Source organism: Barbus barbus (assembly GCF_936440315.1).
Source record: "Barbus barbus genome assembly, chromosome: 42".
Classification (NCBI taxonomy): Eukaryota; Metazoa; Chordata; class Actinopteri; order Cypriniformes; family Cyprinidae; genus Barbus; species Barbus barbus.
Window position 1 is genome coordinate 26021980 of NC_136720.1, and position 62776 is coordinate 26084755.

General features: G+C 37.1%; 2 protein-coding genes across 2 annotated transcripts; one reads left to right on the plus strand and one right to left on the minus strand.

Annotated features, from left to right (window-relative positions):
* Positions 1-2826: 2826 nt before the first annotated feature.
* LOC306861137 (sialic acid-binding Ig-like lectin 13) lies at positions 2827-7264 on the minus strand. Its single transcript, XM_079403233.1, has 4 exons — positions 7205-7264; positions 6687-7052; positions 6223-6543; positions 2827-4707 (listed from the first exon to the last, which is right to left on the minus strand). Exons 1-4 carry the CDS (start codon positions 7251-7253, stop codon positions 4409-4411), a joined length of 1035 nt encoding a protein of 344 aa, XP_079259359.1. The 5' UTR covers positions 7254-7264; the 3' UTR covers positions 2827-4408.
* Positions 7265-22379: 15115 nt separating this feature from the next.
* On the plus strand, positions 22380-38020 carry LOC306861298 (myotrophin). The gene is made up of 5 exons (XM_079403498.1): positions 22380-24055; positions 24188-24264; positions 26729-26842; positions 28947-29030; positions 36831-38020. The coding sequence occupies exons 2-5, from the start codon at positions 24193-24195 to the stop codon at positions 36915-36917; spliced, it is 357 nt and encodes a 118-aa protein (XP_079259624.1). The 5' UTR covers positions 22380-24055; positions 24188-24192; the 3' UTR covers positions 36918-38020.
* The last annotated feature ends 24756 nt before the right edge of the window (positions 38021-62776 follow it).

Here is a 62776-nt window from a genome sequence, read left to right on the forward strand (position 1 = left end):
TATTGCTCATTCATGTAGCCAGATGTTTGACTATTAATGTCCATCCACATTGCAGCTTATTCTGATCAAGAACGCCCAAAAATATGTTCTAATGGGTCAAGGGGCCATTTTCAAAGCATGGAAAAATCTAGAAAATCTTGAGACCTGTTTTTTTTTTTTTAAAGTTGAACTTTTTTTAACTAGAGCACCACATTTTTTTAAATGCATGTCATGTGAGACACTGTAAAAGACACGAGACGTGAACGCAGCTGTCAAACACGTCCGTCTAGCCTAGCGAGTTTACTTAGAACAACAGTGGAAAGTATAGCGCACTAACTCTGTGTGAAAGAATGCTAAGAATGTTTTGATAATATTTAATTTAATTTATGTTCCCTAAGCATTCAATATCACCTGTTTTTTAATGTTTTGCGAACGTAAAGGAAATATTCCATTTGATCATTTTGCAAACATTACTGGAATGTTACTTTTGAATGTTCTCTGAATGTTCTAAAATGATTAGCAACATTTAAAAAACGTTAGATGAACATTCAGCTAAATGTTTCCAGAAAAAACAATGTATAAATAATGTTTTTGTGCTAACATTTTGAGAGCATTATTAAAGATTTGAATGAACGTTTTATTAACGTTACTGGAAGAACATTCTAAGAGTGTTTTAATTATTTGAGAATGTTATTTCTGAATGTTCAGAATGTTTAAAAAACTTTCTTTTTTCTTGATTATTTGAACTTTAGCAAAAACATACATGTTATATTCAGTTTTTTTCATTTTGCAAATGTCTTTGCTTGTTTTGATTTACAAAAGGTCCAAATTTCCTAGTTTGTTCAGAAAAATGGTCCATGGATGATGTATAAATGTTAATAAAGACCAAATAACTTTGAATGAACGTTCTATTAATATAACAGGAAGAACGTTTGTTCATAACTTCGAGAGAACCTTTCCAGAACGTTAGCTAAAGTTCTGAGATTGTTCCCTGTTAGTTGGGTTCCGACTTTAAACAAAAGAAAAACATTATTGCTCCGTGTTTGCTCTTCCAGATCTCAGGGCAGTTTTAAAAAAAATAGTTAGAAATAAAATAGAGTCAGCCGTTATCTAGTAAGATCACAGAGCTTTAAAATGAATGTGGTGCAGCTGATCTTTAAAGACAAATGCAAGTGCATGCTTAGTTTCGCAATGAAAACTGATTGTTCAGCTCTTTCTATTTTTCTGAAGCATCAGAGGCTCAGGAAACGGTCTGTCAGCACGTCTCGTTCATTCTCTCATACAGATGGTGCTGTTTAAGAGCAGACGGCGGCCGTTCTAAAACACACGTCTCCTCGTGGCTCGTGTGCTCTCACGCTGACCCGTAATCTGCTCTCACACCCCACATGCTGGTTTTGTGTTGTTCTCGACATGTTGATGCAGCAAATTTGAGCTGCTGGGGGACATAATTAATGATCTCATTAGAGGGACTTGTTAGCGAGGACAGCAGCTTTGAGTCCACATATGCTCGTTAGTAAAGCTCTTTCATAATTGCTGCCGTTAAAATAAAAACATTGAGGGTCAGGGAGTGTCCTGCTGTTAGAAAGCTTTGATTCATCATGAGTCTGATCTTCTGAATTTTTGCTAAGTTTTGGCTGAGAAATAATCGACCTGGTCTGGAAAACAAGCCCAAAATAAGCACAGAAAGGGATTTTGTCCCAGTTTTTAATACTCTGCCACAAATATTGTTCGATTTCCTTCTTATAGTCTGTTACAAAAAAAAGTCCATCAACTATGTGACCATCTCACCAGGAAGTAAATGCACTGTTTATTGTGCTGAAAACTCTTAATACACACAAACTCCAGACACTTTATTTTCCCTGGCTTTCTAGATCAGATATTAATTTTATTATTGAACCTTGAACCCTCTGGTGATCTTCATTAATTTTAGAATGAATAGTCATTTTTTACTTAATCAGAATGGTGCGAAACTTGGTAACTTTAATGACATTTTCCATATGAACACACAAAGAAATTGCACTCATAATACTCTTTTCAGTCAAAAATGACCATGGCAAGTAGTACTGAGCAATGTTTATGGCACAATCAACAAATCAGCCACAATGAGTCTTTGACAGTGTTTAAATATATATTCAGTATATATAAGTATTTATGTCTGAAAATACTCTTATAAATAGTTTTCTATAGTTTCTAATATATATATATATATATCAGTTTATATAGAAATATGTGGTGCATAATTTAGAGGTGAATATTGTGTAGTACACACTAAAGAATAAATAAGACGACCTGCTAAAAATGAATGCAAAATAAATAAATAAAATGCATGGTTGCAAGGTTAAAAATTCAAATTTATTCAATTAAACATTGAAACCAAGTTTTTACATTAATTGATTTTTCTCGAAATTTAAGCTGTAGGAAAATTGTCTTGTTAACTTTGGAAATTGGGCAGTGGATTTCTAAATCACAGCATAGTTTGCTAGAAATAAATGTTTTTTGTTGAGCCAACACATAATTATTTAGAGTGCATCATGAAATCCTAAATCCCCTCAAAATACTAAAGATTAAATATTAATGAAACAGAATATAATACATTCATTGAATTTGTGTAAGTTATGCTTATTGTCCTTGGTCTTACTTGACCACTGAGGATAAAAAGTGACTCACAAGAGAGGAATAAAAGGTTAAAAGGAAGGTATAAAGGGAAGAAATATCTTACTATTGCATCAAAAACAGCTTGTAATGGAATTACTTCAGATGTCAAAATAGACTGGTAAAGAAATAGATTAGAGATTCCCACGGCACTGACAGACAGAAAAACTTCACATTAAATAATGATAATACACTGACAAGCCCAAATACTCAACTTTATTCTGAAAACAAGCCCAAAAAACGCAACTGTCTGAATTTACAAGTGTCTTCCAGAACCAAAACAAGTGCAAAGTTATAACTGGCAGCCCTGACTAAGTCATGCTTTCATTCAAGAGTTAGCGTAGTCTAGTTAGCAGGTATTGGAACAGCACCATCTTGACAGTGTTTTTTCTGCACTGACGGCTCTTCACAAGTATTATGATGAAATAGTTATTTCTTACAAGCAACATTCATTGTTTTTTTCTAGGCAGACAGCTGTAATCTCATGTCAGGTGTGATTTTCTGCCTTTTTACGTAGAGTTTTGCGCTTTTCCATTAGTGCCAGTGCTTTTGTACAGACGTCTGGAGTTCTAATGAAGAGTTTATCGCTCTTGGACGAATGCTGAATGAATTCTGCTCCTCCTGTCATATGGAGAACAATGGCTTTAATGCGGCTCATATTTCATGTAGGCCGTGGTGGTGTTTATTTCAGAGGTGTGAGCGGGTCACAGATGCTCTCCGTGGGCTTGTCTCTCAGTTCCAGCTCAAAGCTCAGTGTTTATGGAGCTCGTACACCATTAATCATTTTTCAGCTAAATAATGGTGTCATGCCATAATCCATCATGCACACAGAGCGCTGGGTATTACAGGATGTAATTACACTTAAGAGTACGTGCTCGTGTGTGTGTGTAAGACACTGGTTTCATGTTTGTACTATGAGGATTCATAATGGCAGGCTGTTTAAATACTTAATAAATACTGTCATTTTTCCATTTCTGCTGACAGTGTGATTGGTGTTTGTGAGGTTGTTCTGAGTGTTTTGTTGTTTGTTTATTACTAATATGCTGTTGCTAAGGTGTTCTGTGTGGTTGCTAGGTGTTTATTTCCTGTCAGAGAGTCTGCGGTCTTCTGGTCTGTTGATCCTTCAGTGTGCATCTGTGGGATTTCTTCACTGGTTTTACTGTCTGACAAACCTCAGAGTTTAAAAGTCAAGTCTAATTTATTTGTAAAGCACTTTTAAAGAAAATCATGATGTTAATGTTTCTTATATCTTAATATCTTTATTCCTTACAGTGGCATTTAGCAGTTAAGTACTATTCACCGAATGTCTATAAAAAAAAGTGTTTAAGTGATTGAAAAAATGGAAATAATTATCATTTACTCACCCTCTGCTTGTTCCAAACCTGTATGAGTTTCTTTCTTCTGTTGAACATAAAATAAAATATTTTGAAGAATGTTGATAACCAAACAGTTGATAGAAGACATTGGCTTCCATAATATGTTTTTCCATTCAATGGACGTCATTGGCTACTGTCAACTGTTTGGTTATCAACATTATTCAAAATATCAGAAAGCTGTAGAATGAAATGTGAAAACTACACATCTGGAACAACTTGAGGGCAAGTTAATTTATTTTAATTTTAGGTTGAACTATCCATTTAGCAGAGAAGAACTGCCTTATGGATGCCCTATCTAATGCAAATATGGAAATTTTATTTGCAATTAAAATAAATGTCTAAATGCTGCACCAAGATACCCAAATGCATGATTTAAAACCTGATGGAAACAGGAACAGGTGTTAATCGTCAGCAGGTGGAAGACAGAAATGAGTTTGTGAGACGTCCAGCAGCACTGATGTGTTCTGAGTGCCGTGTTTGTTCTCAGCTCTACAGTAGTATCGTCCTCTGTGTGTCGAGACTGTATTACTGATGGTCAGGTTTGGTCCGGTCTGAACTGGACTCAGGAGGTCTTCAGTGTCTCTGTACCAGGTGTAGTTCACTGCTGGGTTTGCATCACTGCTGCAGCTCAGAGTCACTGAACGACCCTCCAGAACTAAACCAGCTGGGTTTACATGTGCAGATGTGTTTTTAGGAGCATCTGATGGAGGAGAAAATCAGTTAGGCCTCCACAATATCCAGCATTATAACTATTTTCCACATTATTTCAAATAATAGTAAAGTCATGAAAGTAGTGATCATGAAATGCATTTTTAAATTATTTTATGAAGTTCATAAAATGCTCATAATTTAGATATGAATGGTAATTTTCTACCCTGAATTTAGCCTGTAATTTGAATGCTCTGGCCCAGCAATGACTGGCTAACATATTTGCATGTGAAATAAGCATTACATGTGGAATTCTTGAAAAATGTTTATTGCATCTTTACTATAACAGCTGCCAAGATGAGCTAATGGTCAAAGGTTGCAGTGCTGCATGTTCATCATAACGAACAGTGTAAATAAGAGACTCGTGTAAGCTGTGTCATTGATTTATTACACTGATCCTGAATTGACTGCTCCAGCAATTATAAAGAGAACAGTCTGTAAATAAAATAATCACAATATAAAGAATAGATTCACGCTATACAGGAACAGTGTGAAGTTGATGGTTGTCGCTCCATCTGTACATGAGCCGTTACTTAATAAACCCAGCTCATGATGATCATGAAATGCAGTTTCAGATTTTTATATTATATTTCTCGAGGTTAGTTTATTAAGGTCTTTCTTTATCCATTGATTCTTGTGATTGATGGACAGACATGAGTTGTTCCTCTTTGATTGCATACGATGATAAAGCATGTTAAGGGCATGTCGAGGGGGCTTCATGATTCTCCTGATTTCGAATCCTAAAATAAATCATATTTAAATCTGGGGAGTGAGTTACTTACACTGTTTATGTTGCAGAGTAACCTGTCATAAGTGGAAATGCCAAAAATATTTTGAATAGCCATCAAATAGCCTTAATGTTACATAAAGTACATACAATAAAATAGACCTACAAGAAAACATTTGTATCCATCCCACAGTCTTGCTAGCTGTGTGTCCATTAACTGATCGTCTTTTCCAGTAATATTTGTATATTATTATTAGCTATATTATCATCATTATTTTTATTATTAGCCTATTTTTTTTTTTTTATATTCGTTTTTTCCCTTCATTTCGATCTCTTTACATAACATTCTGACCAGTTTTGTAAATAAGCCCACTGTGAATGCTCGACATAAAGCTTTGATTATGCTGACTGGAATTTGTAGCCTATTGGAAATGCAGTTTAAAGGTTGAATTTTACATATATTTATTTTTTTTTTCTGCAAATTAATAATTATTAATATTATAGCCTACTGCCTAGTGTTTCGTTGAGGAATGAATCATTCACGTAGTTTCATTTGTAAATGAAAACACAACACGCTCATTTATCATCACGCACTGGCATAAATAGTACAACATAATGCTCCCACAAGTCACTGAACGACCCTCCAGAACTAAACCAGCTGGGTTTATCCTCACTGATGTGTTTTTAGGAGACTCTGATGGAGTTGAATTTAGACAATTACATTGTGATTCACAATAGTATTAATAGTACTAGCTTTGAATGAAATAATTCCTGTCTTACACTGAACTAGTAGCATACGGGAGCGCTGTGTTGTGTTCTTCTGCTGTAGCTGGTGTGTTGCAGTGCAGGTGAAAGTGACTCTGTGATGACGGTGAGAAACAGTGAAGTTCAGATCAGAGATGAGCTCAGTTTGGTTCTGATACTGCCGTTCTGTGACGTTATCATAGAGAGTCGAGCTCCATGTGAGAGATGGTGGACGAGACGGACAGAAGATCTTAGTAGAGCAGCGCAGAATCACTGAACTTCCCTCCATCACCTCCACCATCTTCATCACCTCCTGCTGATCCTTATAGACTCTCAGTGTGGGTTTGGGTGGAGATCCTGAAATACTCGTAGAAATATTACAGGATGATATTGATTATCTTATCCAGTAATGAAGGTGTATTACTGTTGTACAGCAGAAGTTTTCTTTTTTAATTTGTGTTGAGACACACCAGAAGCAGCATGAACAGTATGACACTCACCTAAGATGGTCATTTGAACTTGGGAGTGTTTAGGTTCTTTGTAGTTATATTGCAAATTACCATTGGCTTCAAGTCTGAAGTAATATGACCCATTATGATTCTGATTGACTTTATTGAAGCGTGTGCTGCAGTTTTTCTGTTTAGCAGTGCCAAATATTTCTCCTTTTAACAGACCAGTGTTGGGGCTGCTGGAGTCAAACACTTTAATTACAGGGTTTCCTTCTTTAAGCCACATTCTCTTTGCACTATCAGAGAGTAAATATTCATATTGTTGATCGATATCAAATGTGCAGGGTATGAAGACACAGGATCCTTTTACAGCTTCTACTGTCTGCAGCAGATCGATACTGAAGCCACAAAAAACACCTAAAACGAACAGAAGGAAGTAATCATACAAAGTTAATATGCAGAAAAAACTTCTGCAGCACTTATTGCTCTTTAATCTAGCAAAGCTCTAATGAAAGTGCTTTCATAATAATAATTCAGATTGTTAAATAGAGGAATAATCTATAAGAGACCTTGTATCAGAGATCCAGTGAGGAGGAACGTCACCAATGTTTCCATCATTTACATTCCCCTTAAAATAGAATAAACATAGAAATTAAATAAATTAGGCCTATATTATAATACAGAATTGACAATAAAGCTAAATTATACAATTTTTGTGACTTGTGTATACATTTAGAGCTCTTATGTTGGTGTAAACTTATATTATCTCTACTACAGTATAGTCAACATTTGAAGTTGACTATACAAAAGTTAATCAAAGTTGTCCTAAAACAAAAACGGGTATTGTTTTGGTTTTAGGGCAACTCTGATGAAGTGTTTTGAGCCACATCAAATGTTGACTACTAGATAAATGTCAAAAACAAATTGCTAAGTTTATAAAGATTAAAAAGAACATGCTTAAATACTCGAGTGTCTAAACAACTGAAAATCTCAAAACTACGGCAGTTATTGTAAGTTTTAAATCACTTTTGTTTCCATCATTTACTCCACCTTACAGCAGAATATACAAACACAAATAAAAACACACAACTATATATATATATATATATATATATACTGTTTCACAACAGAATGTTGCTTATCTCAAACACGTTTTGAACCTCAGAGTGTCTAAACGACTGAAAATCTCAAAACTACTGAAGGTTTACAATGTTGTGTGTGAATGACTTACCAGAGAAGAGCTGAAGACGACAGAAACTGAGCTCTGGTGCTTTTACACCGGACGGAGGAAGAGGTGTGTGAAAATAACACATTTTAGCTTGTTTTAGAGTTTCTATCACTTCCTCTTTTTTCAGTCAGAACCAAATAACAATAGCCTGACCATGAAAATACAGAGAAGTGTGAAGCTTATTGGACATTTAACGCTGTTTGATATTAGAGAACTTTGTTGTGAGAGTCAGTGTTCAGTTTTCATGCTGATGTAGAAATAATTCAAATCTTTTAGATATTCACAAAAACATGTGTTGAATTGCATTTGAAACAAAATTCTAAGACAGGAAAAAAGAAACAGTTACACGCTGACCAAAGCTGAAGATACTGCAGTATGTGTTTTCTACAAAAACTAACCTGTTGAACATTAAATAAAAAAATGAAAGGAGCTAAAAGGGACCCGTTTGCAGTTGAACATAAACATAACATAAAGTCATTAAACATTGCATTAAACCCATTGTCTTCATCTACGCAGTGCAATTTTTCTCCTCCTCATCCTATCTGCTGCCATTATATGATGTCCAACCAGTTTGTATTTTGTCGTAAAATGTTATATTTTATGTATGCATTTGTCAGCATGCCCTGAAAGTACAAAAATAATTTTAAGACATTTCTAATGTATTAAGACATTTTGTATCTCAAAAGTGTCTTAACAGCTGAAAGTCTCAAAAATATGGTTTATTGTGTTGTGTGTAAATGAATTACCAGAGAAGAGAGCTGAAGATGACAGAAATCCTCTCAGAGATCAAGCACTAGATGCTATTACTCTGGACAGAGGGAGAAGTGAGTGTGTAAATGCTATTTTTTGCCACTTTTGACAAGTTTTTCTGCTTCTCAGTAACAACCAGTAACAACCGCCTGAACAAGAAATACGTAATTATGAAGCTTATTGAACATTTAACACTTTTTGATATATTGTAGTTGCATGAGAACAATCACTGTTGTGAGATTCAGTCTTCAGTTTGCATGCTCATGTAAAAGCAATTCAAAATTTAAACTCTAGATAGTCAGAAACAAGTATTGAATGGCATTTGAAACACAATCCTAACAGTAAAAAAGAAACAGAACAGAGCTCAGCAGAATACTGCAGTGTGTATCCTGTGTGAGGCGTCTGTTTCTGCTACAAACTGCTCACTTGGTTATGGCAACTTCTGCTTTATATCAGTTCAAGCTTAATTGACTAGTTCATCAATAAAATGATGCATAATCAACTAACAATACCATATTCTCTTGTTGTTTTTGTGAATATGCATATGTTCCTTATTTAACCTGATTAAACATAAAATTAGCATTAACAACCACAAAAATATACAGTAGTCTCCATATACAGGTTTTATTTCCACACATTGGTGTTTCCTCTGAACTACAGAGCGAGTGTCTTCATTAATTAATTCCTCATGAGGTAGATGAACAACAGAGAGAGAGAGAGAGCGAGAGAGCAGCTGAATGTGTGTAAATGTGTTTGTGTTTGTGTTTGTGTAATTTGCTGTTTAGTTAATTTGAGAGGAGTTTGAACACTCATTATACTGGAGCTGCTGCTTTAGCTTAATAAGAACCAACTCATGCAGAAATATTCATGTTTTCATTAGAACACGAGCGTGTGTGTGTGTGTGTGTGTGTGTGTTTGCACTGCCTTTACACAACCTAATCTATCTATCTATCTATCTATCTATCTATCTATCTATCTATCTATCTATCTATCTATCTATCTATCTATCTATCTATCTATCTATCTATCTATCTATCTATCTATCTATCTATCTATCTATCTATCTATCGTGGTGACTTCTGCCTTTTCTATGAAGAATCACTCTTGAAGTTTTGGGGTTTTAATGCCAGAAGAGAGACTTTATTATTATTAGACAATAAGGCCGAGAAAACTCTGCAGAGAGATCTCCCGAATATTTTTTTGTATCCTCTTTAAATAGTTTTTCCGCTGCGTGTTCACTACATTTCATACATATGCGTTTTACCTTTCGTGGCTGTGTTTCTAGCCTGCTACCAAAATGCAGACAGGAGACCTTGCTTTTATGTTCCGTGAAAGTAAGGGCCACCTCATATATTTTGTGTAATGTCAAAACAGGACATGCAGCCTCACCATATGTCCACATGTTCCATTCATGCAGGCCTCTACACACAGGCATATACAAGATTATATTAGTAGAATATCTTGATACATAAATGGTTATATTCACTTTGATTATACTTGATTCATATTTTGATCAATAAAACTCCTCGTCACTATCTATCTATCTATCTATCTATCTATCTATCTATCTATCTATCTATCTATCTATCTATCTATCTATCTATCTATCTATCTATCTATCTATCTATCTATCTATCTATCTATCTATCTATCTATTGTTACATTATTCTATCTATTTATCTATCTGTCACGAATCTGGGCCATGAATTTCCATTTGTTCACCACCAGAGGTCACCCGCTCACCACATGGACTTTCACACTACACAGCATATTGGACTCCATTTCCCACCATCCATTGCACTCACTAATCACTCACAGCTGTGAACTATCACCCAATCACACACACAATTTATAAGCCTTGGACTTTCTCTGTTTCACTGCCGAGTATTGTTTAGCCCAGCTACCTTACGAAGCGTTCCCAGTTTATCTTGTTTGATTCAGTTTATCTTGTTTGATTTCCTGTGTTTTGATTCCTGCCCGTGTTCCTGGATTATTCTCTCTGCCTTGCCCTGTTTGGATACTGTTTGCCGATCGTCGACCACGCCTGTTAATTGACTACGCTTCTGTCTTGCCCTCTACATACCTGTTTGCTGGTTTTATTCGAGGCCTGTGTTGACCATGCCTAAGAATAAAAGCTTGCATATGGATCCGCACGTCTCCTGTCTCTTCAACCCCGTAACAGAATACTCGGCCTCAAAAGGATCCAGCAGCTTTTCCGGTAGATTTTGGCCCAGCATGGACCTGGCAGGTATGTTGCTAACCCTCAAGCAGGGAACGCGACCCCTTGAGGATTATATAAATGACTATATAATTTTGGCAAATGGCTCTGATTTGCCAGACTGTCTACTGATAGACTTTTTTTGTGAAGGCATTAACCAGCCGTTTAAGTCACAGTTAATCCGTGAAGGTTCCCGATCGTCACTAGGCGATTTTATGGATTATGCCCTGCTGACTGTTGGTTCAGCGTTCACCGTGGGTGTTGCGGAGGAACGCGACACCGGCCCCAATCGTGTCATCATAGCCGCGCTGGAGCATTCGCACAAGATGGCGCCCACAACACCACCCTGTAGCGTCAGTGCTGCCGGTCATGAGCCAAGCCAAGTCCCAGCATATGTTAAAGAGCCAAGTCAAACCACAGCCCACGTTAAGGAGCCAAGTCAAGCCACAGCCCACGTTAAGGAGCCAAGTCAAAGCACAGCCCACGTTAAGGAGCCAAGTCAAGCCACAGCCTATGTTAAAGAGCCAAGTCAAGTCACCGCTGATGTTAAAAGGTCAAGTCAAGCTACAGCTGATCGTCATAAGTCACGCCAGGCCACAGTTAATCGTCACAAGTCAAGCCAAGTCATAGTTGATCTTCGTTAGGTAAGCCAAGCCCCAGTTGATCGTCACGAGTCAAGCCAAGCCCCAGTTGATCATCACAAGGCAAACCAAGTCACAAGTGACCTTCGTGAGTCAAACCATGCCACAGTTGACCTTCGCGAGTCCAGCCAAAGCACAGTTGATCGTCATGAGTCACACCTCGTCTCAGCGCTCCAGCCAGAGTCACACCTCGTCTCAGCGCTCCAGCCAGAGTCACACCTCGTCTCAGCGCTCCAGCCAGAGTCACACCTCGTCTCAGCGCTCCAGCCAGAGTCACACCTCGTCTCAGCGCTCCAGCCAGAGTCACACCTCGTCTCAGCGCTCCAGCCAGAGTCTCTCCCCGCCTCAGCGCTCCAGCCAGAGTCACACCTCGTCTCACACCTCGTCTCAGTGCTCCAGCCAGAGTCACACCACGTCTCCGCTGAACTGCCAGAGTCCGTCACATCCAGAGATCTAAGGTCAGACCTTCCAGTCCCCTGTCTGGTGTACAGCGTGAGGGATGCACCACTGGTGTCTGTACGCACAGCTGGTATCCCCAAATCCACTCACTCCAACCCTTCTGTTCTTGAACTGATTTCCCTATCTGAAGCTCTTCCCATGATGGGGATCGCGTTATGTTGTGTTTGGGCTGCGTACACCACCACAGAACTGCTCGAGGTGGCGAAGTCCATTGTGACGTCTCCAGAGGTGGTGGCGCATGCTGCAGAACCTCCTGAAACAGTGGTACTCTCTTCAGTTCCTCGCATGGTGTTGGCGCCCAGTGATGCACTCCCAACCTGTCAAGTCACTGAATTCTCTGCATTGGTTCAAGCTCCCAAGAGTGCTGCTGTAGAACTTCTAGAGGTGGCGGCATCTGCTGCAGAACCTCTAGAGGTGTCAATGGTATCCACCCGTGAGTCCTCGTCCTGCCCTGTCACGGCTATGGAGGCCGCCTACGAATCCGCGTCATGCCCCGTCACAGCCATGGAGGCTGTCTGTGAACCCTTGTCCTGCCCTGTCACGGCTATGGAGGCCGTCTGTGAATCCTTATCCTGCCCAGTCATGGCTATGGAGGCCGTCTGTGAATCCACGTCCTACCCAATCACGGCTCTTGAGACCATGGATGCTCTCCCTGTGGTGTCTGTCTCTGTTCTCCACAGATCCCTGATCCTGCCATGATTTCCTGACCAGTCTGCTCTACTGTGGAGATCCTCTGCCCTGTCTACTCCACACTGGTGGGCTCCGGCTCTGTCTGCTCCGCCGTGGTGGTCAACTGTCTGGCTCTGGGGGTCTCCTGCTCCCGCCCAGGGGGGCTCTGTCTGTCTCTGCTCTTCCTGTGTTGTCCGTCTCTGTTTCTCTCAGATTTCAGACTCTGCCATGGTTTCCAGTCCCGCCTGCTCTGCCCTGGTGGGCTCCGGTCCCGTCTGCTCCACCATGGTGGGCTCCAGTCCCACCGCCTCTGCCCTGGCTTCCCGCTCTGCCTCAGTTCCCAGTCCCTCCATTTGCACATGAACCTGGCCCTCCGTCCCTCCCCCTGTTCCGCCTCCGCTCCACCGCCCTCCTGGATTGCATTGGAGTGTCTGGAAGCCACTCCTTGGGGGGGTGGGGCTATGTCACGAATCTGGGCCATGAATTTCCATTTGTTCACCACCAGAGGTCACCCGCTCACCACATGGACTTTCACACTACACAGCACATTGGACTCCATTTCCCACCATCCATTGCACTCACTAATCACTCACAGCTGTGAACTATCACCCAATCACACACACAATTTATAAGCCTTGGACTTTCTCTGTTTCACTGCCGAGTATTGTTTAGCCCAGCTACCTTATGAAGCGTTCCCAGTTTATCTTGTTTGATTCTGTTTATCTTGTTTGATTCAGTTTATCTTGTTTGATTTCCTGTGTTTTGATTCCTGCCCGTGTTCCTGGATTATTCTCTCTGCCTTGCCCTGTTTGGATACTGTTTGCCGATCGTCGACCACGCCTGTTAATTGATTACGCTTCTGTCTTGCCCTCTACATACCTGTTTGCTGGTTATTCGACCCTGCCTGTGTTGACCATGCCTAAGAATAAAAGCTTGCATATGGATCCGCACGTCTCCTGTCTCTTCAACCCCGTAACACTATCGCTCTATCGTTCTATCATTCTATTTACCGTTCTATCATAGATATATTAGATCCTGACCGCTTGCATTCCCTATTAATTTCACTGCATTGAAAAGAGCAGAATAAATGTTCATCTTTTGTTTCAGAGAAGAAAAGTCCTACAGGTTTGGATCAACATTAGGGTGAGTAAATGATGTTTTGATTATTTAGCTTAATTTCCCTCTCCAAAAAACACCTACTTTTTTTGCTTCCTAAAAATATATCTGAAATTAACATTTAAAAAATTCAAGAAACTCCCACAAATGCAGTAAAATCTGATATTACCAACAGCTAACAGTTTCTGTGAGGAAAACAACTTGATGAACAACCAAGAAATGTCTTGTGAAAATTGAAACCGTTTGTGTGAGAGTTTAGAGGATAGAAAATATGGAACTCAATGGAAAATGTCAGAGAAACGAATGTTTGTGTGTGTATGTTCACAGCTAAAGCAGGACTGGTCTGATTGTTTGTCTGCTGAACGTCATAGATCATCTGTATGCGGCGTGAACCTCAGAGCCCAGAGGAGCCGCATGATAACAGCCATTAGACCTCTAGACATCTGCCTGAATGCGTTACTGCGTCGCAGGCATCTCCCGCTCTAATCTCAGCGGCTCCAGGAAGAAACGCTTTATTTATCGCAATGATTTTATCAGAATCAGTGAGGGACCCTGCTGTCTATTAAGCACACTAGAATACACACAGCACGTCTAGTGAGCGAGTGAGATGAGGGTCGTCTGAGGTCGAGCGGTTTGTGTTTGTGTCCCACAGGCAGACATTCTCCTTTACTGCAGCCTGGAATGTTGTTCCCCACATAAAACCTGATGGAGAAGAACTTACACAAGGCAAGCGTGTGTGGGGACCAAATGCCCCCACAAGGATAGTAAAACCCGAAATTCTTTGACATTGTGGTCCCCACGAGGGAAAAAAAATAGTAAAAATAGTAAATGATGTTTATCTGAAAGTGTATCAATGCAAACAGGTTTTCTGTAAGGGGTAGGTTTAGGGTTAGGGGATAGAAAATATAGTTTGATCAGTATAAAAGTAATTGAAGTCTGGAAACCCCCCACAATTCACAGAAACAAACGTGTGTGTCCACTGTCAGTATGCATTTTGCAGCATTTTCAATCCACGTTTTCCGCTGTCTCAAGCTCTCCAAATGTACCTTTCGCTCTCTGAATAACCGCATTAATACTAGAGAACTGAGAACAATGACTGTAATTAGTCCATTATTCAGCATTGTAAATTATATAATCAGCAGCAATTCATAAATCTCATAGTACGCTTCAGAGATCATTAGATGTGATTAATATAATGTATATAATAACAGTGTCCTTTATGTGGTGGTGATGATGATAATGAAGAAGGATGTAAATAGGACGTCTGTATATCAGCTGCGTTTCTATTGTTCAGTCGGAATAGAATGAAGCCCCTCCCTTCTGCAAAAACACACTTCACATCCCATAATAACCCTCTCAGTATGAACTATAGAGCAAAACATCTATCTATCTATCTATCTATCTATCTATCTATCTATCTATCTATCTATCCATAATATTTAATCAATCATAAAAGTTGTGAAATATTTACAAAAAAAATAGGTTTTAAAAAATCTAAACTACTGCTTTTATTTCTAGAATGATATTGGATGCATTAAACATTACTGTAATGAAGTCTGGCAGCACTGTACAATTTATCACGGCATACTGTTACTGAAACTAGTAGTCAAGTTACCTTTATTTCTACAGCGCTTTATACAACACAGCTTTGCATCAATAAACAGGAAAATAAAAGAATCAGGGATGCATACATCATCAAATATGAGGCAAATTGAAATTCACAGTACTGTCAGTATTCAGTACTCAGCGTATACTGTGCTCTGTAGTGAGCAGTACACTAGCACTGAATTCAGAATAGCATACTAGCATTCTGCTCATACTCTTCCTGCCATATGTTTATAAAATAGCATGTGATAGTATTATGAATTCATCCCCCTCATGCATTGGGCAGTCAGAGGTCTGTGCTGAGAAGCACTAACTGTTTCTGTTTCTGTCAGAGCTGGAATAATGAGAAACCAGCAGGAGAGATAAACGTCTGCATGTGTTCCAGAACACTGCCTCCTGCTGGACACACACACACACACACACACACACACACACACACTCACATATATAGACTGTCTGTAGGAGGCTGGTGTGTGTGTCTCATTAACCCCATGTGCTCCTCAGATGCGCGTGGGCAGGAGAGGCCGTCTGCAGAGAAGCATCATGAGCATCAGTGTTTTGTCTGATGAGAGCGTCAGGCCGGATCCTCCACACTAATACACACCGGCTGCTGTTTGTCATTGTTTAGATGGTACGTCCACAGTCCATTCACTGCCTGTCTGATGCACATTGTGCACAAAAATGGAAATCACCAGCAGACTTCTCAATTTAAACCATTTCTAGTCATTCAAGTGATCAGGTCTATATCAATTAAAATGTGTACCAGGTTCATATGATGAGCAAAATATAGCAATTTGTGAATGAATCCCTCTTTTGAATCAGATCTTTTTAAATACTTCACAAAATGGAACTGCAGAAAATTTTTAGCCAAGAAATGTAAATCAATTTTTAAAAGTGATATTTCACCCAAAAATTTTAATTTGCTGAATGTGCTCATCATCAGGCCATCCACGATGTAGATGAGTTTGTTTCTTCATCAGATTTGGAGAAATATAGCATTACATCGCTTACTCAGCAATGGAAGCTCTGCAGTGAATGGGTGCCGTCAGAATAAGAGCTGATAAAAACATCACAATAATCCACACCACTCCAGTCCATCAGTTAATGTCTTGAGAAGCCAGTTCTTAACTTCTCTTGAAGTTTTTAACTTCAAAACCGTCGCTTCCAGCTAAAAATACTTTTTAAAATTTAACTTTTTGTGATATTTTAGATTATTAAAGTCTTATGTGTCTTGTTTACTAACATCCTGTTTAACCAGATGACAAATGTGCTCAAATCAGGTTATGCTGTGATTTAAATAATGTCAATTAAGTCATTAAGTTATTGCATTATAACTTAAGATTTTTGGCGTGTTTGCACTCTTTCCTCATTTGCATAAATAATTTAGTGAATCAAGAGCTAAAAGTGTGCAAACAAATCAGTGGTGGCAGTTCGTTTTTAGCGAACACTCCCCTCGTGTTCATCTGCACATTACGCCTTTAATTAGCCTGTCATGTCAATTAAACTTCAATTAAAAGTTACATTTCATGTAACTTTTGTAGATTTGTGTCATTTGTGTGAAGTTGAGCCTTCACATGACAGCGAGATCAGATGCTGGAGAGGACTGACACATCGCTCATGATGAAAGCGGGGGTTTGATTGGCTCGTAATGAAGTTGTCACGCACAATCAGAGCTCACATCTACAAATTCCCTGCGGCCACCGCGCTGGACATGTCAGCAGTGATGGATGATGGGAGAAAACATGGCGTTATGGGAGCCCAGGAGGAGCGTGACAACAGGAGGTCCGCAGCTCCATCTGATCAGGGGCACGTTCAACCTCACACTGGTGACCAACGTTTTGCTATGGCTATGGACACTCACGAGTTCTGCATCCTGTGCCTGGGTCTCGCCCATGCGGAGGCAGCACTCAACGGGTCGGGCTGCCCGCACTGCGAGGAGTTCTCAGTGCGGGTGCTTAGGGCCCGGAGAAGCGTCGCCCTCTGTGATTTCCCTCGGCAACGTCCCACCGCCGCCAATGAGCAGAAAGGCGCGATTCATCCCCCCGCTCCCCGGTGTGCTTCGCGGAAGAGAGTCTTCGGCCCGCCCCTGCTGCTTCGGAGATTATTTTGTTCGGTGCAGAGGGGGATGACGACGATCTTGACGAGGCGCTGTCCCTAATGACGTCCGAGAAGGACTGGGCCCACACTCCAGAGGAGCGCTCTGAAGTAGAGGGACATGCCGCGTTCCAGGATGAGCTCGTTAGGATTCTCACCAAGGCCGTGAGCAATCTCTGCCTAGAGTGGGAGTCCACTGACGAACCAACTAAGAGCAAGCTGGATTCGTGGTTCCTTCACTCGGGCCGCCGAGCTGCCGCGCCGAGGAAGCGAGCCCCTTTCCTCCCCAACCTGCACAACGAGGTCCGAGGATATACACACATTCCATCCCATCGAGGAATCCATCGCCGCGCACCTCTGCCCCTCCTTCGCCTCCCTGAAGGCGGGTGCTACGGTGCCATCAAGACCCTGCCATTTATCGCGGACAAAGTGTATGTTTGGTATGGTACCCTAATCCCGAATGGTGGAAATTTCACGTGTGGATGGTGTGCGGGAACCGATAAACCGGGGCTCGTTGTCTCGCTGCGTGGTGGACACGATTACAGAGGCGCGAGCCCCTTCTACAATATGCCTGTAAAAGGGCAGTGTTTGAGAGATGGTGTGAATCAAATGGTCGAGACCCGGAAAACTGCCCCATGTCTGACATTCTGGATTCTTTGTAACAATAAATGAACAACGGCAGTATGCCATCCACGCTTAAGGTTTATGTTGCAGCTATATCAGCATTTCACTGCGCTATCGACGGGCGTTCAGTGGGAAAACACGATCTAGTTATCAGACTTTTGAGAGGTGCGAGAAGACTGAGACCCTCTCTCCCTCCTACAGTTCCATCCTGGGATTTGGCTCTGGTGCTGGAGGCGCTAGCTTTCCCGCCCTTCGAGCTACTTCAGACTGTCGGCTTGAGGGAGCTGCCGCTTAAAACCACGCTGCTGGGAGATTTGCAAGCGCTCTCGGTGAATGCGGACTGCATGCAGTTTGGACTGGGTGATTGTAGCGTCACACTCAAGCCGAGATTGGGCTACATGCCTAAATCGCTCTCGAGACCCTTCAGAGCTTCATCGGATGCCGCTCCTAATCAGGTGTTGTTCCCAGTGCGGGCTTTGCGAGTTTACATTGACCGCACGGCTCAGTTTCGGCAATCTGAGCAGCTACTTGTATGCTTTGGAGGCAGCACTAAGGGGCAGCCTGTCTCCAAACAACGGCTATCATATTGGGTGGTTGAAGCTATTGCTTTGGCATATTCGAGCCGGGGAATGGAATGTCCTATTGGTGTCAGAGCCCATTCGACGAGAGTGGTTGCCTCCTCGTGGATGTGGACTAAGGGCAGTTCGATCAAAGATATTTGTATGGCAGCTGGATGGACTTCGCAGTATACCTTCACCAGATTTTACAATTTGGACGTGTGGTCATTAGCCTCACAGGTCTTGTCGGTGAGTACGACCCATGGTTCTACCTGCAACCACTAACCGTTTGACTGTGATGGTGGTTTCGACTAGGTCGTATAGAGGATTAGGGGCGGAGCCATCGTCATGTTAAGACTGTGGCACCCCGGATGCGGCCGCTCTCTAAGTATTGTGCCCGGCATTGCCGTTCACATGTTGGTTACACTGTTACATTGCATGCTTGTATGTATGCTTTCGTTTTTATTATAATGCTTTAGCCTTTGTAAGGCGACAGCGCTACATCGCTCCCTCATTAAGAGGCTTACCATCGGATAAGGATTCTGATTAACCTGATTGGATCCCTAAGCGGGAACCTACATCCAATCCTCTCGAGACATGTCGCAGGGGCGTATATGATTTGTTGGGGATTATTTTTAGTGTTTTGCTAAGAACTGTTCATGTGAGCTCCGCCAAGGCTGAGCCTTTTTACTTCGCTGCTTCCACGGCGTTTTTCTATACAGTCCCCAAGGCGTTTACGCCCTGTCGAGAGACCACTCTCGAGAGGGAACGTCTCCGGTAACTATCGTAACCTCGGTTCCCTGAGAGACGGGAACGAAACATGGCGTAATCACCCTCATGTCGTTTCAAACACGTAAGACCTTCATTCATCTTTTGAAAACACATTTTGAGATATTATTGATGAAATCCTAGAGCTTTCTGAGCCGCTATTGACAGCAAGGGTACGATCAACGCACAGAAACGTAGCAAGGAGATCGGTAGTCCATGTGACATCAGTGGTTCAACCGTAAATTTACGAAGCTACGAGAATATTTTTTATGCGCAAAGAAAACTAAAATGACTTTATTCAACAATTTTTCTTCTCCTCATCCAGTCTCCTGCGACAGGTTTGGAACGACATGAGGGTGAGTAATTGATGACAGAATTTTCATTTTTGGTTAAACTATTCCTTTAACATTTGCATAGCCAAGAAAGAACGTTTCTTAAACATTTAAAATGCCAAACATTTTGAATGTTGAGAGAGCATTCAGAAATATTGTTTTCATAACCTAATGGGAAATGTTAGTTGCCCAGGTAACAATTTTAGGTTATAAAAAAGTTATGGGATCATTGTTTTAATATGTTTGTAAAAATGTTTCATGTCCAGTTTTCTTCATGTGATTATAACGTTAAAGGTTACAAAAACGTTTCTTACAATATTATATTATATTTATTTTCAGCTAAAATATGTCATTTGAATGTTTATTTTTAACATTCTAAGAATGTTAAATTGTTCAATTTTCTTGTTTTGTCATTATTTAAAGGTTACAAAACATTTCTTACAACTTTGCTTACTCAAAATATAACATTATATAAAAAAAATAATATTCTGAAATGTTAAAATGTCCAGTTTTCTTGTGATTATAATGTTATTTAAAGGTTGCAAAAAATATTTTAGAACATTCAAGTACAAATAACATCATAAGGACAATTTGAGAATGTTTTTCTAAGAACATAGTCTCAGCATTATGAGAGTATATAGAACATTAATAAAGTTCTAAGAATGTTAAACATTACTGTTTTGTCCTAACATTTATATAACTTTTAAAGTTTTAGTGAAGGTTGTGAGAACGTTCCCTGTTAGCTGGGTGGGGAGCTATAAGCAAAACAACATGCAGTGATTATTTCATTACATTTAATTCTGTTTTTACTGTAATTTTGTACTTCAATCCACAATTTAACATCTTCATAGCAGGGTTTCCCAAACGGAGGCTAGTTGATGAGAAGCTATACTAACTTAAAAAATGTACAATTAAAATAACTTCTAATATCAAAATTAAACACTAAAAATATTATTTTATTTATCTGCATGCCATGTGACCATTAACCAACATCAGAGAATTGTGAACATGCAGTGCGTTGTTCAATCATTGAAATATTATCTTAAAATCTCAGGAAATATTTTAGGTCAAAGGTGTTTGGATGAAAAAAGAAGTTTATGAATCTCTTCATTATAGTATATGTTTATTGCTGCTGAATTGCTTGTTTCAAATGCAGAATGTTTCTGTTTCTCCTTTCACCAGAAAGACGTCTGAAATGCCTGTGTCCCGCTGCTGTTTGGACATAATTACAGGAAGACACGCCTGCATTTCCTCTGAAGTTTGGCCTCTGATCGTCCCTCTGGATGAAGACAGCCATTGTTTTTTCATGCGCTGGTCAAGATTTTTGGCTTTTCATAATGTGCTGTTTCAGAGTAGAGAAAAGGAAACGTTCACAGTACACATTTAAGTCCATATTTTATTGCTCTTTATCTATTTGCATTTGTAGATTTCGGATTAAAGGCTGTGATTTTTTTCATCACTTCAGCAGCACTTACATACACCAACATTTATTCCTATCTATATTCTGAAGACTTTTACTGAAGGGTTTATTCATACATCATTCACACTTATTTATTTAACATTTTATTCCTAAAAACATGATTTACATTGACCGTATTGTCTGATGATGGAGTGATAAAAAAGAAATCCAATATCCCCTCAGTAAAAACCTTTAACTCTGATGTCAACAAAGTCAAACAAGAATTTTGAACTTGGCTTCATCCAATGTTTAGATTTTTGTTCTGGAAATGTATGCAAATTAGTGCATATTTAATTAGATGCTGCTTAATTTGAATAAACAACATTTCAGAAAACTTTTAATACAAAGACGTTTTTAATGGTATCAGTCAACTGGGGGAAGTATGATGATAGCTATTCACTTGTGGTGTGTTGCCTTAAGTAGCCAGCTAACAAAAATATATACTAAGAACATTTTGCTAACGTTACCATGAAGTTATGTAAACATTATTTCTGAATATCTAAAGCATCAATTCTTTTAAACGTTTTTACAGTGATATGAATTTGACAGGAACATTCCATTTTATAATTTTGCAAACATTACGGTAACGTAACTTTTGAATGTTTTCTGAACGTTCCGAAACTAGTGGTTGCCTAACATTTAAAAAAACATCGGATAAATGTCCAACTGAAATATTTCAGAAAACAGTTTTTGTTTTCTTTTGCGCCAACATTCTGAGAATATTATTAATGACAGATAACTTTGAACGAACATTCTATTAACGTCACTCATTCAGAACTTTGAGAGAACCTTGCCTGAACATTCTGAGAACGTTCCCTGAATGTTTAGTGTTTGCATGACAAAAGTTGTTCTTCCTGACACTGCAGCAGGCGAAAGCACACACCTTTGATATCAATGCATGTATGAGCTCCTGTCCCCCGTGTGTTTGCAGTAATTGCGCTGCTGCATTAGCATGAGGCCTGCAGGGCCACACGAGACCCTCATGAGCTCAAAATCATTAGAGCCGCATCTCAGGCTGCTGTTAGGTGGCTAATGGGCGGCGAGCAGCTGCTCTCTTGGGCTTTACCTGCATTCTGAATTTCCTTCAAGTGGCGCTTTATAACCCTCCAGACAAACACGCGCTCCTTTATAGATGTTTTTGTCCCCTGGCTGGATTGGTTTTCTTTTGAGAGCTTATTTCATGCAATAATAGTGTCATGCGGCGCTGTCATCCTCCATATATCAGCATGAGAGAGGTTAGGTGGGAAGGTGAAGGACTTCTGTGCTGTTTATGGAGGATGAGATGGGAGCTTTCCATTCAAAGCTGATAAACGGCGTGATCTCTGATTGCTCTTTTCTGCTTCTGCTTTAATGGTCTGTTCCAACTCATTCTTCATTATAATTGCAAGCTGGTAAAGAAACAGGACGAAGCGTGTGTTTAAAAGAGACATTTCTATATATCATTCAGTGAGAGATGCCACACTAATAAACACCTACACCTTATATTCGAGTATCACCAGAACTAACTAGTTTAGCAGGTCAAGCTGTGACTAAATCTGACTGAAAAAACAATCTAATAGGGAGCGTTCTCAAACTTTTGCCTAATAATCTTGCAATCTTAAAGTTATGACCAAACGTTCTTCCAGTAACGTTAATAGAACGTTCATTTAACGTTATCTGGTCTTTAATAATGTTCTCTAAACCCAAGCACAAAAAACATAATTTATAGATCGTTCGTGGAACATTTTTGCTGAAACATTTTAGTTGGACGTTCATCTAATGATTTTTAAATATTACTAGGTTACTTGTTTCAGGAAATTCAGAGAACGTTCAAAACTAACGTTTCCGTAATGTTTGTGGAATGATAAAATAGAATGGATGAATAAAATAAAATTGGATGTCATTTTTTGTGTTACGTTTTAAATATGAGCAGGGCTTGATTGTTTATTTTTAATACAAGAAGTTCTAATTATAGCTAATTTAAAAGCCCTTCCACATCAAAAAGTGTAATGAATGAACCTCAGGCTGAAGGAAGAGTAAATTCACGTCTGTACAGCAGAACGAAGAAGGTTCAACACTCTTCAGCAATAAAATAACAATGAAGCACAATTTTTAGTTTATCTAAAGTCATTTTTGCTTATTAGTATGATTGAACTGGATCACCAAAGGTCAGCAGCAATAAAATGAGATTAGATACATTTGTGTTGTTTAACATATTTAATTATTGCAGGTTTGCATCATATTCTGAGTTTGCATTTCAATGTTTTAATTCATTTTGATGAATACTAAATCTGGTATTTGTGAGTGAGATGAATTAATGCACATTCACACTTAGTCTAGAACTAAAGTAATATGTTCACACAGCGCACTGTCAGTAAATAAATGCGAAAAAAGTTACTTTTTTTAAAATAAAAAAATATAACAGATATTTTCTTGTAAATTAAAAAGTAATGCGTTACTTTACTAGTTACTTGAAAAAAGTCATATTATTACGTAAATCGCGTTACTTGTAATGCGTTACCCCCAACACTGCAAATGATTTATATTATAAATAACGTTACACACATAATGTAGGGAGTGAAAAGGACTCTTATTTTGAAATGACGCATGCCATGTGTTTGCCTTTTGATTTATTCCTGTATTATTATTTTCTATTATTGTTATATTTTACATCGCACGATTATCATCTTAATGTGTTTGTTGCCTGTTTATTCCATTTGCGTTGTTGTAATTTTACCCTACATGTGTTGTATCGAGACCGATCTGAGCTGGTGGGTGTGGACGGGGACTCTTATTCTGAAGTGTCTGTGGGCGCTAGCGTGATAGCGGAAGTTCTTGCCGCTGGTAGCTGCAGTTCAGGCGGATCCCGTCAGTGTCTGATCACAAACTTTCTGTCAAACCCGAAAAACACCCGGAACCCGGTGAGTTATCCGCGTAGCAGCTTCATATACACGTTAAACAGTGGAGGGAATGAAATAACACCCGCAGCGCAGGCCAGTTTACGAGCGCAGGCCTATAATACAGTACTCTTCTTCTCTCTGTGTGTGTTTCAGGTGATATGGGGGATAAAGAGTTGATGTGGGCCCTGAAGAATGGAGATCTGGATGAGGTGAAGGCTCTGCTGGTGAAGGTGAGAAACACACACACACTTCATCTCAACACATATATTCACAAACGAGTCCAAACAGACCCTTATAGACCCTTACAATACAGCACTGAGATGATACCGTGCTGTTTAATATATAGCATATCATGGCTATAATTGACTCCCATAGTCACACACACTGAGGCATTGCATTGTGTTTGAGTGAATTCCTTTGTATTGTCATGGTGCCAAAACAGAAAGCTTGACATTACCATGGTATGTTCCAGAAACTAGTATAATGTCATGGTGCTTAGCTGTAAAAGCAACAGGTGAATGTTTTCTAGATTTTCTATTTGGAGCATGTTTGTTCCAGTAAAACAACAGCAGCAGGTTGTTTGTTATTAGTCAACGTGAAACATGCTCCATAATGCATTTGATTTCAGTAATGTGATGTACTTATTACTAGTACATCACATTACTGAAATCAAATGCATTATGGAGCATTTGATTAGTGCTCCAACTACTAACTAGCTGACTATTTTATCTTTTTTTGTGTGTGTTCTTCCCGTTTAAAGGCTTATCAGCAGTCAGTTTTGCTCCTGAAGCATTATCCAATAGGAAAATAGGAACTGATGATGTCATCAGAAATAGAAAGTCGTTTCAGAGGCAGAACACGAATTTACTTTTTAACAACAGATTATGAAGACAAATGTGTTTGTCTTTGCAATGATGGTTTGATCACATTATGGTGACTTAAGTTAATTTAGCTGTTCTGCATCCAAAACATGGTAATTTTTATTAATGTTAAAATCAACAGGTGGGTGTTTTTTAAGGATCTTTATTTCCAAAATGGTATCAGACAGTTGTTTAGTGTTATATCTGTTGTTTTTCTGATGATAATATGCGTTTTTCTTGGCTTTTGTTGAAGTGTTAAGTAAATACCATGGTATATAAATACAGTACCACGGTATTATCATAATAGGTTTGGTCTGTGCTGTGGTTGTTAACGGTTTAAAGGCGTTCAGCTAATATCACACGCACACTCTGGGCTGTAGGTCATCTGTTAAGTGTGTATCCTGTGTCCCAATATCACCTTGTGTAACTATATACACTCCTCACACAAACACACACACACCGGCTCGCAGACCCCAGAAGACTGTGTGTGTGTGTGTGCTGAATAGTGGCTTGTGTCCTGGAGTTCCTCCTCCTCCTCTGATACAATGGGAGCGTGTGTGTGTGTGTGTGTGTGTGTGTGTTTGGTTTGAGGATGTGGGCAGGTAACCGCAGGTGCTTTGAGCTCCAGCATCTGAATGAAGAGTCGTGTGGTTCAGCGCTTCAGCCTCAGAATATCTCACCTTCATCACTTTACCCATCAGATGATCTGGAGTCGCTCATTCAGCGTTCAGTGTTTTGTCATCTCTCTGTGTGTGGTTGTGATATGTTTAGCTCAGCGGTTTACCTCAGTTCACACTCACAGCAGGTTCACATGATGGTTTGCTGTGTGAATGTGCTCATCATCAGACTTAAGGAATAAAACCCTTGAGGTTCGTTTTATATAGTCACAGCTGTATACGACACATAGAGGAGTGATCACTACATAATGTTAATGGCACAAATAGTGTAAAAAAAGTGTCAAAACCGAGTAAAAGCAGTGCTTTTTTTATCTTCTGAACAATTGAATAAGGTCTAAATGACTTCAGATGATCAGGTGTTGTTTTTATTCTTGTTTTGTGACTTTTTATGGACTAAATTATCATCTATGTCTATTTTGTGATCAGTCAGTGAACAAAATACTGCAAAAACGGCTTCAAAAAACATTTGAGTTTAAAACAAAAGACTGCTAAATTACGTTATTAAAATTATATGAAATAATTAAATTCTTTGAGAATTTGTATATTAACATATATAATATTATTACTGTTATTATAGTTTATTACATTTACCATAAAATGATATTACATTACATTTAATATGATTTATTAGAATGCATTTAAAACTATGACATATTTTATTGCTATTAATAGTTAATAATAATAAAAAAACTATATAATTATATTTAAGAATATAATATTATTTAATATCCAATATTATTGTAATGACTGAAGTATCCTAAATCATATTAAACATATTTTAAAGGCTATGTAATTATTGAATATTGAACTATTCAATAGCCAATATAATTATATTGAATAATAATATTATTTAATGATGAACCCTAACCCCATTGGATAATATAATTTAATATTATTATATAATAATAATGATAAATTCTGAAAATAAATATTATTTAATGATGAATGCTAACCCCGTTAGATAATGTAATTATTATTATTATTATAATAACAAATTTTAAAATGATAAACTGGTTCTTTAATTATATTGAATAATATTATTGAATATTCACCATTATTTTTAATGACTAAAGTTTCCTAAATTGTATTAAATATGAACTTCTCTTAAAGCGCATGTGTTACTGTGATGTAATGGTGTGCTGTGTGTTGTTGTGCAGGCTGAGGATGTGAACAGGACTCTGGAAGGAGGCCGGAAGCCGCTTCATTACGCTGTAGACTGCGGTCAGACCGAGATGCTGGAGTTTCTGCTGTCTAAAGGAGCCGATGTGAACGTAACTGTCCTCCTGCTGTTATTCTCCAGCGCTGTGTGTGTGTGTCTGTGTGTGTGTGTGTGTGTGTGTGTCTGTCTGTCTGTCTGTCTGTCTGTGTGTCTGTGTGTGTGTGTGTGTGTCTGTCTGTCTGTGTGTGTGTGTGTGTGTGTGTGTGTGTGTGTGTCTGTCTGTGTGTGTGTGTGTCTGTGTGTGTGTGTCTGTCTGTCTGTCTGTGTGTGTCTGTCTGTCTGTCTGTCTGTCTGTGTGTCTGTGTGTGTGTGTGTCTGTCTGTGTGTGTGTGTGTGTGTGTGTGTGTGTGTGTCTGTCTGTCTGTGTGTGTCTGTGTGTCTGTGTGTCTGTGTGTCTGTGTGTGTGTGTCTGTCTGTCTGTCTGTGTGTGTCTGTCTGTCTGTCTGTCTGTCTGTGTGTCTGTGTGTGTGTGTGTGTGTCTGTCTGTCTGTGTGTGTGTGTGTGTGTGTGTGTGTGTGTGTGTGTGTCTGTGTGTCTGTGTGTGTGTGTGTGTCTGTCTGTCTGTCTGTCTGTCTGTCTGTCTGTGTTTGTGTACAGGTTTATATATCCTGGTGGGGACTTAAACCTGAATACACACAGACTCATGGGGACTCGTGTCATGGTGGGGACCTAAATTGAGGTCTCCATGGGTACAAAAGCTTATAAATCAGAATGTTTTTTTTTTTTTTAAGAGAAAGTAAAAATGCACAAAGTTTCCTGTAAGGGATAGGTTTAGGTGTAGGGTTGGTGTAGGGCGATAGAAAAGACGGTTTGTACAGTATAAAAACCATTACACCTATGGAGAGTCCCTACAAGGATAGCTGACCAGACGTGTGTGTGTGTGTGTGTGTGTGTGTGTGTGTGTGTGTGTGTGTGTGTGTGTGTGTGTGTGTGAGTAGATGAATATCTGCTCCAGTATGTAAATGTTTAGCGTGTGGATTCACTGAGCAGATATTAGTCCTGCACACCTGATAGCATCAAACCGTCAGCCTGTGATTCACGCTCTCCTCCTATCAGCATGTCGACTTATGCAAAATTCAAGTAGAAAACAGCTATTTGAAACTAATATTTCACAATATTGCTGTTTTACTGTATTTTTGATTAAATAAATGTAACTTTGGTGAGCAGAAGAGACTTCTTTCAGAAACATCCTATTGAACCCAAACAATTATAGTTTTTAGTTTTTCGTACTTTCTATTTTAGTTTATTTAAAGTTTTAGTAATGAGTTTTTTTTCGTGTGTTTTTGTCATTCTTTGTTTGTTTGTTTTTTGTAATGGTTTTTAAATGATGTATAGATTAAATATCAATCTATATGTGCATATTTTGGGATATTCTAGTGAAATTAAATACTACAAAAACAGTTTCATATTATGAAATGAATAAGGTCAAAACAAACTCCTAAATTATAATTATTAAAATAATATTATATAATTATAATAAATTATGTATATTAATTTGTTATAATTTATAAATGTATATTAATGTTTGTTATTGAAATTATATGAAATGTGTATATTTAATAGTTATATGAAATATTTAATAATATTAATACTAAATAATAATATTTAATAATATTGAGAATTATAATACACTAAATTAAAATAATAAACACCAAGTTTGTTCTTCAATATTTATTTTTATTTCAGTTAGTTATTTTAGTACATCAAGTTAAGCTAAATTAAAATTAAAATAAGTTTCTGATATATAAATGTTTTTTTATCTTTTATTTTTAGTTAATCTTTATTTTATTTGTATTTATTTATTTTTAGTTAAATAACCCAGATTTGAACTAAACCACTCGCATTTTCTTCAGAAAGTGTGCATCTCATTGTCTGTGCTCTCAGCGTCTCTATCGCTTGATCTCTGTCCCATCGTGAGCACTCATGCGTCTATCAGCGCTCACTCTCCAGGACAGAAGGAGACAGGTTTTCCTGCGAACAGGGAAATGCTCCTGAGATAAGAGACTTCTGAAGACGCCTGATAACCCAGCATGCATCTCTCTCTCTCTGTCTGAATCAGAGATGCTGTGTTTAACTATAATTACACTGAGGTGCTCAGGGGTTTGTATGTTCCTCTCCGGTCGCAGCGCGTCTGAATTCTGTGTTTTTCTCCACAGGCTCCAGATAAACACGGCATCACCCCGCTGCTGTCTGCCACTTACGAGGGTCACGTGACCTGCGTGAAGATTCTTCTAGAAAAGGTAGCGATGCATTCACATGTCCTCCCGCTCAGCGAGACGTGTGTGTGTGTGTGTGTGAGATACAGGTGGGCGGCTGAGCAAAGTCTTATATCACAGTATGATATAATAGATGACAGTAACGCTATATATCACAATTTTCCAATGGAAATTCAATAAAAATGGTTTGTTGATTAAATAACAAATAATTACACAAACAATCTGTGCCTATTGTGGGATAATCCATATAGTCAAGACTCTTAAATTATATATTTAAAATTATATATATATATATATATATATATATTAGTTAAATATTAAATTATTATAGTAGTATTAAAAATCTTATATTTTATTTTTTAATTTAATAATTTAATAATATTATTTAACTATATATATATATATATATATATATATATATATATATATATATATATATAAAAAACTACTGATTATATTTTACTTTTTATTTAATAATTGACAATAAATAATTTATTTATTTAAATAATTATTTAATAATTGTAAATAAAATCTAGCCAGTATAAACACGCCTATGACATGCATCAGTTGAAATCTGTATTAAAGTGACAGGTTGTTTAATGTTCCTCAACACATGTAAAAAGCTCGTCTCGACTTCATATTGTGGCTAATAAGCACCACCTCATGTTGACTTGTTTAGCAAGAGTCCTGCTCTGAATGTTCACTGTTGCTCGTTTCCAGATGTAAATGTAAGCCCTCAGAATCTCTGCTGGCTGTGCATTTCTGCAGTTGTGTTGTGTATATTGTGTCAGCGTGCAGTGCTGCTGTGCGTTCAGAGAAAGAGCTTTTGGTTTGTGGGTTTTAAAGCTGAAAGCGGCTGAGCGCGGCTGTAAACAGTGACGGCTGCAGGGTCAGACGGGGTTATATAACAGCACAGTGCTGCACATTCTTCACTCAGATCCCCTCTGACGCACTCAGGACGTCCCGCAGGAGCTCCGTGCTCCTTCATCTCTTGTGCTCCTGCAGGAGCTGATCAGGTGTTTGTGCAGGAATATTTCAGCTTATTCTCCACTCAAATCCCCATCGGATCACTTTCTGGTGTCGTCCTGCATTCACACAGGAAGTTGTGGAGAAACATACTGAAGGCTTTAATCCCTTCTTTAAGATACAACCAGTAATAGAGCCCTATAAAATAGGATTTGTTTTTTCCAAATTTCATTTTGTCCCCCCATTTGAAGCTTTCTGGTCTTTCTGGATGTTTTAATGGTGTTAGTAATCAAAAAGTAGTTAATTGCAGTCATGAAACTGCAATTTAACAACAATTTAGTAAAAGTTCACCATTACAAAAAATCCTTTTTCAGGGCCCTATGAAAGATTTTTTTTTTCTCAAATTCTGTTAAATTTTTACCAAATTCTGTTTTCAGTTTTAATTATTTCTAGATCTAATGGTTTGATTAATTTTTCTGGATTTAATTGTTTAATTGAATTTTAATTATAACTTTTTTCCAATAATAGTGCCCTAAGATTCATATTTTTAATATGACTGCATTTTGAAACATTGACTTTGAAACATTAATTTAATTTATCTTTTAATCAAATGAAAATCAAATCCTTACAATTATTTTTTTCTTAAAAAATAATTTATTATTATTATTATTAATAATATTGTATATAGTAGTAGTATTATTACATTGATTTGAATTTATTTCTATAAATATTTTCTCCATTACTTGTACATTATTTATACATTTCATCAAAATAAAATGAAAACGAATAAAAGCATCAGAAGTGATTAAGCTTAGCTATTTTTATGTGTATGTCTTTTAATAATTAGAAAATATTCTAATGGTTAAGTTGTTATTGTTAATTTCAACACTGTTTTACATTAAGTAGAAAGTTTCATATTATTGTGTTATCTGCCATCATGTTATCTGCCATATTTTCCAGTTTTAATTACCCTTAATGTGTTTGACTGTGGACGAGCTTTTTTTTTTTTTCTGGATTGTCCATTTCTGTTTTCTGTTGAATTGTTTTCTCACAGGATTGTGGGCGTTCAGTTCACAGCATGATGCAATTCACACCCGAGATCAGTCTGTGAATCTGAAAAACGTCACGGTGGCTCCTCAATCAACAAATAACATAAGAACACACTTTAGCTGAAGAACTCCTGTCTAGTGGTTTTATTTGTACCAGGGTATTATTAACTAAAACCATATGTTATTATAAAATAAATGTAACTGAATTTAAATTTAATTAAATAAAAAATTAACACAACTAATTTAATTTCAGCTCATTGCCAAGGCAACATTACTGGGATTAATTTGATTTACTAAAATATACTGAAACCAATCAATAAAGTTAATTTTAAAACAAATATTAAAATGAAAAAAAAAAATCTGTTGATACCCTTGAAAAGGCAAATGATTTGGAATTTTTAGGGAAAAGGAGTCTTGAATATCTAATTTATATTTTACATTTTAACGATGATTTTCTGCATGAAAGTCTGGAGCTGGAATGGCATAAAAAAACAAAGAAACAATTCTGGAGATGGTATGGATCAAATCCAGTGATCAGAGATTTTTCTCGCCATCTGTTGATGTGTTTTTGTGTTCACTTTAACTTTCCTACACTGATGCTCATAAATATGGCAGATGAGAGGAAGAGTCACATGACAGACAGAAGGAGTGATAATAAAGCACTTCCTCTTTTTTTAGTTGTCAGATGCTTCGAATAGGAAGTAAAACTTCCATAACTACCACCAGCAGAATCACGTCATTCATTTTATTCTTTAAGAGCTTATATTCTACACATTTCTTGCCTTTTATTTTCCTCTGAAGTACATTTGCCAAGTTGTAATTTATTTTATGATGATGATTCCTAAAAAGTCTGTTTTTACTACTGTATCTTTAAGCTCTCTATCTGTAAATGTGATTGGCTAACCTCTTTGCATATAAAATGAGCAACAACCACCAAGTTCCTGAATACCCGATAGATGTTGATATGCAAATTGAAGTACTTAAATATCTAAAACGAAGACTGAAACTAAGAAATAAAAGTGGTAAAAAAAAAAAAAAGTGTTATATTCGGTTAATAACCGGTTAATAATTAAGTTTTTGGAATTTTGAAGTAAAATCAGTCAGAAATATCTCTTCAATTTGTAGTTTAAATTTTAATAACAAATAACTAAAAAAAAATAAAAAAATTTGAAATATATATATATTTATTAATAAAAAAGTTAGTTTTATTTTGTTGATACCCGTGAAGTTCATTTAAATTTAGTTTTTAGAGAAAATTAGCTTTAAATATCTCAATTTCTATTTAAAATTTTAATAACTCGTGTGACATGTTTGTCAAGTCAGAATTTAATAGTTAATTTAGCTTTTTATAATCATCCCTAAAATTAGGGATTCACCATGAACATTTTAGCCGATACCGATAACTTATAATTCTTTCTATTTGAAAGCCGATAACCGATATGTTGGCCGATAAATCTCAATCTAATTGAGAGCCTGATTACAAATAAAGGTCTCTTCATTAAAAGGACCATCCCAAACACTTCAACATAAGCAGCTTAGTTTTAACAGTGTATGTTATAAAAATAATTTTACTCAGTTTTACGTAATAAATAATTTTACCAGATTTCCTCAAAATAAATCAAATAATGCATAAATAATGCAAGCAAGTCATTGGACATCATTACTTACGTATGTAAAGAATCAATGCATGTGCTATGGATCAATAAAAAGGAATAGCCTCTTCACGGACAATAATAAAAAAATATTTTAATTACTAAACCATTTTTGATGAAAATAATTAGAGAAAAATAAAGGTGATTATTATTAATAATGCATCAATAATTTTGATAAAGTAACAATAATACCACTGTTTTAAATGCATGTTGGCGCTTAATGAACACAGGTAAACTGAAGCGCTTGTTAGCGGATTAATTAGGCTATATGAGAATAAGATATTGAACATAAACATAATATTACAACTTATATATGCTCAAAAAGATAGAAATGCACAAGTTATCTTGAACTAAGTTATGCGCTAGTCATATGTGTAACTCGTGGATGCACTCTTGACTCTTCCTGTAACAATGAGCTGAAACACGGCAAATAAACCCCAAAGAATTCACAACTTTTTATTGCGGTAGTGTTGCCTTTATAATGTTATGGATATGACAGGCACAATTATAGTTAATGTTGTGCATTGTGCAATGTTGTTCAAGCTACGCGTGCTGAAGAGCTGAATGAACACGGTAAAATTAAGTGCTTTGTTGGCAGCTATTTAACTCAAGGAAACACATCATATATGAGATTAATCAGATATTTATACAATATAAGCATAATATTACAACTTATATATGTACAAAATGATGCAGTTATTGCGTGCTATAGTCAGAGTATATATCTCCTGTTGTGGGCGCGCCCTTGGCTCTTCCCTTAACACGCTGAAACACGGCTCACAGTGACTACACCCCTCACATTTTTTAAATATTTTATTATATCTTTTCATGTGACAACACTGAAGAAATGACACTTTGCTACAATGTAAAGTAGTGAGTGTACAGCTTGTATAACAGCTTGTATAGCTTGCTGTCCCCTCAAAATTACTCCACACACAGCCATTAATGTCTAAACCGCTGGCCACTTCTCTGAGATACTGTACATAAAGTAAACAATATTACAAGTACAATTGCACAAAAGGCTGCAAATGCACAAGCGAACTTAACTGTCATGGAGGTGTAGCTCCGTTGTGGACGTGCTCAACGCACGCACAAAACACCGGCGTGAAGATTGATGTCACAGAACATTATTTACAGTAATGTTCACATTATAATTTTATGTAGCCTTTATGGCAGACTTGCCCTGCACATGTTGCACTTAAATAATAATAATTCGTTACATTTATATAGCGCTTTTCTAGGCACTCAAAGCGCTTTACATAGTAAGGGGGATATCTCCTCGTCCACCACCAATGTGCAGCATCCACCTGGATGATGCGACGGCAGCCATAGTGCGCCAGAACGCCCACCACACACCAGCTTATTGGTGGAGAGGAGACAGTGATGAAGCCAATCAGTAGATATGGGGATGGTTAGGAGACCATGATGGTCAGAGGCCAATGGGCAAATTTGGCCAGGATGCCGGGGTTACACCCCTAAGAGTATTGTCCTTTTTGAAGTGATTCTAATCATATTTCAAGCATTTCAAAACCATCATGGCGAACAGTGCGCATATGAAGTGTCTCTGTAGGAAATAATACATTATTTATCGCCTTCAAGATATCGGCCAAATTTTCTTATCGGGCCGATACCAATAACAGTAAAAATTTACATTTATCGGCCGATGCCGATATGGTGGCCGATATATCATGTATCCCCACCTAAAATGAAACATATTAATATTAAATTATATTAAATGAGCCACAATTCACCAAGCTGCTGAATGCCTAATAGGTGTTGATATGCAAATGATATGCTAATAAACTCATGGTTGTGTTGTCAGCTATTTTAAAATGTTTGTAGTTTAGTTTGAGTGATGATTTGTGAGGAGGAAATTCTGAATTATGATGCTCACAGTCTACATTCGACAAACTTTTATTAATGCTGATTTGGTTTTGTATTGAGGTTTGTATTGTGAGTTTCTACCCAGCATGCATCAGCACTGACCACAGCGCAGGGAGCGATCCGCAAGCTAAACAGATGTTTATTATGCGGCGAGAAATGTGAAACTAAAGAATGAAGTGGTGTGTGTTCGGCACCCGCTGGCGTTTTCACAGGCAGCGAATGAAGAAATCAATGGCTCTTCAGATGTTTGATGACCTTCGGTTTGGGCTCTGAACGCTTGCAGCTGAAGCCTCCAACTCTGACCTGTGTGTAAAGGGGAATAATTCAGTGACGATCAATACACCGCATCGATCCGCCCGGAGGATAATATTTCTGTAAAGGGCGGCAGGCCGCTCGATTACCCTCGTGTTTGAGGGGCCCCGCGGGGCCGGCTCCTGTAGATTATGCATGAGATTCGCTGTAATCAGCTCTTATTGGTCAGGTGGAAGGCTAATCTGCTGTAAATTGTTCTTTATTTCTTGAATAATGTCGTGTCATGTGAAATCTAGCAGAAGTTTGACTAATGGCGTGGAGTCTGGTAATTTTGGATGAAACTGCAGAATTAGGGGTCGTTCACACAGAACTTGTTTCACTGAGCTGCGTTATTTGCTGAGGAGAGCAGAAGCACAAGAATGCCAATATTTTAGCGCTCGCTTGACTGTAAAATGTATGTTTTTGGTCTACCGAATTTGTTTTGTTATAAGATTTTTGTCTGGAGAAACTCTGAAGGACTGTTTGATCACAAGCAATGCAAAGAAATGCAGCTTTTCTTCCTCTTAACTGCTCGCAGAACTTTGCTTCCATGTGGATTCATGAAAAACTAGTAATATGAATTGCTAACTTTGAATGGCTGTGAATTAATATGAGTAATTTTACAGTTATACTGAAAAATAATTATTTTTAAAATTTTATTTAGCAATTAATAACAATAGAAATAATAATATAGTTATATAAATATATAATTACACTTTTTTTTGGACAAATTGTGTAGCTCTACAAACAAGCACATCACACTTGGAGCTTTTCTTCCCCACGATATCACAATTGTTACAGGAAGAAAAAATTTGACTATGAAAGCTTGTAGTTTAATTAAATGAATAATAAATATTAGTGTTGTAGAATAAAATGATGAGGATGAATATTAAATAGCCTTTTTTATTTTTAAGTTTCACTAGTATTAGTAGTTGTAATAATAATATAGTCATTGATATACAATATAATCACAATAGTTTTGGCCAAATTGTGCAGCCCTACAAACAAGCTCTGCTATCAGAAAAATCACTGAACAATTACATTTTCCTATGAAAGGCTGTCATTTAATTGAATAATAAATGAAATTTTGCAGCTGTATTGTAAAATAAAATTAATTAAATGATGATGATAATTAAATACTCAATTGTTTTAGTTTCATGGTACTTTTACTTATATATATATATATATATATATATATATATATATATATATATATATATATATATATATATATATATATATATATATATATTATATTATAACTTATATTATATTTATTTATAATTAAATTGTGCAGCTCTACAAAGGCAATCAACCCTGGGGATTTTTTGTCATTGCAATTGTTGCTTTTCCAAAATCATAGAAATATTACATTTGACGATGAGAGAACGTAATTTAATAATAAATATTAGTATTGTAAATTAATAATATTAGTTTGTATTCTACTGTAAAATAAATGTATTATTGTTATTATTAAATACTCATCTACTTTAGATTTATAATTTATTTTATGTATTTATTTAGTAGTAGTAGTAATAGCAATAATAATAATAATATATAATCAAGCATTTTTAGCTAAATTGTGCAGCCCAACAAAGAAGCACAGCAAATCTGGGTATTTAGTTTTTATGTCATTGTCACAAATGTTATAAGAAAAATCACAGAAAAATGATTTTGTAAGATTTATTTTTTAAGATAATAATGTTATGCTATATAGTACTATAGTGTTGTGTAATAGTGTGGTTGTTGTGTGTATTAGAGCCGTGTGTAATAGTGTGTGTGTGTAAGAGTAGTTTGGTCTTGAATCACCGCAGTGTTGTGTAAGTGTGTCTCAATCTTGTCTCAGCGCTTGGACTCTCTCTCTCTCTCACACACACACACACACACACACACACACATGCATGCAAGTGTGTGTATTTATGTTTCTGCTGCATGACTTGCATGTTTAATAACTGTGTGTGTGTGTGTGTGTGTTCCTCCAGGGTGCTGATAAGGATCGGAAGGGTCCGGATGGTCTCAGCGCATTCGAGGCGGCCGAGAACGAGGCCATCAGAGATCTACTGAAGTGAGATGGACGCTGCCGGCAGCGGAGAGGTTCTGACCACAACCACTGGATCCAGCAAACACACACACACACACCTCTCTGTCGCTGCCCGCTGGCTGCTGCAGCTCCTCTAGATTTCCTTTTGTTTTGTTGTGTTTTCATCCATGACCTTTTTATTTTTATTTGGGGGAGGTGCTTAATTTCCCCTCTAGTTGATCAGAGTCAGCCATTGGCTGATGGACCTGTCACTCATGCCTCCCATCAGGACCAATGGGAACGCCTGTCTTAACACCACTAAACACGGACTTTAGAGTTCAGACTAGAGCGAGTGAGCAAGTGTATGATTATGATGATCATGATAACGTGTACATTTATTTCTCAGACTGTTAATTAGGAACGAGTGGTTTGTATAGTTCATAGATCTGAAGAATTTCCCCACACTCCAGTTTCCCTCCTTCAGCTCAACGACATTCCCGTCGCATTAGATGCTCAAAGAACAAATATTACAGACGCTTGAGTCGTTCTGCTGACGCCCACATTTGCTTTTGTGCCCCTTTGAATTTGTGTTGTTGTGGCAAAAATAAATGAATTCTCAGCTGCTGTGCGCTTGTAGAGTGTTAAACAGGTTTGTTGGAGCCTGTCTCTCTCTCTCTCTCTCTCTCTCTCTCTCTCTCTCTCTCTCTCTCTCTCTCTCTCTCTCTCTCTCTCTCTCTCTCTCTCTCTCTCTCTCTCTTTCTCTCTCTCTCTCTCGAGATGTCTCTCACTCTTTCAGGCCATCTCTCTCTTTCTGCATGATAATGTTTTAGCTTTTCAATACAGTCTTGAACTGAAATTCACATCGATTAGCAAATCTACATTTTAAAGATCCATATCTGGCATTGTTGTGAAAAAGTCTGTTTGAAAAAAACTAATAAAACGATTTCAAATGATCAGTTTGATTTTGTCACATTTGTAAAGTTTCAAATGATGGAGGGTGTTTTAAACAAATAAATATATATATATGTTACTGATAAAATGGTCAGAGTAGTGCTAACAGCATTAGTGCGTCTGTTAACGTGTGTGCAGACCGTCTGTGAGGGAGAGAGAGCATTTGTGCTTTCCGTATATATTAAAACGTAATTTTGTGGCAAAAACATGAACATAATCTGTCGTTTGTTTCCTTATGTTTACTATATTTACTTGTGTCGTTGTGGGTTTTGGTTCTTTTGCTGTTTTAGGCTGTAAGGACAGCCGTGCGTTTCCTTGAAAATAATTGCACTCCTTAGAACGTTCACCAGCCAATCAGATCCAAGCATTCAACGGCCCCGTAGTATAAATTAATATATTTATATATTATAAGTACAATTTTTATTCACATTTTTATTATATTTATGTAATGCTATTATTTATTACTATTTAATACATTTATATTAAGTATGCATTTATAAATTAATTTGTTTACATTTTGAATACAAATTGTTTTTTCCAAGTTGGTTTACCAGTTACTAATTTACTTTATATAGCCTATACTAACATACTGATTTACTTTATATATAATAAAGTAATTTTAACAAACAATCCTTTTATAAATAATAATCTTAATGTTTGTTATAATGCCTGATTATAAGGTGCTAGATTTGGTGATAAACCAAAAGCTGATATAAAGAGATGTCTTGACTAATATAGTGTGCCTGTGTTGGCAGGGATTTTTTATCATGAACACACTCATGGTCACGGTGTTTTTTTCTTTCTTTCTTTAATTAAGTGCTTTTGTTAATTACTGATCCACCTGGCAAGTCTCAGACCTTTGTCACTGTCACAACACAAAGAAATCAATTATTCAGGTGCTGCACAACTTACTGATAAAGTTTAATGCGCCGTCAGCCGCAGCTTTTCACCGACGCTCCGTGAATATAAAACAGCTCGTTTGGTTTTGTCTTTGTCAAGACGGTGAACGCACTGAAGAGTCACGATAAACAAATCAGTCCGTGAGTCAACATCAAATCTAAATGGTCTGTTTACTGTCTTAATACATGTTCCCGTGAGCGAATAACTCACTGACGATGTTCTGTAGAAACTAAAGTGTTTGTCTTCAATATCTTTCATCAAAATGTAATAACTTGCAGCACCTTTGAAACGACTTTCCTCTCCGCCTGACTTCAGTTTAGTGTTAACCACCAGCACACAAATAGCAGTTAGTCATTCTTTCTGCTGAAAAAAAAAACACCATCACAAAATGTGTAATGGTTTTACTGGTTATAATGGGACTTGTATTGGTTTTACTGGAAACTAATGGACCCTGTGGGTCTCTGCTGGTAATTGGTCACCTTCTATTGTATTGGTGGCTTATTAAAACCAATAAATCCTAATGGGATTTGTCCCAAACCCATTTTTAGTGGTTTTAATGGTTAAAAGTTGATTGTTTGTAATGGTATTTGTAGTGGGAACCATTAGAATTTTCTGTGATGGTTCTATTGTTGTTGTTTTTTTCAGCAATTATTCAGTTTTTTTCTTGGTAATGCCTGTTTTGGCAGTAAAATGGGAGTTTTTCATCAGACTTTCTAAATGAATCCAATAGAGAACAAACTGCTGCAGTTGTGTGTGTACTATTTTTAGTTCACTTTTTAGTGCACAGGTGGCCGTCTGGCCTTTTCTTTCTTCACAGTGAAGACAAACTTCTCCTCCTACACCATGGATGATGTGTTATGTAAGACTCTCTCTCTCGCTCTCTTATCCATTTTATTAGTCAACTTTGCCTTTTCTTTCAAGTGAACCCCAGACTTCAGCCCCATTTAGACTTTTTTCCAGTGATTTCAGATGTGATCATTGAGCCGCAGCGCCTTCTGATGGCTGAGAGACACACTGCTGCTGCCTGCACACTGCATACTATTTCACATTTGATCTCACCTCTGAAGAAATAAATGCGTATCCACCTGTTTCTTCCTGTAAGAGCGAGAGATTTGTAAATTCTATGGGTCTAGCTTCCGGTCTCATCCGCGTCCAGGTATTTTTAGCAGTTTTAGCAGCTCGTTTGCTGCTTGATATTGAAAATTGGTGTCTTACCATATCATTTTAATATATTATCTTAACTCATTTAATCCCAAATTTTTCCTAGACATGAAAATATTCAAATGATGTGTCACTAGTAACATTTTGCAATAATCAATAATTATAATTTTTTGGAAAAGTGTGTGAAAAATAGTGTTTAATGGTCAGTCATAATTGTGGCCGTGGTATAATGTGTATACTAAATTAACATATTTCTGCAGTCATAAATTTTGTTTATATCTCAGCCCAGCTATTTGATTCTAGAGTTACTATTATGCATAAAAACCCTTATACAACACTGATAAGAATACTGAGATAAAAGACAAAAAAATACAACCATCAACATATTTCAAAGCTGTATTGTAACAAATGTCATAAAGCTGTTATATGTGACCTTGAAGCACAAAAGCAGTCATGAGTAACACAGCTATATTTGTAGCAATAGCCAACAATACATTGTATGGGTCAAAATAAATTTTTCCTGTATGCCAAAAATCATTAGAATATTAAATAAAGATCATGTTCCATGAAGATATTTTGTAAATTTCCTACTGTAAATATATCAAAACTTCATTTTTGATTAGTAATATGCATTGCTAAGAACTTCATTTGAACAACTTTAAAGGAGATTTTCTCAATATTTAGATTTTTTTGCTCCCTCAGATTCCAGATTTTCTAATAGTTGTATCTCAGACAAATATTGTCCTATCATAACAAACCATACATCAATTTAAATATTATTCCAGATGATGTATAAATCTAAATTTAAAAAAATTGACACTTAAGACTGGTTTTGTGGTCCAGGGTCACATATTAGTGCTACCAGTTTTACAACATCAATATTGTAACTTAATTTGTAACATTTGAATTTAAATATTCACTGTAACTTTGTCATTGCAACATTTTAGTGCAAGCTTCACTAATAACTGCAGCTGGATGTATATGTATACCTACATGCACCGTATTATCCCACTACTGCTGCCATCAACATATTTACTCATTCTATGACAAGAAAACGTAATAATTGTGGATTCGTATATTAATGCTAGACACCTTAAAGATAACTTGTATCAAAACTCTTTGTTATATCTTTGTTACTAGCATTTTGTTTTGGAGCTTTGATGCAGCCATCATCTTCTCATGGTGCAAACAGGAAGTGAACTGCTCTGGTCATGTGATCATTTGCACTAACCATGTGACAATGCACATATTTAATTGAGTTGATTAAATTTAACCCTTTATTTTTCCATATTTGCAGGAAATGCATTAAAGCACCATGCCAGTAAAATTTTTAGAGCTTTATAAATGAAAACCTTCTGTATAGTTACTATTGTGAGCGGTGGGATTAAATGGGTTAATTATGAACACACTGGAAATTATGATTGAGTGGCCACGGTACTGATAGAATCACCCATAGACATAAAATACTATACATATATTATGTCTATGGAATCACCAGCTGCGCTAATTAGCGCGTTCACATTCACTTCCTGTCTGTCTTATTACAGTTGCCATGACGACTCCATGCAGAGCGACAGCTTGTGATCAACTACCCCGAAATTGTGCTTAATGAAGTATCGAATCCAAATTACCTTGATAATTGTTATTTGTCTTTGTATTCGCAATTATGTCTAACTGACCTTCTTTTCATTATGTAGCTTACCGCGGTAGAGTGATGGTAATAACATGGTACGGAGTGATTACCATCTTCAAATATCATTGTGCTTCAAACATCCTTGTGAAAAAATTGATTGTGATCATGTTTTTTTTTCCCCCATTATTTTAACTCAACAAAATATTATAATCCATTTTAGTTTCATATTTTTAAGTTATATGAGATTGAACTACACATTTTTGGTCAATTTAGTATCATTTACATGAATTAAAAATGGAAATGAGTGGAAGGCAGCAACTGAACTTAAGTTTTTAAGTTGATTTATTAACAGGTGACTCTTTAATTAAAACCTGTTAACCACGGTTCTACCATGTTTTTTCTACTTGTACCATGGTAGCCTACTACAATGGTCTTCTTAGACGTATCATGTAAATACTATGGTATATATGAAAATATTGTGGTATTACTTAAATCCTTACTGTGTTTATCTTCTGTTATTCTAAGTTTGGCGTTCACAAAATTACCATGGTATATTGTGGTGTTTGTTCATAGTGCTATGTTTTTTGGACATATACCATGGTAATACCATGGCATTCTGTAAATGGTATTATTACAAGGTAAATTATTGTTTGAGTACGTATACTGAAATACCACTTCAGTCTTTATACTTTAAAATTTCGCATTTAATTAACTCTTCGCCAGGAGTTTGATTGACAGGCGATCTGATCCATCATAACGCTGAATCTGCCATTTTGTCCGACAAACAAACCAGACAAGAGAGTAGATCAACATCTGTGGACTTGAACTGACGTCTTTCCACGGTTGAAACAACAAACCTTCTGATGTTCATTCATGTTTATTTTGTGCTATAAATAATAGTAAATATGAAGAGGCAGGCGGTGCCGTTTGAACTGAGGTGCTACAGGGATCTGACACAACACATGAAAGCACCACAAAATGGTATTTATTGGTTGAATTTCTTTAATGAAAAAAAATTTATACCAAAAATAAGAGCTCTCTCTTGTCTTTCATCAGTGTGGAAAGTCAGGACTTTGTGATGGTTTGATGTGAGCCGTGAGAGCGCCATGGCTTGTCTGACATAGCAACAGAAACTAAGGGGGCGTGATTTTGCGAAGTTGTTATTTGCGAAATGTACTCATTTTTTAAATAAATACTTTCTAAATAAATTCTACACCATTTTTTATTTCAGTAGTGCTCGAAATTGGGATTTTCTCGACTTAAAATAAACCTGTGTGTTGTTTTGCTTTCCTCTTTAACCAAGATTCATAAAAAGTCATGAAAACAGGCCGAGCTAATATGATGTTTGTAGTCATATTAGAGCTTGTGGCTTTAGCACAGAGAACTTCCAAAGCCCACTTTAATTATGCTTTGGTCCTGTGCGAGTGTGTGTGTGTGTTAATGTGTGTTTCTAAAGTAGATCTGAAGGAAGCACGCTGTGAAATTTCCCTGTTTCCTCCCGATCACAGAGTCCGTCCTCTTCAGCTGGAGGAAATCGATGGCCGCTGGACTGCTATTAAGAGGAGTTTAATTGCAAATAAAAGAGGATTTATCACTGCTGCCGGTATGTAGACGAGCACTGCTGCATTCTGGGTAATGAGTCGAGGGGATGTGCTCTCCACTTCACACTGATCAACTTACTAACACACAGATGTGTATCTGCTCCAAAACCTAGTGAGCTGCCTAGCTAGGCAGGATTGTAAGGGAGCACACTGTAGCTGCACTACAGCAACAAAGGCTGTTCTAAATAGTAGGAAGCATAAAAAAACACTTGTAAGGCCTCTAAATTATCAACATCTAACTTTGCTGAAAAAAACACACACCATCTACTCTATGCCTTCTGATTGATAGTTTGGAGGGGTTTTTTCAAGTTAAAGGTCGTTTAGTGTAATTGTGCAAACATCCAGCTTCAGCTGGTGCTTCACGTGTCAAATCTTGACTGATTTTTATTAAGTAAACGTCAGAATAACTTCAGTAAGATATTTCCAGATAAACACTTTCTGGACTGAAGCAGCTCAGCTTTACTTGATTCTCCAATCATTTTATTTATTTATTGATTTAAATGAGTCTCAAATCTGATCATCAGGATCTTTTGAGGAGCGTTTGTTTCCAGAAGCTTTACTTTCTCTGTTCCTCAGCAGAGGAATGATCTTCATCTCACATCTTCTGAGGAGCGTTTATTTCTTCATCTCTCAATCAGCATTGCATTATACGTTGGATCATTTACATCTCATCTTACTGAGACATATTATTGGAGATATAGAGAGACCACATCATTTTATGTCAGTATCTGTTATAAAGATCTTATTGATTTACATTACAAGCATCAGAATTTCATCTTATAAATAACAGCATCTGCAGCAAATATTTGTGCTCAGTTTGAGTCTCTGAATAAAATTGATTTGTTTTTCCTCCATATTCTCACTATATCAGACTATATGAGCCATAAAAGCCTGATGGATCAAATATAATACAACACATAAAACACTGATGCAGATTATCTTTTATATTTTGCCTAAAGGTTCAATAAACTTCCAAAACAAAAATTTTTTTAATACTAGTTTTTCAGGCTTTACAAGGTTAAATATGGCAGTTGAGTCGAGAGACATGATGAAAAAACTTATTTTAAGTTCTGTACCAGAAGGTATCAATAAATATAGTTCAATCTAATTAAAAATTGAGTAGTTCACCTAATATATATATCTATATATATATATATGATTAGTATTATATATATATGTATCGGAAACTAATTTATATCTGATTAAAAAGTTCCAATTATTATTCTCTGCAGCTAAAATTAGTTCTAAAAATATTTAGCCAAATTTCCATAAAGTTTCCAAAAATGATAACTTCTGAATATCTGAATGTTTAAAAAGCCCAGTTTGTAAAGGTTTTAAAACCATTTTTAGAATGTTAAAGGAACGTTTCATTTCATCAAACATTATAGGAGTGTTACTTTAGAATCTTATTTGAACATTCTGAAACATGTAACATTTAAAACATGTCAGATTAACATCTAAACGTTCCAGGGGGAAAAACGTTCAGTGAATAATGTACCGTATAAATAATGTTTTTGTGCTAACGCTTGAGAACATTATTAAAGACCAGATGATGAACATATTAACATCACTGGAAGAGCGTTTTCCATTTCTAAGCATGTTTTCTGTGAGTTAGTATGCTGCTTTAGAAGGGTGCTGTCTGTGTAGACCATAAACAGCACAGGTTTTGGAGCAGAGCTACAGATTGGGAGGGTTTTTGGAGCAAATCCTGGAAGAGGCCTTGAATGGGAACTGAAGTCTTGGATCTTTGTTTTCGCTGGAATCATGAGTCTCTCTAAATAGTTTGGCGGCAGTAGAGGAAGTGGCCTGCTGAAGCATCACTAACCTTTATTCTGTTCTCAGAGATGCCGAGTTCTGCTACATCTGCACATCTGAGATGGAAATAATAATCAGTCTGCTGTCAGAGCGACGAATGTTCGGGCAAACCTACAAGAAAGGGCATATATTGAGTTTGAGACAATTAATGTGAAGAATCCAGAGGTCCCGAGAGAAAAGGTCTCTCAGCTGTCAGATAGAGATGCATGCAATATCCTGCCTTTATTTCAGTCTTATCAGACCTGCAAGAGAGAAAGATATTACACTCTCAAAAACACTGAGAAGATGCTTTCTCTTACAGCCATGCCATGGAGCTGTTTTTGCTTCCTCAAAGGATCAAATCTTTTTAGTTGCTTTTTTCTTTTTCGATGGAAGCCAGTTTCCACCACAGAAAGAAAAAAATTAAATTGCAACTGTTATTTTACAGTTCTGACTTTACAATTCAGACTATTTTACCTAAAATATATGATTTTGAAAAAAAGGTTTTGCTAAAGTTCCCGTTAAGTTATAAAAGCATTATTTCTTAATGTTCTTTGAATGTTCAATACGTTTTAAAAAAAAATTCTTGGTTATGCAAACAATAAGGGAACATTCCATTTTATAATTTTGAAGAAAAGTCTGAAACTTTTCTACTTTCTATTTTTTACTTAATGGCAAAAAAAAAAACTGAATTGATGTAAGCTGAAAACTGCAAAATATAAACTCAGAATTATGAGATTTGTGAGTTTATTGCTTGATAAACATTAAACTTGCTATTCTGGTAAGAAAAGTTTGAATTGGGAGAAGTAAACTTGAAATTGCAAGAAAAAGTCAGAATAAAAAGTTGCAGTTAACATCTTTGTTTTTTTATTGACGGGAGCAATATGAACTTTATTTTATTTTTTTGTATATTATGTGTTGTATCTTGTATTGTTTTATGTATGTGCTGTTGGGTCCCCCTTGAAAATGAGATGAAGCATCTCAAGGGGCTTTCCCTTAATAAATTCAAATTCAAACTTATATCTCATAATTCAGACTTTTTTACTGTGCTTATATCTCACCTCACCCAGAACTGAGAGAAGTCCAGATTGCAAGACAAAAAGTCTGAATTATGAAATATAAACTCAGAACTGCGAGTAAAGTTTTTATTTTTTTTAATTCTGTGGAGAAAATAGACTTGCATATAATTTTTTCCACTATTGTGGATTGGAAAGATTTCATGGATAGAATGTAGTTTTGGAGTTTCTTCAAATTATCTAAATTAAGAGCCTTTATTTTTAAGAATGTAGAAAAATGAAGACGTTATCTTTCTTTTCGCCTGCAGTTTTAACCAAGACTACAGTTTCCTCTGTGTAATCACAGTATGGCCGTACAGGCGGGTTTTATGGCTCCATCAGAAGTTTGAGTACTGAGAAGTGAAGTTGGAAACAGTGATTGTAATCAGAGAGCTGCCAGGTAAAACATATCTGACAGCCTTGAGCGTCGCCGTCGCTGCGGCCCAACGTTACAGAGCCGATGAGAAATAAACAGATTTCCAGTGCAGGAGTGAATATTGCCCCTCGCAGTCCTGCAGAGAGACGGTCACTGAGAATTGATTATTTTTGGGGTCGAACATGCATAAAGGAGCTTCTGCATTGATTCGTCCCCGCTGAGCCTGGATGTTTTTAATGCACTCATCTTTGTTGTGTGCCATAACAGCATCCTATGGCATCTTGTTTACCGCTGTGATGAGGAGACACCGCTGAGCTCTACATCATTTCCCAATTGGCTTCCTAAAAATATAACACAATGCCATGCTGTCTGTGGCGTCCGGATCTCTCTCAGCTAATGAGACCCTCCGACTACATCAACGACACGCAGAAGAGACCTTATGATTAGTGTCTGGAGCACACGGGAACCTTCTGCACCTGTCTGACTCTGAGTGTCATCCTAAACCCCAGCGAGATGCTCCGAGGCCTAATTGTGGTTGAATTCTAATTTGGTCACAGCAAGGTGTCTCTGTATAAAGGCTGTGCCGATTAGGCCTAAAAATGTTGTATTAAAAGTAGGCAGCGTCTCACTGGGGTTTGGATTGGATCTCATCACACTCACCTCTAGCCTGAGAAGACAATGAGAGCTACAATTAGTCAGATGGATGCTTGTTTAAGTCACTTCCATGAATTTTTATCTCACAATTAAAAAAAAAATAAGTCGTAAATTCAAAATAAAACTTAAAATTGCGAGATAAAAACTTGCAATTACATTTTTTTATCCCTTGGTAAAAACAGTTCTCGCAATTCTGTTTATATCTCACAATTCAGACTATTTTTTCACGATTTTAAAATCATAAGCAAGATTTAAACTTGCAGTTTTGAGAAGAAAAGTCAGAATTGTGAGATATAAACTTGCAATTGAGACAAAGGGCGAGAATGTGAGAAATGTTTCTGCCAAGGAATAAAATCAAATAAATGAGATAAAAAGTCACAATTACCATTATTGTTTTAACTGAAACTTGTTTTCAGCTTCCCATTTTTATTTAGTTTAACTTGATGTACTAAATAACTAAAACTTAACTGAAATAAAAATTAAGTAAACTATACAGGCATATTTTAAAGAAACTAATAATGCAACAAAATTACTGAAACATTCAAATTAAAATGAAGACAAAAACATGTAAAAATAAAAACTAACAGCATCTTAATGTTACTAAAATAACACTGGTACACAACTATAATACTGTATCCCACAATGCAATGCACTTAATCTTCCATGACGAATGAATGTAAAATCTGCAATTTCTTAAATTTCTTTACTCAATTTTTGATTGGACTGTCAATAATGTAATATTTTAGACAGGATGGCACGTTCTGCATTAAAAATACAACATTGTGAGGTCATGTGACAACAATGTAGCATAGCATGATGCTGTTGAACCCATTGTCGCACACTGTTTCATGTACTATATGTAAAATGATTATGCGCTATTAAATACAGTAAACTATTGCCTAACACTCTTTATTGTGATGTTCAACTTGTCTGACTTTCTTTCTCCTGTAGAACACAAAAGGAGATGTTCTGAAGCATCAGTGATTGGTTCTGAATGGATAAGAGCAGCATGAACATTCGGCTAAACATCTCCTTTTGAGTTTTACTGAAGAAAGTAAGTCGTACGGACATGATATTAATGAAAGTGTTGATTTCTGGCTCATTTCTAGCAGGACTGTCTGGTTCTAAATGACTGCGGTTGTTCCAGGTCTGTTTGTTATGGGTGGTGCGAGTCGTGGAGAAATGACATCTCTCCTCCTCTGGCTGCGGTTCCTTCGCTTTCCTCCTCTGTGGATGTATTTAGTGTTGCACGGCTGCCAAAGTCACCGATAAAATCCATGAGCAGGTGCGTTTCCACTCCGATATCAGACACAGGAGATCTCAGGAGCTCTGCTAATAAACCTGATCTCCTGCTGGAAAGAACACACACACACACACACACACACACACACATTCTCTCTCTCTCTCTCACACACACACACACACACACACGCATTCTCTCTCTCTCTCTCTCTCTCTCTCTGACACACACACACACACACACATTCTCTCTCTCTCTCTCTCTCTCTCTCTCACACACACACACACACACACACATTCTCTCTCTCTCTCTCTCTCTCTCTCACACACACACACACACACACACACACATTCTCTCTCTCTCTCTCTCTCTCTCTGACACACACACACACACACACACATTCTCTCTCTCTCTCTCTCTCTCTCTCTCTCTCTGACACACACACACACACACACACACACATTCTCTCTCTCTCTCTCTCTCTCACACACACACATTCTCTCTATGTGAGCGGATATGACAGGAAAATACTCCACAGTGGGACAGCAGTTTAATGGAAGAAGTCAAGTTTTGTTATTGGGGGCAGAGATAGGCTTTGTGATTAATTAAATGTGTCTCTCTCGGGCTGATGTGAAAGTTGCTGGCCTGTGACTAATATTTATGAGTCTCGGCCTCATCTGACATTTTCCAGCACTTCTGAACTTCTGTTTCACTGCATCTGTTAAAAGTCATTTGTATTTGGTTTTGTAGTTCCCACTTTTGCTGTAGAAATCTGTCAAGTTAAAAATATATTCAAAAGCAATTCATACAGAATTATGATACCAGAAGTAAAGAAAAAAGTATTTAAAAGGCTGAAATATTATTGAAATATTTTGGTGGAAATCATTTATGAATATAAAAAGACTGTTTTAAAAACATTATTATTCTTTGAGAAATAAAAAACAATTGTATATACACACTCACCGCCCACTTTACTTTAGGTACACCTGTTCAATTGTTTGGTAACACAAACTGCTAATCAGCCAATCACATGGCAGCAACTCAATGCAATTAGGCATCTAGATGTGGTGAAGACGACTTGCTGAAGTTCAAACCGAGCATCAGAATGGAGAAGAAAGGGGATTTAAGTGACTTTGAACCTGGAATGGTTGTTGATGCCAGACGGGCTGGTCTGAGTATTTCAAAAACTGCTGATCTACTGGGATTTTCACACACAACCATCTCTAGGGTTTACAGAGAATGGTCCGAAAAAGAGAAAATATCCAGTGAGCAGCAGTTGTGTGACGAAAATGCCTTGGTGATGTCAGAGGTCAGAGGAGAATGGGCAGACTGGTTAGAGATGATAGAAAGGCAACAGTAACTCAAATAGCCACTCGTTACAACCAAGGTATGCAGAATACTATCTCTGAACGCACAACACATCGAACCCTGAAGCAGATGGGCTACAGCAGCAGAAGACCACACCGGGTGCTGCTCCTGTCAGCTAAGAACAGGAAACAGAGGCTACAATTCACACAGGCTCACCAAAATTGGACAATAGAAGATTGGAAAAACGTTGCCTGGTCTGATGAGTCTCTATTTCTACTGCAACATTCAGATGGTAGGGTCAGAATTTGGCGTAAAGAACATGAAAGCATGGATCCATCCTGCCTTGTCTCAACGGTTCAGGCTGGCGGTGGTGGTGTAATGAAGTGAAGTGATATACTGCCAAGTATGGTGACCCATACTCGGAATTCGTGCTCTGCATTTAACCCATCCAACGTGCACACACACAGCAGTGAACACACACACACACCGTGAACACACACCCGGAGCAGTGGGCATTTATGCTGCGGCACCCGGGGAGCAGTTGGGGGTTCGGTGTCTTGCTCAAGGGCACCTCAGTCGTGGTATTGAGGGTGGAGAGAGCGCTGGACATTCACTCCCCCCACCTACAATCCCTGCCGATTACGAGTCCGGCTCTCTAACCATTAGGCCACGACTTCCCCCGAAATGGTGCATTATCCTGGTGTCGGGGATATTTTCTTGGCACACTTTGGGCCCCTTAGTACCAATAGAGCATCGTTTAAACGCCACGGCCTACCTGAGTATTGTTGCTGACCATGTCCATCCCTTTATGACTACAGTGTACCCATCTTCTGATGGCTACTTCCAGCAGGATAATGCACCATGTCACAAAGCTCAAATCATCTCAGACTGGTTTCTTGAACATGACAATGAGTTCACTTTACTCAAATGGCCTCCACAGTCACCAGATCTCAATCCAATAGAGCACCTTTGGGATGTGGTGGAACAGGAGATTCACATCATGGATGTGCAGCCGACAAATCTGCAGCAACTGCGTGATGCTATCATGTCAATATGGACCAAAATCTCTGAGGAATGTTTCCAACACCTTGTTGAATCTATGCCACAAAGAATTAAGGCAGTTCTGAAGACAAAAGGGGGTCCAACCCGGTACTAGCAAGGCGTACCTAATAAAGTGGCCAGTGAGTGTGTGTATATATATATACAGGCTGTGTTTGAAACTTATAGTATATACTATAATAAGAATATGGTATGTATGATAGATTGCTGCTTTAAATGTATGTACTGTGGTGGAAACAAATTGGAGGAAGTATTTTATGTTAAAAGAAAACTATAAAATGGGAAATGACACTCAGTTTTGTGTGTAAAAAATTGCTTCAAAATACCAAAATATTTTAATTTATTTAAAATTTATTATTTAAATTTATTGTTTCATTTATTATTATTTTTATAATATTTTGAAATTTTGTTATTAAACCCCAAGAAGATCCCAATGTATTAATGATTAAAAAATGATGTAAAAGGAAAGAATGAAAAATGAAATGTAAAATGTAAGATGTTAATTCTATTTAGTAAAAATTATATTTAACTAAAACTAAAACCATAAGAAACATTTTCTTAATAAAATAATTTCTTACATAAAATAACTTCAACTGATATAAAATATTTTAAAAACTATTTATTTTAGCTAGTTGCCAAGGCAACATTTTTATTTTTTAGTTTAACTCAAAGCACTACAATAACTAAAATACATTTTAAAAATAATACAATTGCTAAAACAAATAATAAAAATGACTAAACCTTGAAGAATAATTAAAGCAAAAACAGAAAAAAAAATCAAATTCATATGGTAATATGAGCTATTAAATCTAATATTTTGTTACAAATGCCATAAACATTTGTTTTCAAGAACAAGACATTGAATAAATTCTTAATGAGATTGTTGTAGGATTGACAATAATCTGTCAGAATGCAGCCGGTCGTCTCGTGATCTGTGTGTTTTTGTCATTAATGAGGATCTGCTTGACTGAAGGAATAACATGTTGTCATCTGCATATGAACGTGCTGTAAAAACTCCTTTGATCCCAGAAACACCAGGCAAATGCTCCATAAACAATGAGCACAATCTCAGCGGCACGCTTTCTCTTCCTCTAATAGTCTGGAAACACCGTCCTCTGACCTTTAGACTGTGGAGAATGTACAGATATAGAGCGTCTTACGCTGCTTTCCTTCAGACCCGATCCGTCACCAGCTCCACAGATGCTGTGAGCTTTCACTAGAATTTAATTAAGCTTCCCTGGGCTATTTTCCTGGAAACAGTGTAAATCCAGATTAAATCACAGCGTTTTTCCATTGAAAATCTTTTGGGAGCCAAAGGCACAACTCCATGTTGTTGTTTTCATTTAGTTGAACCTAATATATGCTGCATATTTTCACTTCATATGTCTTTCATTCTTGTCTGTAAAGCATTTAAACGTCATGTTCAGAAACAGTTCAATTGGATGATTATTTCTGAGGTGCTATTGTGATAAAACTAAAGGAGGGACACAAAAGTACAGCAGCTACAAGCTTCACTTCATGAAGCTGTCTGGCCTTTCTTCAGATACGTCTTTATTAATATGTCGACGTCTGAGGTCGTTTCTGAGGGTCAGAGATGCTCATTTGCTTCTCCAGATGAATGCTGTGTGAGATCTAGACCGGCGTTTTGCGTTCATGCTTCAGATGTTTCCCTGAAGCTCAAGAAAACCTTCACAGCTCCACTGAGAGAAGAAAAGAGATTCAGCATATTAAATATTCAGAATACATGCACTTTTATTACAGATGAGTGAGTTTCAAGAGGTCAAGTTTTAATTTTTCCCAGCTGAAGTTCATTTATAATGTTAGTCGAGGATTTTTCACCTGCTTTCAGAGCCTCACGTTAATTAATTAGACTTCATGTGCAGCTTATATGGCCTCGGTTAGAATTGGTGAACCTGTTTCTGAATATGAGATACTTCAGATTTGACCTGGCTAACAGATTTAGGTTATAAAAATGTGTGGGAATATTGTTTAGAAATGTGCCAAAAACGTGGTTATAATGTTGTTTAAAGGTTACAAAAACATTCATTACAACGCTCTACTAACTTTATTTTCATCCAAAATATAAAGTTATTTCAACTTTTTTTTCCATTTATTTATAATATTCTTAGAAAATAAAAATTATTCTTAGAAAGTAAAAATTACATTATTTTCATGTTTTTTACAACATTCTATGACTTTTTCCACCCAAAATATAGCGTTATTTTTTATGCTTTTTTAATATATTCTAAAATGTTAAAATGTTGTTGTGATTGTAACGTTATTTAAAGGTTACAAAAAATATTTTTGCAACTAAATTTTTCACCCCAAATTTAATGTTACTTGAACATTTATTTTTTAAATATCCTAAGAACATGATAATAACCAGTTTTCTTGTCGTGATCATAATGTTAATTAAAGGTTACAAAAATGCTTCTGAGAACGTTCATCAAATACAGATAACATCATCAGAACGTTCCAAGAACGTTCTGATGACGTCAACATATTAAATATTAAATAGTTACAAGAAAATTCCATAAACTTTACTTTACGGGCGTTTATATAATGTTTCAAAAACATTAGTGAAAGTTGTGGGAATGTTCCCTGTTAGCTGGGTTCAGCCAAAAACGAGTGTGACCATTCACTGTTGGAATGTTTGAGCGAGTTGCTAAGTAACAGACTGTCAATCATAAACTCCCTCATTAATTATTCATGAGCTGTGTGGAGTTATTCAGCATACAGCATGAAGACACAGAGTTTCATTGGTTCTGCTGTTTAACTGTGTTTCGAGCTCTTCATCTGATTTAGTAATGAAGCAGTTTAATGCTCCGCTGACTTTCTATTAGTTGTGCTGTTTTCAGCCTCTCTGCTATAATAAAGGCTGCTGTTTGATCAGATAGGATTTTTCTGAAGAACAGCAGACAGTTTAACTGTTCCGGACAAACAAGGGACTCATGAACAACTATCACTAAACAGAAAAACCACAGCTTTGGATCGTTCAGGTAACAACACAGTATTAAGAATCAAGGGGATGTAAACTTTTGAACGGGGTCATTTTTATAAATTCAACTGTTATTGTCTCTTGTGGACTATATGTAAACATCTGTTATGTGAAATATCTCATTCAGGTCAGTAATAAATAAACAATAGCATGCATTTTGTATGATCCCTCTTATTTTGATAAAATAATTAATATTTTCCAGATTCTGAAAGGTGTATGTAAAGTTTTGAATTCAACTGTATATATACATATATATCAGGGCTCCAAACTGCGACTAAAATGGTCGCATTTGCGACCAAAAATATTAATTTGCGAGTGAAGTTTTTGCTGAGGTCGCCACTGGCGACTATATATAATTTGCATGAAAGGACTTTTTTCCCGATTGTTTTGCGCTCACATCTTTTGTTATGTTCACGTATTAAACTTACATAAGACGATGCGCATCAAAGTTTTACTGGAAAAGAGTTTCAAACAGTCCTCGTCTCTGCCGCACACAGTCTGCTGAACGCAGTGAGAGAGACCTGAAAGGGCCTGTTTACACCTGGTCACTTCATGCATTTTCTCTGATCGGATATCTATATGATTTGTTAAAACGTTTCCCCATTTACACTTGGCCACATAAATGTGTCTTCGCAAAACGGATATAAATCCGTTCTTCAATTCCCGCTTCATATGCAAATATAACGGAGTTCACGTCAATGAAAGCAATGGATAATTTTATTAATTATCAGCTAATTTCAATATCACAGACCGCAACATGAGAGCGCGCGGCATCAGCACTGGAAAGATAGGCTAGTCTCGCTACTTTTAATGAAGAAGATTGTGTGTTGAGCGTCTGCGGCTTACTTTCAGGTTCATTCAGTTTGCGCGTCGCTTGCTGAAGAAATACTCCGCTACTCATCCGCGGTGATGCTTGCTGCATTGCGCTGTCATATCCGACTATAACATGCCATATAGCCTATAAACGCTCTCACACGTCTATTATTTTAATATTATGGGAGGAGTAAAATTACCATATGTGGTTTCAACAACCAGATGCATTTACACTTGTCCGGTCGATCTTCTTATCGAGATCTTAGTCTATATGCTGTGTTCTGTTAATGCATGGACTTCCTGTTGTTTGAAGCGCACTTGCCATCCAGTAATCGCAAAAAGCTTTGTGCTGTCTTACTTTTTAATAAACAAAGTATCAGCTTTAAAATGCTACGAAATTCAAATGATGCGGTTTGGGTGCTCTTTAATGCGGAGCACAAGCGCACACTTTCGGTAATATAAACACCAGCACCCCGCGTCCACACGGTCCGTGTATGCGTCCGGATCTTTAGCACCTCAGTTAAAGCAGCAAGTGAACCCATTATATATTTCCATTTACTACTATAGTATGAAATGAACATGATCAAAAGGTAGGCAATAAGAAAGCCTATACTGGCTTACTGAACTTACTGAAATGTTTTATGTAAAAGCTCATTCAGTGTTTCAAACTGAGGAAATGTATAAAGCTTGTAAACATTGCATTGTAATACATTTACCTCAGAATAACCACTCAGTGTCCATAAACTCATCAGTCAGCTAGAAAAATAACTATAAAGAGGAGCATTTTGCTATATTCATGCGCTGTTGCATATTAATATTTTTACTTATTCTGTTGTACATGATTCAACTCCTCCTATAAAATTGCATTTTACTAATGAAGAAAAACAGACTGAATGTGTGAAAGACGTGACAACATTTATAGGATGCACTGCACTCAGTTGCCAAGTGATGCTTATGGTCCATGATATTGGTACAGATTCTGTGTAACGAACAATTCTTTGTGACTGTACATTTCAAGTTGTAAAAGACATTTAATTCACACTTTAAGTGAACCTTAGTCCCCCGGTCGACCTGATCATCTACAAGATGGATTAAAATGCTGATAAAGCCTAGAAAAGATAACACATGACAAAATGATTGAAATGTTAAAATAGGGGGGAAAAATAAAATGATAATAATAAAATAAACCACTTTTATTCTGTGGCACCTAAAAAAATAATTTGGCGCCTAAGTTTTTCTTTTATAGGAGCCAATGGCTCCTTACTCGATTTTTTTGTCTGGAGCCCTGTATATATATATATATATATATATAATATATTGTTTGTTTTTTGTTTTGTTTTTGCAATATTAATGTTAAATATATTGTTTCTGCTGATTTTAATTTATTCTGATTTTAATATAATTATAAAATCATAAGTATCACCCATGAGAATGATGAAAAAAATATACACATTACAGTAACTTGACTTTGTTTAATTCATGAAAATAATGTCATAATGCACAAAAACCTTATGGTCCTAAAAAAGGCTTTGTTTTGTTTATGCAAAATATAATGAGTTATTTTGTCTTTATGATTTTGTGGTGATATTTTTCCATGAGTTGATCTCTGGCCGTGTTTTTCTCGATCCCTTCAGTCTTGTTCTGTGTGGGTGATCTGGATCTGTGTTTTTCTTGCTCAGTTGGGTGACTAGTTGAGACAGGTCGGAACCGCCCCGTCTGAGTTTGCTTTAATGTTTCAGAGAATTTGATGATGTTTCATCAGCAGTGCTGAATCGAGTCTTAACCACGTCCCATTTGGCGCGCTTTCTGTCTCTGTCTCTCTGAGTTTAATTGCCTTTGAGCGTGCGCTCCTGCAATTAAGCTGTCAGACGCTTGCGGCCCCCACAGACTGTCTCTCTCTCTCTCTCTCTCTCTCTTGACGATCGTCACCTTGCTCAAATCACACTGAATGCATTTATTTCAGTCTGTGGGAAAGCGTGGCTGTCCAAAACATTTTGCCATTAGCGTGATTATCTCGCGCCCATGCGTCTGTCTCTCTGCAGATGCAGGTGAAGTAAATGTGCTGTCAGTCAGATCTGCGTTTACTGTATTAGCACACACTGCTGTCAGTGTTTTGATGACAGATAGATTCGCTTATGTGCCGTTAAAGTCCTCAGATCATACAGTTTCCTGTCACTACTTTCCTGAGGTTCACTTCTCAAGGTTTCTTATTGTTATAAGCAAGAAGCATCAGTTGGTTTTTACTGCTGTGTTGAAAATGCAAACTCTGTCATCATTGCTCACCTCTGCGAAAATGCATTGTAAAATCATTTGACGCTTTCCAAAGCAGAAGGGCAGATTGATACACTGACAAATCTATTTCGTTATGCTATTATTACGAAAAAAACAGATCCTAGACCAGGGTTTATGGGCAGCTTTTACATCTAAAAGCAATCGGAAGCAACAGCAGGCAGTTGTATGAGTATTATACATGCTAAACTCAAGTCCGATCATCCCCCTCGGTTCGAAGGGGGGGCACAGGGATGTCCGTAGGAGGGCAAAGCCTCCTCTGGCGCCGGGCCTGCTCTATACATATATAAGCCATCCAAAGTCGGTCTGTGAACACTCGAGAGCAAGTTGTCTGTATGTCTGCAAGCTATACGCATGTATGAATATAATATCTGTATCTGCAATAGACTTCAACAGATGATTTTGCTAAACTAACACATTACAAGACGAAGCTGTTAGCTGACATGACATTTAAAAGGTACTTACCTTTGTATTCCTACCTGTGAAAGTTTACATTTCTGCGGTTTTTACAACCAGAGGCTGCACAATGTTGCGGCATCTTGAAACTCATTTATTTTTATTGTGAGTGACGACACATTGAAGATGCATCGATGTGTCTGGAGCGGTTGAATGTAGCATCTACCTATTGATATCTATCGTTCTAAACCTGCTGAGTTTCTTTCTTCTGTTGATCAGAACGTTAGTGACCAAATAGTTGCTTGTAGCCATTGACTTCCATAGTGTGGAAAAAAATAGGTCACAAAAATTCATTTTAAAACCATTTTTTCTAGCATTCCCGTCATATTTAAATGTTACTTTTGGATGTTCTCTGAACAAACATCCAGATATTTAAATGTGTCCCTGGAGCACAAAAGCAGTCATGAGTAACACAGGTATATTTGTAGCAATAGCCAACAATACATTGTATGGGTCAAAATTATACATTTCTCTTTTATGCCAAAAATCATTAGGATATTAAGATCATGCTCCATGAAGATATTTTGTAAATGTCCTACCATAAATATATAAAAACTTCATTTTTTATTAGTTATATGCATTGCTAAGAACTTAATTCAGACAATTTTAAAGGCGCTTTTCTCAATATTTATATTTTTTTTGCATCCTTTTTGCATTCCAGATTTTCAAATAGTTGTGTCTCAGCCAAAATATTGTCCCATCATAACAGACATAAATGGAAAGCCTATTTATTCAACTTTCAGGTGATGTATAAATCTCAATTTTGAAAAATTGACCCTTATGACTGCTTTTGTGCTCCAGGGTCACAAATGTTTAAAAAACGTTTTCGGAATGTTAAAGGAACGTTTCATTTGATCAGTTTGGAAACATTATAGGAATGATACTTTTGAATGTTCTCTAAACATTCTGAAGTAGTAACATTTAAAAACATTTTTGTGCTAAAGTTTTTAGAACATTAAAGGCCAGATAACTTCACATGAACATTTTTGTTATCATCAATACAAACTTTTAAATTGTTCAACTTGGCTTGAAGATCTCATTTATTCAGAATGAGCAGCTTTACGGTCTAGTTTCAATAAATGGGGTTTTTTTGTACCGGAGAGGACCATTTGAGTCCTGAGTGTTAAAGTGTGTTTTATAGTGCACTGAATTATTTATTTAATTTAAAAAGATTTCTTATCTGATTACTTTTTAGCACTTTGTGAATGGGTTTGGTCTCTTGAAGAGGAGAGGAGAGACTGCTGAGACGCTTGGGTTTTTATTAGAGCAGCTCTGTTTTCCCTGCACACTCTTTCTTTGTTCAGTCTCTGTGTTTTCATTGCTGTGATTCATGGCCGTTCAGTCCCTGAGCCGTTATACTGAGACTGTGGAGAAAACCAGAGTACAGAACAGCAGTCCAGCCTTTATCACCATCATCATCATCATCACGTATCTGTGACCCCAAGTGATCCAGACTCTCTCCTCGCGCTCTTGAGTTTGTGTTAATCATTTCATCTGGGCCCTCGCTGGTGCTGTATGAGTGTGTGTGTGTGTGTGTGTGTGTGTGTTGATCTTGACTCTTCCACTGAGAAACACTATTCAGAAGCTGCTGTTTCTCACTCTGTGTCCCATTTCACATCCTTATATTTCACTGGTCACATACATTCAAGTATATATTATGCGACTGGGATATACTATTTCAATTTTTACAAAGCAGAAAAAAAATGGAAATAAATAAGGTGCCAGTAATGGTAATAAAAATACAAACTGAGCAAAAATTGAATAAAACAAACAAAGTACAAGACATATAATTTCATAAAATTGAATCTTGATATTATAAACCTTGACTGCTTGCGTTTGCATCTAGGTACATTTCCAATGCACTATTGTTCATTATTTATTATTATTCCAATTTTTGTTTTATATGCCTTACATTCCTCACCTTTTATAGTCTATATAGAACAAACACAAACTTCTGTAAAATGGAACATTCCATTTTATCAATTTGCAAGCATTATGGGAATGTTTTTGTAACTCACTGGGAACATTAGAAAAATGTTCTTTGAACATATTTTCATTAGCTGGGAAGTTCAAGTGGCAACGTCCTCTCAAAATTATGATCAAATGTTCTTCTATTAATGTTAATAACATTTTTGATCAAATTTATCTAACATCCTCTAAACATTTATACATTGTTCATATACATTGCACAAAAAATGCATACATTGTTCATGGAAAGTTTTTTCCCCCCAGAAACGTTTTAGTTGAATTATTCATCTAATGGTTTTTAAATGTTACATGTTTCAGAACATTTAGAACATTGAAAAGTAGCGTTATTTCTCAATGTTGTCTGAACGTTCAAAAAGTACGAAAAAAAAAACTCTTGGTTATGCATACGACACTGTAACATTCCAGTTTATTATTTTGCAAACATCATGAGAAAGTTACTTTTGGATGTTCTGAACATTCTGAAACAAGAAGTAGCATTTAAAAAATGTTAGATGAATGTCCAACCAAAAACGTTTAAGGAAAAAAAACTCCATGAATGATGCATAAATAATGTTTTTGTTCTAACATTTTGAGAACATTATTAAAGACCAGTTATTTTTAACATATTAACATCACTGAAATATAGTCTGGCAGCTCTGCCTCTCTCTTTTTTCAGCATGCTGTGATTTGGGAAGCTCTTGCGTAGAATTCAGGTTAGATTGTGTGTAAATTGGACGAATGTTGCTCATGTTGTCTGTAGTTCAGGTTGCAGACAGATAGACGGCTTCACACGGTGACTCGAGGGTGATTTACCGTATGCAGGGCTGGTGTCTTAGATGTTGTTCTCCATCGCACTCTTTCATTCGGTTTAAAAGTAGATAAACCTGTGCTTTTATACGCGACATCACGGTGCAGCAATTACAGCTATTCAGAGACACAAAGCCAACGATCGCAGGACATTTACATATCTGAGGTTCACAGCAGCAATTACTTCAAGGGGCTCACAAGAGCGCCCACCTGGATTCAAACCCAAACAACACCTTAAAGTATTCTCTGAAGAAGAGAATCCCACGTTAGCAGATGGAAACACGCTCCCGTAGCGCCACCAACAGGTGAGAGAAACATCTGGAAACACACATCAGGAGCTTCTGGATTCAGCTGAGGACCATAAGAGATCAAACTGTGCTCGGATTGACCAAGATCCCGTCTCTGAGCAACAGTTAAAATCTCAATATTACCTCAAACATTTCTCATCAAATGATAAGTTGTATGACAACTGTACTTAATCAATGATGAACTTTGCAACATCGACGCTGTTATTGAACTGAACTGAATCAGCGTTGAACAAAATTAATCTGAATAACAATTGCCTTCTGCTTTACAGCCGAATTTAATTTGTTTGATAATTGATGACAATAACAATAATAACTTTGACAAGTATTGAACTGAATTGAATCAATACGGAAATTAATTTATCTGAATAATGACACTTTTGTCTTTTGTAAAGTTACTTTACAGCTGAAATTGAATTTGATTCATTATTGATGAACTTTGACAGTTATTGAACTGAATTGAATTGACATTGAACCAAAACTGAACTGAATAATAACTCTATTGCCTTCTACAAAGATGCTTTACAGCTGAATTTGCTTGATAATTGAAGTTTGAGAGATATTGAACTGAACCAAATCAACATTGAATTAAAAAAATTATCTGAATAACAACACAACTATCTTCTGTAGATCTGCTTCTACAGCTAAAATATAATTTTTCATAACTGATACTGTTATTGAAACAAACTGAATCAACACTGAGCTTCTGTAAAGATGCTTTACAGCTGAAATTGAATTCTCTTTAAATCAGATTAATTTTGCAACATTGACACTGTTATTGAACCGAAATTAATCAACATTGCACTAAATTGATCTGAATAATGACAATATTGTCTTGTGAAGAGCTGCTTTTGCAGGTGAAATTTAATTTCTTTCATAATTGATTAATTTTGCAACATATACTGACTAAAATAAATTGAATCGATTGAACTAAATTAAGCTAAAGTCTTCTTTAGACCAGCTTTGCAGCTGAAATTTATTTCATTACAAATGTGTGAAGCTGCTTTGAAACAGTCTATATTGTGTGCTATAGAAATCTATGTGACTTGACTCATTTGGCTGTGTTTTTGTTTCCTGAGGATTTTTAGCAGACACATGGTGTTTGTATTCTGTAGTGGTTGGATGCAGGGCTGTTCTGGGATCAGTACTCATCCGCGGGTTCTTCTGTGTTTACCTGAGCAGTGACCCGTCGATACTCTGATCTCAGAGCACCTGGGAAGCGTCTTGAACGGATCTTGTCGTCCCGGGGCGTCCCGTGTGAGATCTGAGCATCTGTGTGCCGCAGGACATTCGCAGCATCTGCCAGCACTCAGTACAAACACAGCAGAGACCCGGAGCGCGTGTGATGTGTTTTAAACAGCCACTGATGTGGGCCAGCGCTCGGTTAAAATCACACCAGCTGTTCTCATTCTGCTGCTGTTTCTCTCGTCTGACTCACCTGCTGCAGCCACCGCACTGCTTTTCTCTTCTGTTATTTATTGGCATCTGCTTCCATGAAGAATAGTTCGCCCAAAAGTGAAAATGTGCTCACCCTCAGAACATCCAAGATGTAGATGATTTTATTTCTTCATCAGATTTGGAGAAATGTATCATTCCATCGTCTCAGCAATGCAGTGAATGGGTGCCGTCAGAATGAGAGTCCAAACAGCTGATAAAAACATCACAATAACACAAAAACTGATCATTCTGACGGCACCCATTCACTGCAGAGCATCCATTGCTGAGCAAGTGATGGAATGATACATTTCTCCAAATCTGATAAAGAATCAAACTCATCTACATCTGGGATGGTCTGAGAAGGAGCGCATTTTCAGCACATTTCAGCAAATGTTAACAATACTGGCTGTCTTCATCTTCAGCATTGTGTCTTGCTTTTGTTTTGATTGTAAAGTGTGTTTGTGCATCTTTATGTACAAGAAACATAATGTTTGTGTAATGTGTGAACATTTGGTGCAGTTTGGGGTCAGTTTGCGGGACTCTTGTTTTGTCTGAACTTCACATTCTCCTGCAGTCTGTCGCCAATGAAAACAGCCGTTTGCTGGAACAACAGTCTCGCTGAATTCCTGAGCCGAACACTGAGACTGTTTTCATGCAGCACTGGACGCTGATGTTAAATGTCCTAACAAACAACACATCTCATCTAGATGATTCATATGAAGCAGAGAGTGTGTTGATTCATCCTGGTGACAAATCTATGTGACAAATATAACCAACGTGTGTGTGTGTGTGTGTGTGTGTGCGTGCGTGCGTGTGTGTGTGTGTGTGTGTGTGTGTGCGTGCGACCGACTGACCGTCCAAATGAATTTGTTCAAATTAAGTTCTTAGCAATGCATATTACTAATAAAAAAATAAGTTTTGATATATTTACGGTAATAAATTTACAAAATATCTTCATGGAACAACATAGATTGAGTAAATGTTGTTTTTGGGTCAAGAAAAATGGATAATTTTGACCCATACAGTGTATTTTTGGCTATTTCTACAAATATACTCCAGCGACTTAAGACTGCTTTTGTGCTCCAGGGTCACATTTTATATGT

Excerpts from the sequence above, each read along its gene's own strand:
- LOC306861137 (XM_079403233.1), bottom strand. The coding sequence starts at position 7,253 with ATGATGGAAACATTGGTGACGTTCCTCCTCACTGGATCTCTGATACAA. Across the intron at positions 6,544-6,686 it reads AGTTCAAATGACCATCTTAG|GATCTCCACCCAAACCCACA; the intron begins GTGAGTGTCATA and ends CGAGTATTTCAG. Across the intron at positions 4,708-6,222 it reads CCGTATGCTACTAGTTCAGT|ATGCTCCTAAAAACACATCT; the intron begins GTAAGACAGGAA and ends CTCCTCCATCAG.
- LOC306861298 (XM_079403498.1), top strand. The coding sequence starts at position 24,193 with ATGGGGGATAAAGAGTTGATGTGGGCCCTGAAGAATGGAGATCTGGAT. Across the intron at positions 26,843-28,946 it reads CTAAAGGAGCCGATGTGAAC|GCTCCAGATAAACACGGCAT; the intron begins GTAACTGTCCTC and ends TTTTCTCCACAG. Across the intron at positions 29,031-36,830 it reads TGAAGATTCTTCTAGAAAAG|GGTGCTGATAAGGATCGGAA; the intron begins GTAGCGATGCAT and ends GTGTTCCTCCAG.